The sequence below is a fragment of the Ornithorhynchus anatinus genome, chromosome 1, assembly GCF_004115215.2.
Source record: "Ornithorhynchus anatinus isolate Pmale09 chromosome 1, mOrnAna1.pri.v4, whole genome shotgun sequence".
Classification (NCBI taxonomy): Eukaryota; Metazoa; Chordata; class Mammalia; order Monotremata; family Ornithorhynchidae; genus Ornithorhynchus; species Ornithorhynchus anatinus.
In genome coordinates this window covers 137557407-137629495 of record NC_041728.1, presented here as the reverse complement: position 1 = coordinate 137629495, position 72089 = coordinate 137557407, and the positions used below count along the sequence as shown (strand labels likewise).

Sequence of the window (72089 nt, the reverse complement as noted above, 5' to 3'; positions counted from 1 at the left end):
AGCTCAGTTTGGGAAGGCCTCTTGGAGGAGGTGAGCTTTAAGTAGGGTTTTGAAGAGGGGAAGAGAGTCAGTTTGGCGGAGGTGAGGAGGGAGGGCGTTCCAGGACCGCGGGAGGATGTGATCCAGGGGTCGACGGTGGGATAGGCGAGACCGAGGGACGGTGAGGAGGTGGACGGCAGAGGAGCAGAGCGTGCGGGGTGGGCAGCAGAAAGAGAGAAGGGAGGAGAGGTAGGAAGGGGCAAGGTGATGGAGAGCCTCGAAGCCTAGAGTGAGAAGTTTTTGTTTTGTGCAGAGGTCAATAGGCAACCACTGGAGGTGTTTAAGAAGGGGAGTGACATGCCCAGAGCGTTTCTGCAGGAAGATGAGCCGGGCAGCAGAGTGAAGAATAGACTGGAGCGGGGCGAGAGAGGAAGAAGGGAGATCGGAGAGAAGGCTGACACAGTAATCTAGCTGGGATATTATGAGAGCCTGTAGCAGTAAGATAGCCGTTTGGGTGGAGAGGAAAGGGCGGATCTTGGCGATATTATAAAGGTGAGACCGGCAGGGTTCGTTAGAGGATCAGATGTGTGGGGTGAACGAGAGAGCCGAGTCAAAGATGACACCGAGATTGCGGGCCTGAGAGACGGGAAGGATGGTCGTACCATCCATGGTGATAGGGAAGTCAGGGAGAGGACTGTGCTTGGGAGGGAAGATGAGGAGCTCAGTTTTGGTCATGTTGAGTTTTAGGTGGCACGCAGACATCCAGGTAGAGACATCCTGGAGGCAGGAGGAGATACGAGCCTGAAGGGAGGGGGAGAGGAGAGGGGCAGAGATGTAGATCTGTGTGTCATCTGCACAGAGATGATAGTTGAAGCTGTGAGAGTGGATGAGTTCACCAAGGGAGTGAGTGTAGATGGAGAACAGAAGAGGGCCAAGAACTGACCCTTGAGGAACTCCAACAGTTAGAGGATGGGAGGGGGAGGAGGAGCCTGCAAAGGAGACCGAGAATGACCGGCCAGAGAGATAAGAGGAGAACCGGGAGAGGATGGAGTCTGTGAAGCCAAGGTGAGATAAGGTGTGGAGGAGAAAGGGATGGTCGACAGTGTCAAAGGCAGCTGAGAGGTAAAGGAGGATTAGGATAGAGTAGGAGCCATTGGATTTGGCAAGAAGGAGGTCATGGGTGACCTTAGAGAGAGCAGTCTCGGTAAAGTGGAGGGGACGGAAGCCAGATTGGAGGGGGTCCAGGAGAGAATGGGAGTTAAGGAATTGTAAGCAGCGAGTGTAGACGATGTTCTAGGATCTTGGAAAGGAAGGGTAGTAGGGAGATAGGCCGGTAACTGGAAGAGGAAGTGGGGTCGAGAGAGGGTTTTTTTAGGATGGGGGAGACATGGGCATGTTTGAAGGCAGAGGGGAAGAAGCCATTGGAGAGTGAGCGGTTAAAGATAGAAGTTAAGGAGGGGAGGAGGGCAGGAGCGATGGTTTTTATAAGGTGAGCGGGAATGGGGTCCGAGGCACAGGTGGAGGGGGTGGCACTTGCGAGGAGGGAGGAGATCCCCTCTGAGGATACTGCAGGGAAGAATGGGAAAGTGGGGAGAGGGTTGGGGGGGAGGCAAGAGGGGGAGGGGTGATTTTGGGGACCTCAGACCTGATTGTGTGGATTTTGTGATGAAGTAGGTGGAGTAGGTGGCCAGATCATTGGGGGTGAGGGATGGGGGAAAGGGAGGAACAGGGGGCCTAAGGAGAGAGTTAAAGGTCCGGAACAATTGGCGGAGGTGACGGGCATGGGTGTCGATGAGGGAGGAGAAGTTTTGCCTGGTGACTGATGCCTGTCTACTTGTTTTGTTTTGTTGTCTGTCTCTCCCTTCTAGACTGTGAGCCCCTTGTTGGGTAGGGATTGTCTCTATCTGTTGCTGAATTGTACTTTCCAAGCACTTAGTACAGTGCTCTGCACACAGTAAGTGCTCAATAAATACAACTGAATGACTTGAATGAATGAATGAATGTATGATCTGCACATAGTAAGGGCTCAAGAAATATGATCTATTCTTTGTGCCTCAGTTACCTCACCTGTAAAATGAGGATTAAATAACTTGTTCTCCTTCCTAATTGGACTGTGTGCCTCGTGTGGGAGAGGACTGTGTCCAACCTGGTTAATTTTATCTACCCCAGCACTTAGAACAATGCTTGCTACATAGTAAAAGCTCAACACATACTATCATCATCATTATCACTGTCATCACCTTTGAAGATTTGGATAACAAAATACATTTTTCACAGGAAAATTCATTTAAAAATAAATAAATGAATAAACCCCACTTGTTCCAGTAAAGACTCAGCCAGGATTTCAGAATGCCATTTCTAAATTTAGGCAGCCCTGTATTATTTGAAGATAAATGTCAATGCTCCTTGATGCTATCATTTCCATTTGCATTTCCAAATCCATAGTGATGCTCAAATCCACAGGATAGAGATCTTGTGTTCATTGATAATAAACAGTTGCAGAAGTCTATGGAAACAGTAAGAAGATAAATCCAACTTCATAAAAACTAGCATCTTGTACATTTTCCCTGCAATGAATCCAAGCACAAATCTGTTGATCACACCAATCACCCAGTATTCCATGGTTGTATTCAGATATGTTGGGAGTTTCCAGGAATGAACCACTTTCTGATCCATGATCTAGCAGAAAATCAGGGACTATGTGATATTTGACAAGACAAGAAAAAAATTGGTAAATCTTCAGGATTTGGAAATGAAAAAGATTAAATTCTAAAAGAAATTTGGTCTGCTGAGCCATACTATTTGGCCATAATTGAAGTGACAGAGTGTCTGTGGAGATTAGCCTCATTATCCACTACACTGTAAGCTCCCTTGAAGGCAGGAATCATATCTACCAAACCTTTTGTATTGTTCTCTCTGAAGTACTTAGTGTAGTACTCTGCATGCAGTAAGTGCTCGATCTCCAAACGCTGTCGAGTTCCTACTGTAGTAGGAAAGCGGCAAAGTGAGGTAGGAAGGAGCTAGGTCATTGAGTGTTTTAGAGTACAATACAACAGAGTTTGTTGGAGGGGAAGCTGTGATATAAGATATACGTAGTTCCCAAACTAATATGTCCACCGGCCCCTGGGAACCAAGAATGCACCGGTTTGAAGCAAGTTGGACCTAACACCTCGGAAGGGAGGCTGGATTGAGGGGAAGGAGGAGCTGAAAGGTTCAGATTTTACCCCGTGAGTAGGCCAGATGGAAACCTTCTTGATCCTGCATATCTCACTGGCTTAACCACTCCAAATCTAGGGCCCATGCCTATGCTTAATATTCACAGTGCTCATAAAAGATCTAGATAATATACTTCATATCTGTCTATGAGAACGACTCAGCTGAAGCTATTACAAGCGCGTGAAAGATGCGTCTGGATTTCCCTTCATAGTTGCTGGTCTGTTCATTTTGCTTCCCAATTTTGCAACATTTTGGGTATGAATTATCGTTAAAGATTTGAATCACAAATTTGAAAATGATTACTTACAATAGTGATGATTATTTCCTGGACATGCACTCGGTTCTCTCATAATGCGTGCTTTCACTTATGTTTCTTGGCTGGAGGATAGTTACAGAATTAGCAGTGTTTGCTGGACAATGTGAAACAAGTATTTCGCTTCATCTCTTCTCATTCCTTATGTGTCTGTCACCAGTCCCCCGTCCAGCCCTTTTTTACTGTTAGATGGTAAGCTCCCCGAGCGACACAGATCATGTCTAATTCCCAAGGGCATATTGTTTCTGAGCACTCAGTACAGTGTTCTGCACATAGTAAACATTTAATAAACACTTTACTACTACTATTATTACAACAATAATAATGATGGTGTTTCTTAAGTGCTTACTCTGTTCTGAGCACTGAGCTTGGCTCTGGGGTATACCCATGATTAGAGAAGCAGTGTGGCATAGTGGAAAGAGCCTGGGCTTGGGAGTCAGAGGATATGGGTTTGAATTCCAGCTCCGCCACTTGCCTGCGGCGTGACCTTGGGCAAGTCGCTTAACTTCTCTGTGCCTCAGTTACCTCATCTGTAAAATGGGGATTAAAACTGTGAACCCCAAGTGAGACAAACCGATTACCTTGTATCTACCCCAGCGCTCAGAACAGTGCTTGGCACATAGTAAGCGCTTAACAAATACCGTAATAATAATAATAGATGAGATAAAGTTCTTGTCCCACATGAGGCAAGCTAGTTATGATGTTGGAAGAAATTTCTCGTTCCACTACTATGTGTGGTCTAGTGGATAGAGCATGGGTCTGGAAGTAAGAAGAATCATGGGCCTAATCCAGACTCTACCTCTTTGCTGTTTGACCTTGGGCAGGTCGCTTAACTTCTTTGTGCCTCAATTACTTTATCTGTAAAACGGGGATTAAGGCTGGGAGCCCCGGTCTTGTATCTACCCCAGTGCTTAGTTCAGTGCCTGGCACATAGTAAGCCCTAAAGAAATATCATTTTTTAAAAAAATATGATTTACCCCAATTGTAGGGCTTTGTAAGAATGCAACTGCCATGTTATAAGAGAATTGGTTGTATAGCTTCCTCATAAGCGGATGATATATGTATCCATCTTTCCTGAATAATCTTCCCTGAATCATCTCTCATCTCCCCACCCTATTTTCCTTCCCTGCTCCATCATCTATGCATTTGAATCTGTTCCCCCTAAGCACGTAGCTACTCACTCCAATTCCACATAGCACACACGTTCATATTTTTAAATTTACTGGCTTCCCCTACCTGTAATTTACTTTACTGACTGTCCCCGGCACTAAGTTGTAAGCTCCTTGAGGCGGGGATCATGTCCACTAATTCAACTGTAGTCTCCCAAGCATTTAGTGCAGTGCCCTTTACAAAGCGTCCTGCCGGTTCTACCTTCACAACATCGCTAAAATCCACCCTTTCCCTCTCCATCCGAACTGCTACTATGCCGATCCAAACATTTATCCTATACCTCTTTGACTACTGCATCAAGCTTCCTTGCTGATCTCCCTGCCTCCTGTCTCTCCCCACACCAGTCCATACTTCACTCTGCTGCCTGGATCACTTTTCTTAAAATAACATTCGGTCCATGTCTCCCCCATTCCTCAAGAACCTCCAGTGGTTGCCCATCCAACTAGGCATCAAATAGAAACTCCTTATCATTGGCTTTAAAGCACTCGTTCAGCTCACCCCCTCCTATCTTACCTCCCTACTACAACTCAGCCAGCCTGCTTCATTCCTTTAACACCAACCTACTCACTGTACCTAGCTCTCATTGCTGAATTGTACTTTCCAAGCGCTTAGTACAGTGGTCTGAACACAGTAAGAGCTCAATAAATATGATTGAATGAATGAATGAATCTTCCCCGCTGGCCTGGAACTCCCTTCCCCTTCATATAATAATAATAATAATTATGGTACTTGTTAAGTGATTACTATGTGCCAAGCGTTGTTCTAAGACCTGAAGAGGATACAGGCTAATCAGATTGGGCACAGTCCCTGTCCCATGTGGGGCTCACAGTCTCAATCCACATTTTACAGATGAGGTAACTGAGGCTCAGAGAAGTGAAAACACTTGCCCAAGGTCACACAGCACTCAAGTGGCAGAACTAGGATTAGAACCCATGACCTTCTGCCTCCCAGGCCTGTGCTCTATCCACTACGTCATGTTTCATATCTTATAGACCACCACTCTCCCCCTGCTTCAAAGTGTTATTAAAATCACATCTCCTCCCAGAGACCTCCACTACCTAAGTCCTCATTTCCCCTCATCCATTTCCCTTCTGTGTCACTTATGCACTTGAATCTGTACCCTTTACTTGAGAGATTCCTCCTACCCTCTGCCCCCTCACCCTGGCATACCTATCCATTATTTATTGTAAATGTTTGTCTCCCCCTCTAGACAGTAAGCTCCTTATGAGAAGGCAACGTGGCTACTGACTCTGTTGCATTGTCCTTTCCCAAGTGTTTAGCACAGTACTCTGCCCCTGTAAAAGTCAATAAATACTACCGATTGATAAATATCCATCATCGATTGTTTGATATACATATTCCAGAAATGATCAGTCCGCGACTCTCAGTGAAAAGTTGATTTTACAGGCTTTATTTTTTTTTTACTCTGAAGTAAAAAATTTTACTCTATTGCTCCTGTCAACTGGGGGCGGGCACAGTGGTGCCCCCTGCCCAAATGCATCCAGGTCAGGAGGGCTTGGGATGACCAGGCTCCACCTTCAGTCCCTACCTCCAGCCCCCACTTCGTTCCCTCACCCCATGTGCCTCTTGCTCTCTGCCACCTGTGGGGAGGCCTCCCCCATGTCCCTCCCCATTCCCCCTGCCCCCCGGATTTCTTGCACCCCTCCATTGGCCTTCGTGTCCCCCTCACCCCGGGAATGCCAGCTCTCCGTTGCAGTTAGAGGAATTCCGTTTGATCTGTGACTCCCAGCCACACGATAAATTTGGCTTGCGGCTCTTTAGTTCACGAGGCTCCGTCGCCCTGGGAATACGTTCCCAACAACCCAATTTCAGATGAAGGAAATGTCTGGCGGAAAGAATCTGGGATTTGTACTTGTATCCATTTCAGGGATTTGTGTACGTTTCCAGGGGCGGATTACCTGTTTCTGATTCACTCCAAATTACAAGGCCCGACCCCAGAACTTCCCTCTGGACGGGGCTGCCTGCTTAGACACACGGCGGGGGAGAGGAGAAAAGGGAATACTTGCCAGTTTTACAACTGTAACGTGATGATCTTGGCCTTGTGGCTTTTCAGAATCATTTAGAAAGCTTGTTGTTGCTTAATGAAAAGTTTCTACTATGGAATAGAAAGAGAGGGACCTAAGGGACACGTGAATGTCTGAATGTATCTGTTTATTGCTACATGGTACTCTTCCAAGTGTTTAGAATAGTGCTCTGCACACAGTAAACGCTCAATAAATCAGATAGAATATCTGTTTTCAGGAAATCGGATTCAGTCACCATCTTAAATGGTTTGTCCTGTAGGAAAATTCAAGCATCACAGTATTGTCACAGCATTGCATCATTTCAGGGGAGGTCATGTTTTGGACCTCGAGGTTTACATTCTAACCTTCAACAGAGAGTTTGCAATCCATGGAATTGCTCTGTCTAAAACTGTAACGGTTTCAGAGAAAATGGGAATCCAAAGTCCAGTTGATAGTAAGCCTTTGTAAACATCTGTGAGACCAGAGCAATCTATTTCTGTGCCTTATCTTTGGATGGCTAAGATGCAGACTTACTTTGGGTTCGTGTCTGATGGTATTTAGGTCTGGTGTTTAGGAGGGTAAAGGTGAGGGAGCATGATACCTCATTAGATTTGTTGATGAGAATCTATACTTTATCAGGTCTAATAGGTATTAATAATAACAATAATAATAATAACAATGATAAAAATGGTATTTGTTAAGAGCTTACTACATGCCAGGTAACGTTCCATGAGGCGGGGTCGATGCAATCAAATGGAGTTGGACACAATCCCTGTCCCACATGGAGCTCTCAGTCTTAATCCCCATTGAGGCAACTGAGGCACAGAGAAACAAAATGACTTGCCAAAGGTCACACAGCAGAAAAGTGATGGAGCCGAGGTCAGTACCCAAGTCCTTCTGACTCCCAGGCCCGTTTTCTACCCACTAAGCTATGCTGCTTCTCGATTAGACTGTGAGCCCATCATTGGGCAGGGATTGTCTCTTTCTGTTCCCGAATTGCACATTCCAAGCGCTAAGTACAGTGCTCTGCACATAATAATAATATTGGTATTTGTTAAGCACTTACTATGTGCAGAGCACTGTTCTAAGCACTGGGGTAGATAGAGGGTAATCAGGTTGTCCCATGTGAGGCTCACAGTCTTCATCCCCATTTTGTAGATGAGGTAACTGAGGCACAGAGAAGTTAAGTGACTTGCCGACAGTCACACAGCTGCCAAGTGGCAGATCCGGCATTCGAACCCATGACCTCTGACTCCCAAGGCCGTGCTCTTTCCACTGAGCCACGCTGCTTCCCTAATAATAATTATAGTAAGCGCTCAATAAATACTATTGAATGGATGAATGAATGATGGTGGCTTGATTAACTTAGGATGCCTCTCTTGAATTTGCTGTTCAGCTCCAGGTAAGAATCTAAAATCCTCCGTGTTGAAACTCTTATTCTGCATAGAGTTACAATAGCAATCATCCATGTGCTGATGTTTCGGATTCCTTGTACTGTACTTGTTGTGCCTCCATTTACTGGGGTCAGTTACAACCCCAGCCTGAACGACATTATTAAACTATTTCCTGGAATGTCAAGGGCCTCAATTGCCCTGTCAAGAGAGAGTCTGTTCTTTCAGGGTCTTCAGCAAGCCAGGGCTCATATTGCATTCTTGCTTTGTTATTTTTAAATTGGCAGGAAACCAGTGGGTCTCAGCTAATTTGCATGCTCCCAACGAGAGCGATCCCACTGTTCCTCAGAGTTTTCACGACCTTATGACGACACCGTGGAAGAATCTCATATCGGGAAGAGGATTTGCCCGGCTCTCAAGTCCTATTTTAGGTAATGTCCCTCCCAGAGGATGTCATACACACGTTCAAAGAATTACGCATGGTGTTATTTGTCTAGATTCCTTCGTCTCTGCCACTGGTCAACCTTTCAGGAACCCGGCACGACCTGAAGTAGTCTGTTGAAAATAGAGGTACCCCCTTCTTTTGGAGAAGAGTACTTTTGTAGAAATCAATTGGGCTACATGACAGAAACTTATCAATCCCTGACCCGAGGTGGTAACGGTGAGAGGCAACTATTCAGTTCTCACTCGGAGAGAAGAGCAAAATGTTTTCTTTTTTTATTTTATTGAGCACTTACTCTGTGCAAAGCACTGTACTAAGCGTTTGGGAGAGAACAGTATAATAATAAAAGGTCACATTTCCTGCCCACAGTGAGCTTACAGTCTAGAAGTGGGGAGACGGACATTAATATAAATGAATAGATTATTCATTCATTCAATAGTATTTATTGAGTGCTTACTATGTGCAGAGCACTGTACTAAGCGCTTGGAATGTACAAATCGGTAACAGAGACAGTCCCTGCCCTTTGACGGGCTTACGGTCTAATCGGGGGAGATGGACAGACAAGAACAATAGCAATAAATAGAATTGAGGGGATGAACATCTCATTAAAACAATAGCCAATAAATAGAATCAAGGTGATGTACAACTCATTAACAAAATAAATAGGGTAATGAAAATATATACACTTGAGTGGACGAGTACAGTGCTGAGGGGAGGGTAAGGGAGAGGGGGAGGAGCAGAGGGAAAGGGGGGGAAAAGAGGGCTTAGCTGAGCAGAGGTGAAGGGGGGGTAGAGGGGGAGCAGAGGGAGCAGAGGGAAAAGAGGAGCTCAATCTGGGAAGTCCTCTTGGAGGAGGTGAGCTTTAAGTAGGGTTTTGAGAGGGGAAGAGAATTAGTTTGGTGGAAGTGAGGAGGGAGGGCATTCCAGGACCGTGGGAGGACGGGGACCAGGGGTCGGTGGCGGGATAGGCGAGAACAGGGGACGGTGAGGAGGTGGGCGGCAGAGGAGGGGAGCGTGCGGGGTGGGCAGTGGAAAGAGAGAAGGGAGGAGAGGTAGGAGGGGGCAAGGGGATGGAGAGCCTTGAAGCCTAGATTACAGATATGTATGTAAGTGCGGTGGGGCTCGGAGAGGGGCTGAATAAAGGGAGCAAGTCAGGGTGATGCAGAAGGGAGTGGGAGAAGAGGGAAGGAGAGCTTAGTCAGGGAAAGTCTCTTGGAGGAGATATGACTTCAATAAGGCTTTGAAGCAGGGGGAGAGTATTTGTCTTTCGGATACAGGAAGGAGGACGTTCCAGGCCATAGGCAGGAGGCAGGGGAGAGGTCGGTGGCGAGATAAACAAGATAGAGGTACAGAGGCAAGATTAGCATTAGAGGAGCAAAGTATGCAGGCTGTAGTAGGAGAAATGTCTTCTTCCTGCTTTGTGCATTCAGCCATTGGAGGCTTTCACTCCAGATGCACCATTTGAAGCCAGATGTAGTTCAAGTCAGGTACTCCTGTCACCCCTTTGACTTGACAGTGACATTCATTCATTCAATCGTATTTATCGAGCACTTACTGTATGCAAAGCACCGTACTAAACGCGTGGGAAGGTACAATAGACACATTCCCTGCCCACAGAGAGCTTTAAGTCTAGAGGTGATCTTACAGTTTACTATTTATTTTTTGCCTTATGCTCCATGAAGTTTCTAGAGTAAGCATCCAGGTTTGTTCTGCACCGTGTCTACAAGTTTCAATTCACGCTGATGCTGCTTTGAGATAATTCGGGCCTGCCGCTACTCTGTTCCATTAGATAGTCTCGCTCTGTGCATCAGAAACTGCAGGCTGGCCGGATGTAATCTCGGGTGTGAATAATTTATCTGTGCACGTGATGATGGAGGCCCAACTCTAGGGTATGGAGACGCTGAACAAAAGTTTAAAACTGAGTAAAATGAATAATGGATTACTGATTAAAAATGTATATTGATAAATCTAAAGTCTCTAGCCTGCTTAGAGCCCAGGGTTCGATTGCTCTCAAAGAAAGGTAGGGCCAACTGGATTACGATTTGCTATCTTTATTACGGTTCTGACCTCTTACCAGAACTGCAGCGCAATTCTAGTTGCTGGGATAATAATCACTGTAGCTGTTAAGCGCTTAATCTATTCCAAGCACTGTACTAAGGGCTGGGGTAGAGCGTGGGCCTGGGAGTCCGAAGGACCTGGGTTCTGACCACGACTCCGCTACTTGCCTGCTGTGTAACCGCGGGCAAGTCACTTCACTTCTCCGTGCCTCAGTTACCTCATCTGTAAAATGGGAATTGAGACTCTGAGCCCCATGTGGGACAGGGATCGGGTCCAACCAGATTTGCGTGCATCCACCGCTGTGCTTAGTACAGTGCCTGTCACATAGTAAGCGCTTAATCAATATCAAAGTTATTATCATTACGTGATACCTGTTGTGAGGCATGTGTGTACAGCAGAATACTCTGGAGGTCAGTTTATATAGAATGAATAAAGAGTGGGATTGAGGACTGTGGAAAACTCATTTCCGCTGGACGTTAACACTATGCTTCCCCAGACAGCGTGTTGACTTAATCTGCAGTGGGGTATTGGCATTAGGTAGAACCAATAATTAATGTTGGTATTTAAGCGCTTAGTATGTACAGAGCACTGTTCTAAGCGCTGGGGGAGATACAGGGTCATCAGGTTGTCCCACGTGAGGCTCACGGTTAATCCCCATTTTACGGATGAGGTAACTGAGGCCCAGAGAAGTGAAGTGACTTGCCCACAGTCACACAGCTGACAAGTGGCAGAGCCGGGATTTGAACCCATGATCTCTGACTCCCAAGTCCGGGATCTTTCCACTGCAAAAGCTGACCAGGGAGAACGACACATGACCCAGTATTCGGTGACTGACCCAGCTTCACTCAGGACCTACTTCTTCTCCATATAAGTCATTAACCAATGATCGTTTGTTTTAAACACTGGCGTGACATTTGGGTCCGTAGCCCTAAGCAACTATTTGGATAATCGCATCAATTCTCCACCTTCCATTGGAAGTGCAAGTGGACTAGGGAGGACCCGTATCTAGCAAGGTGGTGATGGAATAGCATGGCCATTTCAGAGAAGGCTTCTTTGCTTCAGGAAGATAAATTGATTTCTAACTGAAAAACCTAAGTAATTGCTTCACTTCTCCACTCTGATTTCTGGCTTTGGAGGTAAGAATAATAATAATGATGGTGTTCGTTAAGTACTTACTATGTGCCAAGCACTGTTCTAAGCGCTTGGGTAGATGCAAGGTAATCAGGTTGTCCCATGTGCGGCTCAGTCTTCATCCCCATTTTACAGATGAAGTAACTGAGGCACAGAGAAGTGAAGTGGCTTGCCCAAAGTCACACAGCTGACAAGTGGCAATATGTGGGATTAATAATAATGTTGGTATTTGTTAAGCGCTTACTATGTGCAGAGCACTGTTCTAAGCGCTGGGGTAAACACAGGGGAATCAGGTTGTCCCACGTGGGGCTCACAGTCTTAATCCCCATTTTACAGATGAGGGAACTGAGGCACAGAGAAGTGAAGTGACTTGCCCACAGTCACACAGCTGACAAGTGGCAGAGCTGGGATTCGAACTCATGAGCCCTGTCTCCAAAGCCCGTGCTCTTTCCACTGCGCCACGCTGCTTCTCTAAAGGGGGAATGGGGAGGAGGGGGAGCAGAGGGAAAGGGAGGCCTTAGTTTGGGAAGGCTTCCTGGAGGAGGTGAGTTTTCATTAGGGCTTTGAAGAGGGGAAGATTGTCTTATGCCATTGAGTCGTCTCTGACCCACAGTGACACCATGGACACATCTCCCCCAGAACACCCCACCTCCATCTGCAATCCTTCTGGTAGTGTATCCATACAGTCTTCTTACTCCAAATCCGGAGGTGGTTTACCTTTGCCTCCTTCGGCACAGTAAACTTGAGTCTCTGCCTTCGACTCTCTCCTGGGCCACCGTTGCCCAGCACAGGTGAATTTGACTTGTGGAAGATTGCCTGCCACTCGCTAGCCACTGCCCAAGTTAGGAATGGAATGGGTCGGCCTCTGCTTGATTCTCCCTCCCGTAGTCGAGACTGGTAGAGTCCTGGAAAATCTCCAGGCATGACCCTGAGAGGGGGTTGCTTCTCTATATCAGTCTCTTATCTTTTCTCTTCCCCTCTCTTCCCTCTGCTAGGGTTGATCACTGCTTAATCCCTGCTTGTGCTCATTTCCATTTTATAACACTCCAATCTGGTTTGTGACCCGAGACTCTTCAAATTTCAAATCCCACCCAGGACTTGACCCTGTTCTCCTTAGACCCTAGCTCTATGTTACGAGTTGAAAATCATGCAGAAATGATATCCACAAAATATACCCTCATATTATCTATGGCTTTAACTTCACTGCTGGGAAAGCACAACTGAATGTCCAATAATACTTTCTATATCACTATGACTAGCTAGTCTAGACTGAACTAATTCTAGAAGAATTTCCATTACACCAAACCACCACTCTCTCTGCCTTCAAAGTCGTGTTAAGGTGACATCTCCTCCAGGAGGCCTTCCCTGATTAAGTCCTCTTTTCCCCAGTTCCCTCTCCCTTCTGCAACATCTAGAGACGCAGCGTGGCTCCGTGGAAAGAGCACGGGCTTGGGAGTCAGAGGTCATGAGTTCGAATCCCGGCTCTGCCACTGGTCAGCTGTGTGACTGTGGGCAAGTCGCTTAACTTCTCTGTGCCTCAGTTACCTCATCTGTCAAATGGGGATTAACTGTGAGCCTCACGTGGGACAACCTGATTACCCTGTATCTACCCCAGCGCTTAGAACAGTGCTCTGCACATAGTAAGCACTTAACAAATACCAAATTATTATTATTACTATCTTGGATCTGTGACTTTTGGACATTTGCTATTCACCCTACCCTCAACCCCACTGCACTTGTGTACATAGAAATATAAATTATGTACTATAAATTATATTAGTGTCTGTCTCCCCTTCTAAACTGTAAGCTACTTGTAGGCAGGGGATGTGGCTACCAATTCTACTATATCGTACTCTCCCAAATACTTAGTATTGTGCTCTGCTCAGCGCGGCTCAGTGGAAAGAGCCCAAGCTTGGGAGTCAGAGGTCATGGGTTCTAATTCCCACTCCACCGCTTGTCAGCTGTGTGACTTTGGGCAAGTTACTTCACTTCTCTGTGCCTCAGTTACCTCATCTGTAAAATGGGGATTGCCTATGAGCCCCATGTGGGACAATCTGGTCACCTTATATCCCCCACAGTGCTTAGAACACTTCTTTGCACATAGTAAGTGCTTAACAAATACCATTATTATTATTATTATTGTTAATAAGTACTGTCGATGATGATGATGATCACCTACTAAGTGACAAAAACTGAAACTGAGGCAACGTTAAATCGAGATCATTATAAATATGATAATGAGGAATTTGAAAGCTTATGTCAACTCTTTGATGTGACATAACTCTATTCCTGTTTTGATTCAGAAAACCTCACGTACTGAGTAAGGGGAAAGCCGGGTTTGAAAGAGCAACCACTCTGACTGAAAAACAACTGTAAAGTTAGAGAACAGGGAAACACGGATGCAAACCACAGGCAAAAAGGCAGGGCCTGTAACGTTTCCCATTACGGTAACTAATTGCTTCCCTTTTGAACTTCATCACTGGCGCAATTTTCTAATCACATAAAGCAACCAAGATGTTTTTGCTAGACCACTCTCATCGAAATGATTTAATTTTATAATGTGAAGGTTGAAAATGACGGCCACTGACAGAGCTATTACTATCAGCTAAAAATCCATTCCTTTTAAAGGATAAAATGATGGACCAAACTGGGTTGAAAAATTGCGGTTTCCTTCAAAAGAGGTCTCCTTTGGGGATTTCTTTTGATAATTATATTTTTTTAAAGTGAGTGTATGACCCCAGGCCATTAAAGAAATTAGTTAAGCATAAGGTGCTTAACTAGTGGCTAAAACTATAGCCCAAAAAAAATAAATAAACTCTCTGATCACAAGGTACCTTTACTGGATAGGTCAAGTGATTAACCTACTCGTTTAGCTTTCTTAACCGAAGTCTAAAAAAAGAAGGCTCAAAAGAAGACTCTAAATGTGTTTGATTTAAGGGATTAGCTGTTCAGTGACTTTCTGAGAGGAACGGCTCCTCTCCCATCTTTAGGCAAGATATTTTACTACCTCTCTTCCTAAATCCCTCTCTCCTGAATGCTTCCTGCTTCAATGGGCTGACCCCATTGAGGGCATCTTTCTTGTTGGATCTTGTTTCCCTTAATCCTCCTCGGTGCGGTAACTCCTCGCTATTGCTAAGTTTAGCAGTGGCTCCCTTTTATCTCCTCCGAATTGAATCCTGAAATCTGCCTGGATACAGAGCGGTTTAAATGTGTCATTAGTTATATAATATACAATCATGGCCTTTATTAAGCACTTACTATGTGCTAAGAGCTGGGGCGCATATAAGGTTAGCATACGAGGAGCTCGCAGTCTCTCTTATATTGTTGTAATGTATTTTTTTCCACTGATGTCTGTCTCCCCCTCTAGACTGTTAGCTCCTTGAGGACAGGTAATGTGTCTGTTATACTAGGTTGAAAAACAGCATAACGTCGTGGATAGAGCACAGGCCTAGGAGTCAGAAGGTCATGGGTTCTAATCCCGGCTCTGCCGCTTGTCTGCTGTGTGACCTTGGGTAAGTCGCTTCACTTCTCTGGGCCTCAGTTACCTCATCTGTAAAATGGGGAGTGAGACAGTGAGCCCCATGTGGGACAGGGACTGTGCCCAACCTGATTTGCTTGTAACCACCCCAGTGCTTAGTACAATGCGTGACACATAGTAAGCGCTTAACAAATACCATTATTATTATTATTATTATAATTATTATAATGGTATTTGTTAAGCGCTTACTATGTGCCGAGCACTGTTCTAAGCACTGGGGTAGACACAGGGGAATCAGGTTGTCCCACGTGGGGCTCACAGTCTTAATTCCCATTTTACAGATGAGGTAACTGAGGCACCGAGAAGTGAAGTGACTTGCCCAAAGTCACACAGCTGACGAGTGGCCGAGCAGGGATTCGAACCCATGACCTCTGACTCCAAAGCCATGCTGCTTCATTATTACTACTCTCCCAAGTACAGTGCTCATCAAACAGTAAGTACTCAATAAATATGACTGACTGACTGACTCCCTTATCCCCATTTTACAGGGAAAGAAACTGAGGCTTCCCAGATTAAGTGACATATGGCAGACACAGTTCTGCCAAGGTCATATGGCAGCCAGTGGCAGAACTGGGACTAGAGCCTGGGCCTTATTACTCCCAGTACTGAGCTCTCCCAACCAGGGCATGCTGCCTCACAAGGACTCATCCAATGTGTCCTTAGCCACATTTTATTTATTTTAATAGTTCAAGAAGAATAAAAATCCATTAGCCAAGAGAGTGCTTGTGAGGCAAACCATAAACTGTAAACATATTTCTAATACATATGAATTATTATTCACCAAAATCAATTCAAGTCTCCTTTGAAGACTAAAGATTAGAGTATAGTACCGGAGACAGAAAGATCTGGGTTCTAATTCTGGCTCCACCACATGTCTGCTGTGTGACTTTGGGCAAGTCACTTAACTTCTCTGGGCCTCAATTCCCTCATCTGAGGAATGTAGAAGTGTGAGCCCCATGTGAGACAGGAACTGTGTCAAAACTAATTTATATCTACCTCAGTGCTTGGTGCAGTGCTCAGAAAAAAATATGTGCTTAACAAGTACAATAATAATAATAAGTGATTATTATTATTTCTTTAAAAATGAACCAAAAAAGAATGGATAAAGCCTGAACTAGGATTCCGCTGCATCTTAACTCAGAGCTGGTGGCCTTGGTGCAAAACTCTCTATGGCCCATGTCTGTTGGGGTTATGCACATTATGCAGCTATTTGTAAAGAGTGATTAACGGTGAGAAGCAGCATGGCTCAGTGGAAAGAGCACGGGCTTTGGAGTCAGAGGTCATGGGTTCGAATCCCGCTCGGCCACTTGTCAGCTGTGTGACTGTGGGCAAGTCACTTAACTTCTCGGTGCCTCAGTTACCTCATCTGTAAAATGGGGATTAAGATTGTGAGCCCCACATGAGACAACCTGCTTCCCCTGTGTCTACCCCAGCGCTTAGAACAGTGCTCTGCACATAGTAAGCGCTTAACAAATACCAACCTTATTATTAACTAGAAATAGGAAATGCATAGTGTAAAAGTACCACTGGCATGTTGGTATTTCAGTCAAGAGGGGCAGGATTAGATCAAAACACTGCTGTCATTGTATGGGCCTGGGAAGCAAAGGACCTGCGTTCTAATGCGGCTCCACCATTTGTCTGCTGTGTGACCTTCGGCAAGATGCTTAACTTCTCTGTGCTTCAGTTACCTCATCAGTAAAATAAAGAGTAAGACCGTGAGCCCAATGTGGAGTGTGGACTGTGTCCAGCATGATTAGCTTATGTCTACCCCAGGTCTTAGTACAGTGCCTACCACACAGTAAGCGCTTAACAAATACCACAAAAATTATGTCTACTACCTGTGAGATTCCAATTCCTTTCTGAAAAACATTTGTTGTCATCTACGATTTTGGATGCTCTTCAAAATACATACCTGAATCTCGAAGAAAGGAAATATATTTCTCAGTTTTTTGAAAAAAGAAACTCGTTACACCTTAAGAGAAAATATTTTCTTTCCCTCTTCTCATTTTACAAACCAACAACCCATAATGAAACAAAAACAATCAAAGTGATTCCATTTCATGGAGGAGGAGTGGAAATGACCGCCCAAGACAGCTGCAGTTCGTCCCCTGTCCTGGTTCTTTTCTTTCCAATCCCGTTACTACTGATCTAAGAATGCGGACTGTGTCAGCCATGACTCTCAGCTCCTTCATTTCTCTACTTGATGCTGCCTTGGTAGATGAAAGCCCATTGTCACCAAGGAATGTTTCCACACACCTCCTCCATTGCTATATTTGAGCTTTTCACATGTGCTTGCTTCCCACACTGATGTGCCCAGAAGCAATGTGTTACTTAATAGCTCAGCAGCAACTACTCACAAGCAGGTGACATCTTTTTCTTTCCTGTTTAGCACACCGCTAAATCAGGCTGAGCCAGTAGGTAACATTTTCATCCCACTTTCTCACCCTGGAGGGTCTTGTAAATTCACTACACAACAGGAGTGCGAGGGCCATATTGGATTTATACTGTCAAGCCTTTTCAGCTCCTAAATTTTCAGACTCGTTTGGCTCTAAATGGCAGAACAGTGACCTATTTTTACCTTCTGGCCTGGAAAGACCATGGAAGTGAAATCTCGATTCTTGGAAACAAATACTTGATAGAAAAGGGGCTATAGACTTTTATTTCCAGTTTAGATTTCATCTGAACTGCTGTAGGGAAAGTCCCTTGGGATTTAAACAGCTAGAGTCTAAAGGCAAGCTACCTCATAGGTAGATAAGATTCTTTTCCCGGAAGAGTTGAATACATCCACCCTATTCTTTTTCCTTGCTGTCTTCTAAGATTATTAATCTTATTTATCCCATTGATTTATTATTTATATTATTTATCTCCTTTTCAACCAGCCCATTTTCTGTGAATGTTTTCTTTACAGCCAATAAATGCTGAGTTTAGAAAGGGACTTCTGGATTCCAGAAGTGCAAAAGCAGTGCTTTTCTGTTTTATTTTTATTTTGGAAGCAAGATTTTTATATAAGTGAACAATAAAAATACTATCCAGTAATCAATAGACGATATTTTATGGTATTTATTATTTATCACTTCTACCCAATACATTGATTTCAGTTATTTTTGGAATGACTCCCAGCACATTCAATTCTAGGTGGGGAGAAAATGAATTTGTGACTGTGATATTTCACCCCTTAATGCATTTTTTTATGGTATTTGTTAAATAGAAGCAGCAGTGTGGCTCAGTGGAAAGAGCAGGGGCTTGGGAGTCAGAGGAAGAGGGTTCTAATCCCGGCTCTGCCACTTGTCAGCTGTGTGACCTTGGGCAAGTCACTTAACTTCTCTGCACTCAGTGACCTCATCTGGAAAATGGGGATAAAGACTGTGAGCCCCACGTGGGACAACCTGATTACCTTCTATCTACCCCAGTGCTTAGAACAGTGCTTGGCACGTAGTAAGCGCTTAATAAATAGCATCATTATTTTTATTATTAAGGGCTTACTACATGGCAGGCACTGTACAAACTAGTCAGGTTGGACAAAGTCCCTGTCCCACAAGGGGCTATCTTAATTGCCAGAATACAGATGAGGTAACTGAGGCCCAAAGAAGTAGTTTTACTATACATAATTAATGAATGTCATTGTGCTCCAGGATTTGTACATATGACGACGGCCTGTGTTTTGGCAATTAACAATAATAATAATTGTGGCTTTTGTTAAGCATTTATTTACTACATGCCTAACTTTGTTGGGGTTAACGCAATCAGATTAGAGACAGTCCCTGTCTCACAAGGGGCCCACGGTTTAAGGGGAGGGAAAAGAGGTGTTTAATTTCCATTTTACAAAAGAGGAAACTGAGGCACAGAGAAGTTAAACAATTTGCCCAAAGACACAAAACAAGCAAATGTCATAAAAGTGCTCTGGCCAACTAGACCACATTGCTTCTAAGCTACACTGCTTCTCTTTTCATGTTTCACTTTTGGTAATGGGGAATAGCCGTAATTTTAGAAATGCTTGAATAACATCAAGTGATTTCCATGCTAAAGAGAATTCACCAAGATATGTGTAATTTTCCTCCAGGCTTTACTATCTTTATTAATACAATAAATCACGTTGCATTATGTCAGAAACTCATATTACCTAATGGGAGTAGAGACACAACAAATTATATTATGCCCCACTATCCCAAAGATGCTCAGAACTGGGAAGCAGGGCTGCTTAATACATGTTAGAAATAGAAATGGAAAAGCAGCTTGGCTCAGTGGAAAGAGCCCGGGCTTGGGAGTCAGAGGTCGTGGGTTCTAATCCCTGCTCCTCCACTTAACAGCTGAGTAACTCTGGGCAAGTCACTTAACTTCTCTGGGCCTCAGTTACCTCAACTGTAAAATGGGGATTAAGACTGTGAGCCCCACGTGGCCAATATGATTACCTTGTAATAATAATAGTAATAATAATGTTGGTATTAGTTAAGCGCTTACTATGTGCCGAGCACTGTTCTAAGGGCTGGGGTAGACACAGGGGAATCAGTGCTTAACAGTGCTGGGCACATAGTAAGTGCTTAACAAATACCATCATTATTATACTTCACCATTTCCCCTCTCCCTATTCTATTTTAATGTCTGACTCCCCTGTAGCTGGTAAGCTCCTTGTGGGCAGGGATTGTGTCTCCCATCTTTGTTGTCTTGTACTTACCCAAGCTTTTAGGACAGTGCTCTGCACACAGTAAGTACTCAAAAAATACCCCTGACAGAGTGAAGGGCAGGAGAAGACACCGCTTCAAAAATGTGGGTGAGCCTTGGAAAGAAGGGATCGGGTGACCAAGGGGATAGGCTGTCATGGGCTGTAAGTTAGTGGGATGACCTGGAGATACCTCGTCATATCCACGAGTTGCAGCCTGTTGTCCCGTGATTCTTCTGGCCCACTGATAAGTGACTGTGTCTGTTTATTGTTATCGTGTACTCTTCCAAGAGCTCAGTACAGTGCTCTGCACACAGTAAGCGCTCAGTAAATACCATTCATTGGCTGATTGTCATTTGTGAGACCTTGATGTGCCGGGGCAAACTGGAAAAGCACCTGAACTGGAAAACTGGAAAACAAACTGGAAAAGCACCTGGAAAATCTCCTGAAGTGGATCAGTGTTATCAGCCAGTCAGGGGAAGTCAGGGCCACTATTAGAAAACATCCTTCAGCTTCTGGGACTGGCTCTCCTTAAGCCATATTCTACCCTCCTTCCTCAATTTTATCATCAGTCATTCACATCCTGTATTTTTTCCCCCTTTTGTGATTTTTGTCTGCTTTACTTCTTGCCCACTGGGTGAATTAGGTTTGTGATTGTTGGGGTTTGGTTAAATGTGACTAATTTTGCTCTGTTTTAATTCCCTTTAATTCAGTTGTTCCCTGGCTTTGGGTTGTTGTGACTTTAATTCCCTTTAATTCAGTTGTTCCCTGGCTTTGGGTTGTTGTGACCCCTCATTTTTCATTTTGCTTATTTTGCTCATTGTTCATCGGATGTATTATGCTTGGGATTATTTGGGGTTTTGATATTGGTGATTAGACTTACTTTAACTCCATTTTAGTTCACCTTATTCTGTTGTTCTTTTGCATCGGATCGTTGTGACCCCTTTTCTGGTGGATTTTTCTTTGTTATTTTCTTTTCTGTGTTGTATTTTTTTCCCAAAGGGAAGGAATGCAGTGGCAGTGGTAGTGGAGAAGCTTCCTCTGTAGGAAGGAGGGAAGGGAGACAGAGGAGGGCTGGAGGGGTGCCCAACTGACATAATGATATCATCATTTACATGGGGAAATCCCCCCAAAATTGAGTAGCCCCAGCCACAATCCTGGACCAATTCCTGAAATCTAAATGTGGAAGGTATTTCTAAAGTACATTCATTTCTAAAGTACTGAAGGTTTAAGTGGGGATCAGAATTGCTGAAAGCTCCCGTACCGAAGAGTTACTCACGGTCTAGTGGAAAGAACACGGGTCTGGAGTCGGAGGATCTGGGTTCTGATCCTGACTCTGCCACAAATGCCATCATCATCATCATCCTGAATCACTGCATTCAACCTGATTATCTTGTATCTACCCCTGGCACATAGTAAGCACTTAAATGCCATTCAAAATATAATAACAATGATAATAATAATATAAGTGTTCACTATGTGCCAAGCACTTTTCTAAGCACTGGGGTAGATACGAGGGAATCAGGTTGTCCCACGTGGGGCTCACAGTCTTAATCACCATTTTTCAGATGAGGTAAATGAGGCACAGAGAAGTTAAGTGACTTGATCAAAGTCACACAGCTGACAAGTAGAGGAGGCAGGGTTAGAATCCACGGCCTCTGACTCCCAAGCCCGTGCCGTGTCTACTAAGCCATGCTGCTTCTGACCCAAAAATACCCACCCCAGATAGACTGAACGTTTATTCTAAACACCCGAAGGGAACGTTTCCGTCTTTTCCTTACTTACATTTAAATGTCCGAAGAGGATGAGCCTCGTAGAGAGCTTTACCAATATGGTGGAAGAGGCACAGAGCATAGCCAAGCTTGAGCAAAGATCTAATATTTGTAGGGACAGGTGGTACTCCTCATAATGTAATGGATCCACACACAGAGTTGGGAATTTTTTATACGGAAAAGGAAACCTCACTGCAAAACCAAGATAGTTTGTTCCTGCGATTCCAGAAAGGGAGTAGTAGCAATAGGGACCAAGAAAGGCAGACTCCAAGGCGATAACAAATTGAAACGGGGATCCGACGATATTCAATATGCCAAAGGTGAAACAAGCTTCCCACTGAAAATAAGACGGAAACATTTTGTTACATGGCTGAGTGAAATACCCTTTCGTTAGGAAAAGTGCCGTTACACCTTCTAGAGTGCAAGCTCTAGACTACACGCTCGTTGTGAGCAGGAAACATGTCAGTCAATTGTATTTATTGAGTGCTTACTGTGCGCAGAGCACTTTACTAAGCACTTGAGACAGTTTGCACCCTCACAAATGCTTAGTACAGTGCTCTGCAAACAGTAAGTGCTCAGTAAATGCCATTGATGATTTGGGGTTACATTTTCTCTTCTCGTCATAAGGACGTAACACATTTTCTGCCCCCCAAGGATTTTGCACCTGGCAAAGGAAGCAGCATGGTCTGGTGGAAAGAGCACAGGCTTGGGAGAAAGAGGACCGGGGTTCTAATCCCGGCTCTGCCGCGTGTCTGCCGTGTGATTTTGGGCAAGTCACATCACTTCTCTGTGCTTCAGTTACCTCATCTGTAAAATGGGGATTAAGACAGTGAGCCCCATGTGGGACGGGAGTGTGTCCAACCTGATTAACTTGGATCCATCCCAGTGTGTAGAACAATGCTTGGCACATGATAAGCACTTAACAAATACCATGATAGTAATAATAATAATTATTATTATTAGATTAGCTGGCCAGCCTAAAGGGGCAAAGGGAAATAGGTGTTGATTACAGAATTCTACCTCTTTAGGGCCACCTAGAGTGGCTGGGTGGTATTCATTATTTCCCTCTGTCCTTGTTGCTGTTTTTATATGCAGCATGGCCTAGTGGATAGAGCACGGGCCTGGGAGTCAGAAGGTCATGGGTTCTAATCCCAGCTCCACTGTTTGCCTGCCGTATGACCTTGGGCAAGTCACTTTACTTCCCTGTGCCTCAGTTATCTCATCTGTAAACTGCGGATTGAGCCTGTGAGCCCCACGTGGGACAGGAACTTGGTCCAAACCGATTTGTTTGTATCTACCCCAGTGCTCGGCAAATAGTAAGCTCTTAATAATAATTATGTATCTGTTAAGTGCTTACTACATGCCGAGCACTGTTCTAAGCGCTGGGAACTCAATGAATACCATAACTATTAGTAGTGCACAGTGGTTCCTCCCTTGTGGGCTAACCAACACAATGCCTCCCCCTCTGTAAAGGGACCTGGCTTTCTTGCCTGGTCAATCTGATCCATCCCCATAGGGGAAGAAAATTGACATTCTATTTATTTATATTGATGCTACTGAAGCCTGCCTACTTGTTTTGTTTCATTGTCTGGCTTCCCCCTCCTAGGCTGTGAGCCTGTTGTTGGGTAGGGATTGTCTCTATCTGTTGCTGAATTGTACTTTCCAAGTGCTTAGTACAGTGCTCTCCATACAGTAAGCACTCAGTAAATGTGATTGAATGAATGAATGAATGAATGAATAACATCCTTATCTCAACAGACTATTGGACTATTTAGGTACAGGATTTCCAGGAATTTTAGATGCAGTGCAAGTCTTTTCACCCCCCTAATTTTATGGTGGGGAAATGGGGAGAGATGCCTGGAAAACACACACACACACACACACACACACACAGTCTTTCTCCCTCCTTCCCTCCCTCCCCCCGCCAGCTAACATGATGGAGAGTAAGATCCAGCACTTTAATGTTTAAGAGCACACTGAATCCCTAAGGTACTACTTTTTGATTGTTATTTTGGAAGGAGGTGTGGAAGGATAGAGAATGAGCCAAGCATAAAAGTCATCATTTTAAACTAGTTAAGAAAAGTAGATTTTTTTCCCCAAAGGTGATTAGGAGACGATTTTGCATTTAAAATATCCTTGAATTAAGGAAGTATAGAGGTAATGTAGTCCAGCTTCCTGTGAGGACTGACTTTAATGATTATGGTATTTGTTAAGCGCTTACTATGTGCCGAGACCTGTTCTAAGCACTGGGATAGATACAGGGTAATCAGGTTATCCCATGTGGGGCTCACAGTCTTAATCCCTTTTTTACGGATGAGGTTACTGAGGCACAAAGAAGTTAAGTGGCTTGCCCAAGGTCAGACAGCAGACAAGTGGCAGAGGCAGGATTAGAACCCACTTCCTCTGACTCCCGAGCCCGTGCTCTCTTCACTGACTCGCTGCTTCTCGTAAGCCATTGAAAGCTACAGGTGTCTCCTCAAAAACCTGTTTGTGACCCTCCTCCCACTTTTTTCCCCTCTATCACCTCCCTGTGAGACGACTAGGGGCAGCCCCTACATGTAAACTCCTTGCAGGCAGGGAACAAGTCTTCTAATTCTATTGGACTGCTCTGTCTCAAGTGCTTAGTACAGTGCTCTGAACACAGTAAGTTAGACTGTAAGCTCTTCCTCTAGACTGTAACATTGCTGTGAGCAGGGAATGTGTTTTGTGTGTTGTTACACTGTACTTCCCCAAGTACTTACTATACACAGTAGGTGCTCAATAAATACAACTGACTGAATAAATACCACTGACTAAGAAAAAAGGTTCCAGATCAATGACTGGGCAGAGCATCAACCCAGGCACCAGGAAAGACAAGACCTAAAGCATCTTATTTGACTGAGAATCCCATAATAAGTGATTTCCCAAGAGAGTCCATTCTCTGGTGCTCAGTGTCCTCATTTGTAAAATGGGGATGAAATGCCTTCTTCTTCTTCCTTATTACATTGTGCTCAATCGATCAATTAATGGTACCTTTTGACTGCTTGTTGTATGCCGAACACTGTAGTAGACACTTGGGAATGTTTGGTACAACAGAGTTGGTAGACACATTCCCAGCCCACAAGGAACTTAAAATCTGGGAGCAGACACTAAAATAAATTACAGATATATACGTGTGCTGTGGGACCAAGGGTGGGATGAATGTGAAGCACTTAAAGGGTATAGATCCAAGTGTGTACACTACAAAATTAAAAGGGGAGGAAGTAGGGGAGATTAGGGCTTAGTTGGGGAAGGCCTCTTGGAGGAGATGTGACTTTTGTGTGTTTTTAGATGTGATCTCCATGTTCATTCATTCAATAGCATTTATAGCGCTTTCTATGTGCAAAGCACTGTACTAAGCGCTTGAGTGGGACAGGTACTGTGTGTCATCTGCTTATATTGTATTTATCCCAGGGCACAATACACTGCTTAGCACGAGCTGCTTCACAAAAACCACTATTATTTCAATCATTTTAGATAATGAATCCCCTCTAGACAGTAAGCTGTTTATGGGCAGGGAACGTGTCTGCTAATTCCGTTGTATTATACTCCCTCGGGCACTTAGTTCAGGGCTCTGCACGTAATAAGTGCTCGATAAATATGATCGAGTGATTGATAGTGCTATATTTAGCAGGTGCGTTCTAATGCTGAGAAGAAGCCAAGGATACTCTCATCTATGAATGCTTGGCTTCCATTTTGAGGCGCAAAAACTACTTCTAGATTGTAAACCCGTTGTGGGCAGGGATTGTCTTTATTGCCGAACTGTACTTTCCAAGCGCTTAGTACAGTGCTCTGCACACAATAAGTGCTCAATAAATATGATTGAATGAAAGAACTAATTTTCCCATGTATACTTATCACATGGATGCATTTCAGGGGCTACTTTATTCAACAGTAAGCTCAGTATTGCTACATTTACCAGTGATCTTTGGGTCCGTTTTTGGTAAGCCAACAAGACCAATACACCAACAGCAGCAGCCTGTGATGGAGAAAAATAAAACAGAATAGAGCACGTCACTATCTCCTTTTCAATTTCTATAACACTGTGGTGCAGTTAAAATGAATGGGAAATAGCAACAAATGGTTAAATTGATTTATTGTCCCAAGCTCACTATTAAGGAAAAATGCAGGATTGAAAAGAATAATCAAAACTGTAATGAGAATGGGTGAAATAAACCATCCCTGTCACAACAAATTGATTTATACACTGTTATTTTCTGCTCTCCCTGTTACCTTTGTCATCAGAATTGCAACTTCCATTTTAGGCAGGGAGCAACAGTAATATAATGTTTGGGTTTATAACCTTTTCCATATGCTTTATTTTGATTAGCTGTCTATTCCACTTCGTCCTCACAAATTATGATAGCCATAAATAGGGGAAACTGGAATTAAGGCCGGCCACGGAACACTGAAAAACTGTCAAAGTAGCAGAGTTTACTTTTACTTTGGGTGTATTTTGAGACTCTCTGAGCTCTCTCTCAGTTAACTTGACACAAACACCCAATAATTTCCTCTCGGGTACCAAAGAGGAACTTGAGAATGGATTCTGAAAGTGGCCCCTATTGTTTTTGTTACAGCGATGTCCTCGTCTTAGGGCAGGAACTGTTTTCTCTGCCAGCGGTAACAAAGATCAATATGAAGAGTAAAGGTATTTAAACAAGGAGATTGAGCAATAGAGAAATACCGTAAATCCTTGCAGCTACAGGTATAATGAGAGATAGCTTTGTGGTCAGCAGGGCCAAACCGCTTTTCCTCAACCCATAAATCACCTATTTATGATGCCAGAACTGGTTGAAAGGGGATCCTTGATGAGCCTAAAGCGAGAATCAAGACTGTGAGCAGATACCCCTCTAGACTGTAAGTTTGTTGTGGTCAGGGAACGTGTCTACCAACTCTGTCATATCGTATTCTCCCAAGCGCTCAGTTCAGTGCTCCGCACAGTAAGCGCTCAATATCTAAAAATAAAGATTGATCTAAAAATGGCACAATATAGGCTCTAGCTGTATACATTGCATTCTCTCAACAAGTTTTAGGAAAATGAAAATCCCAAACTTTGACCAATATAGCCCTGTGGACTGCTTCTTTTTTAGATCATCTCTTTCCAGGTCTGGCATATTTCTTGTTTTGAATCCTAGATTTTCATTTTCCTGGAACATTTTATTTGTGAATTTTGGATGTAGAGCTCTTGAAAAAAAATAAAGAACTTCTCTCGTAGCTGAGGCTGAAATTTTAATCTTGGCATGGCCATACCATAAAGATCCCATGGATAAAAGCAGAACCATCTGGAGTCATGAGTGGTTATTGGCTTCATTTTACAATAGGATAGACTCCAAAAGACCAGGGGGTGGGGGGCTGAGGGAGTGGGGAGTCTCGGTTTAGCCAGAATAAATAGTACAACAAAACCAGACTATTCTTTAGAGTAACTGTAACACCGAAGTTGTGGTGAAGATTGAGGGCCAAACCTTTTACAGTCTATATTTCCAGCTGAGGCACCCTTAATTTACACTTCACTCAAATGTGGTTGATAGAAGAAAGAAAATTGGAAGGATAAAAGCCATGGAGGGCTTATTCCTCTATGCCGATTTAGCTCAGAGGACATAGTTTAAGCTATTAGATGATCAGATTCCAGTTTGCTTTAAATACTTTGGCAGAATCTTTCCCTTTCCTTCCCAAGTTAAAAATGCTGCAGAATTGTAGTTCCCTCTTATTTTTGTTACCATTGCCAGTTTGATTTTGCTTTATTTATATAAAACTTTGAGAAAACTTTTCCATTAAACTGAACTTATTATGAATTCAGCTATGAGACTCATAGATCTACTTTTTGGGCAGATACAAAAAAATTTACAGCCCACAAAAATGTTCATTTCCTAATTATCGTGTCCCACACTGGAACTCAGAAAGAGGAGCTTGGAACACTTATTTTCTTCTTGATTTTTTTCCTTTTATTTTTCTGTTTCTGACATTGTGGGATGGTGAGTGGAGTGTGTGCTGTGGTGTTATGTGCATATTGAGTGTGTGTGTGTTTGTGTTTCTGTGTGTGTTATGTCTTCAGTGCTTAGAATAGTTCCTTTCACTCAATAGGTGATTTATAAATGTCATTACTTGACTGATTAATTGATTAAAAAGGATCAGTGAGATGCCACGATAATCTTCGAAAGTGCCTCTGTTATCTTTCTTCTTGAAGATGATCGTTAAGGTGATGTAATTAAGATCCTGTGGCACTTTCTCCATGACCTAGTACCTCCTTGCCTGCCCACAGGGGTACATCTATTTTATTTATATTAATTTCAAATAATTAGAACATTGTTATTCATGCTAAAAATATATTTTGATCTTAAGAACTTCTTTAAAATTTACACAGTAAACAGCTTCACTTTGAGACACCATGAGAAGTGGTGTGGCCTAGTGGCTAAAGGATAGGCCTGGGAGTCAGAAGGACCTGGGGTCTAATCCCAGCTCTGCCACTTGTTTGTTGTTTGAACTTGGGCAAGTCATTTAACTTCTGTGCCCCAGCCTCTTCTGTAAAATGGGGATTAAGACTGTGAGCCCCATGTGGGACTTGTGTCTACCCCAGCACTTAGAACAGTGCTTGGCACATAGTAAGTGCTTAACGAATACCATAAAAACAAACAAAAAATTAAACTGCAAGCTTCTTTGGGTAGGGAATTTGTAAATTACTGGTTTTGAACTTCCCAAGCACTTAGTACAGAGCATTGCACTCTGTGGGTACTCAATAAATGGTAATACTATTACTTCTTTACGGTTTTGGTTAAGCACTTATGTGCCAGGTGCTGTCCTAAGCACTGGGATAGACGCAAGTTAATCAGGTTGGACACAGTCCATGTCCAACATGGGCCTCGTAGTCTTTATCCTCATTTTTTAGATGAAGTAACTGAGGCCCAGAGAAGTTAAATGACTTGCCCAAAGTTATACGGCAGACAAGTGTCAGAGCCGGAATTAGAACAGTGGTCCTTCTGACTCACAGGCCCGTGCTCTACCCATTAGGCCCTGTTGCTTTTTTGAAAATTGATCTTAGAAAATTGATCAATCAATCATTTGGACTTATTGAGCATTTACTTTGTGCAGAGCACTGTACTAAGAGCTTGGGAGACTACAATGTAACAGAGTTGGTTGACAAGTTTCCTGGCCACAATGAGCTTACAGTCTGGAGTGGGAGAAAGACATTACTATAAATAAATAGCGTGGCTCAGTGGAAAGAGCACGGGCTTTGGAGTCAGGGCTCATGAGTTCGAATCCCAGCTCTGCCACTTGTCGGCTGTGTGACTGTGGGCAAGTCACTTAACTTCTCCGTGCCTCAGTTCCCTCATCTGTAAAATGGGGATTAAGACTGTGAGCCCCACGTGGGACAACCTGATTCCCCTATGTCTACCCCAGCGCTTAGAACAGTGCTCGGCACATAGTAAGCGCTTAACAAATACCAACATTTAAATATATTATGGCTATGTACATAAATGCTGTTGGGCTGAGGGAGGAGTGAATAAAGGGTGTAAATCCAAGTACAAATTGATGGCAACACATATTTCCCTTAGGGTTTTTTTTCAGTTAATTTTGGTTGGAACTTGGAGGCAGAGATCCTGTTCTAATAGGGCTACTGTGATGTTACTGAATAGGCCCTTGAAGGAGAATTTATTCTCCACGAGCCAACACTGAACTGTCTTGGTGGCTTGGAAAACCCTTTCTGATACATCGGGGATAGTGCCAGTGAGTGTTTGGAACTTATCCGACCCCGGGCATTCCGACACTTGGCTCCTTCGGACCGTGTCCGACCTGATTATCTTGTATCTACCCCACTGCTTAGTACCATTCTTGGCCCATAGTAAACTCTTTAAAAAGACCACAGTTATCCAGGTCTCTTTGCGACACACCCAGAAATAAATGAGGCCCAGACTGTGAGCTTGTCGTGGGCAGGGAATGTCACTGTTTATTGTTGCATTGTTTCCCAAGTGCTTAGTACGGTGCTCTGCACACAGAAAGCGCTTAATAAATACGATTGAATGAATTAGATCTCTGTTGCACCCAGAGTGTCTTTCTCTCTTCTGAAAGGCAGGAGTGCATTGCTGATCACATGGTGACATCTGACCCATTTGCTGAGTAAGTTTTGAATATTTTGCTATTTAACTTTCCAGTTTTGTGTAAGCAGGTCACTTTTTCCATGTTCAGCCTTGCTACCAACTTGAGCATCAAATGATCCCATGACCATCCTCTGACAACTATTGGTAATAATGATGGTATTTGTTGGGCTCTGTACTAAGCACTGGGCTGGATACGAGCAAATCAAGTTGGACACAGTCCCTGTCCCACGTGGGGCTCACTCCATCCCCATTTTACAGATGAGGGAACTGAGGCCCACAGAAGTGAAGTGACTTGCCCAAGGTCACAGAGCAGACAAGTAGAGGGGCCCTGATTGGAACCCATGACCTTCTGACTCCCAAGCCCGTGGTCCATCCACTGTGCCGTGGTACCACTGCAATGAGTCTATCCAAAATTGCTGTAGAATGCTCATGGTTTCATTGTTTTTCTTCCTGTAGGTGCTCTTTAACTCCTCTCTGGGTGGCACCTGGAGAGTTTCCAGTATTCTACTAGTCTCGGCTATGGGAGGGAGAGTAAAGCAGAGGCCTGCCATTCCATTCCTAGCTTGGCCAGTGGCTAGCCAGTGGAAGGCAATCTGCTACAAGTCAAAACTCAGCCGTGCTGGGAAGCAGCAGCATGGGAGAGAGTCGAGGGCGGAGACGCGACTTCGCTGCACAGAAGGCTACAGTGGTAAACCATTCTGTATTTTTACCAAGAAAACTCTGTGGAGACACTAGCAGAACAATTGCAGATGGAGAGGGCGGTGCTCTGGGAGAGATGTGTCCGTGGTGTCACCATGGGTAGGAAACGACTCGTCGGCATAAGACAAGACCAAACAAAGTGCTCTATAAACTGATGATATCAATCGGCCAATCGCATTTCTTTCACTACAGCCCAGATGGCATACTTGGCTCTTCTAGACTGTAAGCTTGTGTTCAGGAATATGTCTGCGCTTACCTACAATGCTCTACACACATTAATCACCCGTCTTCTAGACTGTGAGCCAGTCTTCTAGACTGTGAGCCCATTGTCGGGTAGGGATTGTCTCTATCTGTTGCCAAACTGTACTTTCCAAGCACTTAGTTCAGTGCTCTGCACACAGTAAGCACTCAATAAATATGATTGAATGATTAAACATATGAATAAATACGATCGACTGATTGACTAGCACCAGTTTGCTCCTGTGCTTCAAGCTCTTCTGTCTCACTGCCAACTCCTTTCCCATATTTTCTCTCTGGCCTGGAACTTCCTCCCCCTCCATATATGCCAGACCACAACTCTCCCCACCTTCAAAGCCTTAATAAGGTCATATATCCTCCATGAGGTCTTCCTTAATTAAGCTCTCTTTCCTTGCCTCCCACTCAGTGCACTCAAATTCATACCTTTTGGGTACTTTGTATTCACCCCACCCTCAGCCCCACAACACTTATGTACATAATGGTAATTTATTTAGATTTTTTTTAATGTCTGTCTTCCTCTCTAAACTATAATAAGCTCATTGAGGGCATTCATTCAATTCATTCAATCGTATTTATTGAGCACTTATTGTATGCAAACCACTGTACTAAGCAGTTGGGAAGTACAATTCTGCAACAAATAGAGACAATCCCTGCCCACAGCAAGCTCACACATGTCTACCAACTCTGTTGTATTGAACTCTCCCACGTGCTTAGTATAGTGCTCAGCGCACAGTAAGTGCTCAATAACTATAATTGACTTATTGAGCACTATTGCTTGCAGAGCACTGTACTAATTAATTAATTCATTCATTCACTCAGTTATATTTATTGAGTGCTTACTGTGTGCAGAGCACTATACTCCTAAGCACTTGGGAGAGTACAAAGTCCCGGAGTTGGTAGTTGTGTTCCCTGCCCACAAGGAGCTTATAGTCTAGCGGGGGAGACAGATATTAAAATATATTATCTACGTAAATGCTGTGGGGCTGAGGGTGAAGTGAATAAAGTGTACAAATCCAAGTACAAAGGTGATGCAGAAGGAAGAGATAGTAGGGGAAATGAGCTCTTAATCAGAGAAGACCTCTGGGAGGAGATGTGATTTTAGGAGGGCTTTGAATGTGGGGAGTGTGATGGTTTGTTGGATGTGCAGGGGAAGGGAATTCCAGGTCAGAGGCAGGACGTAGGAGAGGGGTCACTGGTGAGATAGACGAGATTGAGGTACAGTGAGTAGTTTGTCATTAGAGAAACAAAGTGTGCGGGCTGGGTTGTAGTAGGAAATCAGGGAGGTAAGAGAGAAGGAGTGAGATGATTGAGTGCTTTAAAGTCAATGGAAAGAGTTTCTGTATAAAGCTGGGGTGGAGAGGCAACCGCTGGTTCTATAATAATTATTATTATTCCAATGAAGAAATGGAATTATAAAGAGTCTAATTCACTTACCCAAATTCCCAAACTGAGCTGGAACTAGAATTTAAATATCCTAACCTGAAGTGAAACAGCCTAATCACCAATTATTCTGCTTTCAGACCACATGTGTCCTAAAAGGTGTCCACATGAAAATAAAAGATGTCCTGTGAGCTGCTGACTAGTGTAAAGGATATCAGCATTGTTTTATTACCCTAGGAATTGGTTTTCCCCTTACAACACTCATTAATGAATTCACTTAATAATAATAATAATAATGTTGGTATTTGTTAAGCACTTACTATGTGCAGAGCACTGTTCTAAGCACTGGGGTAGATACAAGGTAATCAGGTTGTCCTACGTGAGGCTCACAGTTAATCCCCATTTTACAGATGAGGTAACTGAGGCACAGAGAAGTAAAGTGACTTGCCCACAGTCAAACAGCTGACAAGTGGCAGAGCTGGGATTCGAACCCATGACCTCTGACTCCAAAGCCCATGCTCTTTCCACTGAGCCACGCTGCTTCAAACAGACGTGTTCTCAATCGATCAGTTATTCAACCAATCATATTTATTGAGTGCTTACTGTGTACAAAGCACTGTAGTAAGCACTTGGGAGAGTACAATATAACAGATTTGGTAGACACGTTCCCTGCCTACAACGAGCTTACAGTATAGAAGGAGAGACAGACATTAAAATCAATTAGAGATAATGTGCATAAGTGCAGTGGGGATGAGGGTGAGGTGAATAAAGGCTACAAATCCAAGTGCTAGGGTGATACAGAAAGGAGAGAGAGTAGGGGAAATCAGGGCTTCTATTCATTTATAGTGGTGTCTCTTTACTTGTTTTGATGTCTGTCTTTCCCCTTCAAGACTGTAAGCCAGTTGTAGGGAGGGATTGTCTTTCTTTAATGCTGAATTGTACTTTCCAAGCACTTATTACAGTGCTCTGCACACAGTAAGCACTCAGTAAGTATGATTGAATGAATGGATGAAGGGCTTAACTGGGGAAAGTATCTTTGAGGTAATGTGATTTTGGGAGAGCTTTGAAGGTTGGGAGAGTGTCAATCTGTCACATATGAAGGGGGAGAGAATTCCAGACCAGAGGCAAGACATGGGCGAGGGATTGGTGGTGAGATAGATGAGATGGAGGTACGGTGAGGAGGTTGGCATTAAAAGAGTGGAGTGGACATCCTGGGTTGTAGAAAATAAGAAAGGTATAATAGGAGGGGAAAAGAAGATTGAGTGATGTAAAGTTGATATTAAGGAATTTCTGTTTGATGTGGGGGTGGATGGGTAACCACTGGAAGTTCTTGGTGCGGGGGGTGGGGGGTGGACATGGACTTTATGCTTTGTTTTAGAAAAATCATCCCCAGGCCGAAACTTCATAATTGGCTGTCAGTTGACCACACAGTCAAATTCCCACCTTGATTTGCCTTTGACATCTTCTTTTGCTATTTGTATGCAATTAATAAGGAAGGAGAAAAATCTTTTAAGAGTAGGACAGTTTGGGACAAATTTGCAAATCCATAGGGGAGGTGGGAGAGTGAGGGAAAGGGCAGGATGACATGGGATGCAGCAAGGGAAGAGGGGAAAGGACCAAATTGCAAACAACAGAAGCAGCCCAGTTTCTAAAGAGAGCTCCATAGGCCAAGAGACACAGTCCATTATTTTTTAGGTGAATCCCAAATGTTTAACAAAATAATCTGGAAATAGATACAAAATTGGACTAAGCCATTCCCACTCCAAATCCCCCTCTTTTCCACTCTTTTAATGCCTGTCTCTCCTTCTAGACTGTAAGCTCATTGTGGACAGGGAACATGTCTACCAATTCTGATATATTGTACTCTCTCAAGTGCTTAGTACAGTGTTTTGTACACAGTAAGCACTCAGTAAATATGATTGATTGAATAAATGATGTAATTAACCTCACTTCATTGAAACTAAAGAACACAACCTGGTTGCTATATTATTGTCCTGGAGGACATTCTAGCCAATGGTCAAGTGTTGTCACAGAGAAGCAGCATGGCTCAGTGGAAAGAGCCCGGGCTTGGGAGTCAGAGGTCAAGGGTTTGAATCCTGGCTCTGCCACTTGTCAGCTGTGTGACTGTGGACAAGTCACTTCGTTTCTCTGTGACTCAGTTCCCTCATCTGTAAAATGGGGATGAAGACTGTGAGCCTCACGTGGGACAAGCTGATGACCCTGTGTCTCCCCCAGCGCTTAGAACGGTGCTCTGCACATAGTAAGCGCTTAACAAATACTAACATTATTATTTCATTAGCATAAATGATATGAAGTTGTTGATGGCCAATCATCAATCAAACCAATGGTCAACAGGAGAACATACAGAGGCTTAAGAAGAAAAAGCCGAGACAAAGATGGGAGGCAGCATGGCCTAGTGGAAAGAGTACGGGCCTGAAAGTCAGAAGAACCTGGGATTTTATCCGGGCTCTGTCACTCGTCTGCTGTGTGACCTTGGGTGAGTCACTTATCTTCTCTGTGCCTGTTACCTTATCTGTAAAATAAGGACTACTCATTCATTCAATAGTATTTATTGAGAGCTTACTATGTGTGAAGCACTGTACTAAGCACTTGGAATGTACAGTATGGCAACAGGTAGAGACAGTCCCTACCCAATGACAGGCTCACAGTCTAAACAGAAGAGACACACAGCAAAGCAAAGCAAAACAGAACAAAACAAAAACAAGACAACATCATCAAGATAAATAAAATCAAGGTGATATACACCTCATTAACAAAATAAATAGGGAAATAATATATACAAATGAGCACAGTGCTGAGGGGAGGGGAAGGGGGAAGAGCGGTGGGGGAAAGGAGGGGAGGAGGAGCAGAGGGAAAGGGGGGGCTCAGTCTGGGAAGGCCTCTTGGAGGAGGTGAGCTTTCAGTAGGGCTTTGAAAGGGGGAATAGAGTTAGTTTGGCAGAGGTGAAGAGGGAGGGCATTCCAGGACAGCGGGAGGATGTGGGCCAAGGGTTGACGGCAGGACAGGTGTGAATGGGGAATAGTGAGGAGGTGAGCAGCAGAGGAGCGGAGTGTACGGGGTGGGCAGTAGAAGAAGAGAAGGGAGGTGGGGTTGGAGGGGGCAAGGGGATGGAGAGCTTTGAAACCAAGAGTGAGACGTTTTCGTTTCATGTGAAGGTTGATAGGTAACCACCAGAGGTTTTTGAGGAGGAGAGTAACATACCCAGAACATTTCTTTAGGAAGATGATCTGGGCAGCGGAATAAAGAATAGACTGGAATACTCAATCAATCAATCATATTTATTGAGTATTTACTGAATATAGAGCACTGTACTAAGCACTGGTAACAGAGTTGGTAGATATATTCCCTGCCCACAACAAGCAGGTAAAAAATAAAATAATAATAATAATGTTGGTATTTGTTAAGCGCTTACTATGTGCAGAGCACTGTTCTAAGATCTGGGGTAAACACTGGGGAATCAGGTTGTCCCACGTGGGGCTCACAGTCTTAATCCCCATTTTACAGATGAGGGAACTGAGGCACAGAGAAGTTAAGTGACTTGCCCACAGTCACACAGCTGACAAGTGGCAGAGCTGGGATTCGAACTCATGAGCCCTGACTCCAAAATACTGTGAGTCCCATGTGGAACATAGACTGTGTCCCATCTAATAATAATAATGATGGCATTTGTTAAGTGCTTACTATGTGCAAAGCACTGTTCTAAGCGCTGGGGAGGATACAAGGTCATCAGGTTGTCCCACGTGGGGCTCACAGTCTTAATCCCCATTTTACAGTTGAGGGAATTTTGGCACAGAGATGTTAAGTAACTTGCCCAAAGTCAAACAGGTGACAAGCGGCAGAGCTGGGATTTGAACGCATGACCTCTGAGTTGGTATTTTATTAAACGCTTACTCTGTGCAGAGCACTGTTCTAAGCACTGGGGTAGATACAGGGTCATCAGGTTGTCCCACGTGAGGCTCACAGTTAATCCCCATTTTCCAGATGAGGTAACTGAGGCACAGAGAAGTAAAGTGACTTGCCCACAGTCACACAGCTGACAAGTGGCAGAGTTGGGATTCGAACCCATGACCTCTGACTCCCAAGCCCAGGCTCTTTCCACTGAGCCACGCTGCTTCAGCATGATGGTAATGGTTAAGTGCTTACTCTGTGCCAAGCACTGTTCTAAGCCCTGAGGAAGATACAAGATAATCAGGTTGGCCCACGTGGGGCTCACAGTCTTAATCCCCATTTTCCAGATGAGGTAACTGAGGCAAAGAGAAGTTAAGTGACCTGCCCAAAGTCACACAGCTGATAAGTGGCAGAGCCGGGATTAGCATCTGATTAGCATGTATAATAATATTAATTATAGTATTAAGTGTTTACTATTTGCTAAGCACTGTTCTAAGAGCTGAGGCAGAGACAAGCTTATCAGTTTGGACACAGTCCCTGTCCCACATGGGGCTCAGAAGCAGTGTGACTTCGTGGAAAGAGCACGGGCTTGGGAGTGAGAGGTTGTGGGTTCTAATTCTAGCTCTGCCACTTGTCAGCTGTGTGACTTTGGGCAAGTCACTTAATTTCTCTGTGCCTCAGTTACCTCATCTGGAAAATGGGGATTAAGACTGTGAGTCCCTCATGGGACAATTTAATTACCTTGTATCTGCCCCAGCACTTAGAACAGTGCTTGGCACATAGTAAGTGCTTAACAAATATCATCATTGTTATTTTACAGATTTAGGGTACTGAGGCACAGATCAGTTAAATGACTTGTTCAAAATCACACAACAGACAAGTGACAGAGTAGGGGTTAGAACCCACATCCTCTGATCCCAAGCCCTTGCTCTTGCCACTAAGCTGTACTGCTTCTCAAAGGCCACGCTGCTATGGAATTTCTGAATTTTCTATTTAGCAACGTTAGGACAATTCTTTCCTGATGAAATCCCACTTCATAAGGGGTATGATAGAGGCAAGAAAGGATAAAGAACAGGTAAATATCAAAACATTCTGCAAAGAAATATCTAAAACAATTTACTAACTTATAGTAATAGTAAGCACTTAACAAATTCAATTAAAAATAACTATTTGATTCAGAACAGCCCATTCCACCTGAATAGAGTCTACTCTGATAAATTCTACCTTCTCTCCTGGAGCAAAAGCTGACCCTCTGATAGTACAGGTGTAGTGGACAGAGCATGGATCTGAGACCCACAAGGTCATGGGTTCTAATGCTGCTTCTGCCACTTGTCTGTTGTGTGACCTTGGACAAGTCAATTCATTTCTCCGGGTCTCAGTTACCTCATCTGAAAATTGGGGATTGAGACTGGGAGTCCCATGTGGAACAGGGACCGTGTCTAACCTAATTTGCTTGTATCCACCTCAGCACTTAGTATAGTGCCTGGAACATAGTAAGAGCTTAACAAATACCACAATTATTATTAATGTTTCTTCCACTCCGATAGAGGGTTCCTCGACTGGGGTCTTCCATCCTCAGTCCCCACATCTGTAAAATGGGGATTAAGACTGTGAGCCCCACGTGGGACAACCTGATTACTTTGTATCTCCCCCAGACTTAGAAGAATGCTTGGTACGTAGTAAGCGCTTAACAAATACCATCATCATCATCATTATTATTATTGCATAGTTTACAGATCACGTCTGCTGGGATTGAAGGACTCTCTGACTTCGATCCAGATCAATCCGGTGTAAATCTAAACATTAGATGGATGGATTTGAACCTGTTCTCCTGGGATATGAGAGCTGCAGTCCTCTCCGGGTCAGTGTGGCTAATGGGTCAGCTCCCTCTGAGAGTTTTCCAAATGGAGCCTCCTTTACTCAAGTGCTCTCTTGTCTGCTGCAGGACCTTGAGCAAGTCACTTACCTTCTGGGTGCCTCAGTTACCTCATCTATAAAATGGGAAATGGGAAATGTGTGTCTTGTAACTATCCCAATGCTTAGGACAGTCCCTGGCACATAGTAAGCACTTGACAAATGCCATTAAAAAAGTGAAAGTTTTAGGAGCGTACCCGAGTCCCATGATTGGTTTGACTTAGGTTTTTCTAGTACTGATGATCGATGGGTTGCTGTAGATGGGCTATTAAAAACAATGGAATTGTGAACAACTGGAATTTGTCAACGGTTGACTTTCAAGTGTCAAGCCTCTCCACATTTTAGAACTTTGGGAAGCTTTGGATGGACCGTTCATTCATTTATTCATTCAATAGTATTTATTGAGCACTTACTATGTGCAGAGCACTGTACTAAGCGCTTGGAATGTACAAATCGGTAACAGAGAGAGACAGTCCCTGCCCTTTGACGGACTTACAGTCTAATCGGGGGAGACGGACAGACAAAAATGATAGCAATAAATCGAATCAAGGGGATGAACATCTCATTAAAACAATAGCAAACAAATAGAATCAAGGTGATGTACATCTCATTAACAAAATAAATAGGGTAACGAAAATATATACAGTTGAGCAGACGAGTACGGTGCTGAGGGGAGGGGAAGGGAGAGGGGGAGGAGCAGAGGGAAATGGGGGGAAAAGAGGGTTAAGTTGCGGAGAGGTGAAGGGGGGGCGGTAGAGGGAGTAGAGGGAGAAGAGGAGCTCAGTCTGGGAAGGCCTCTTGGAGGAGGTGAGTTTTAAGTAAGGTTTTGAAGAGGGGAAGAGAATCAGTTTGGCGGAGGTGAGGAGGGAGGGCGTTCCAGGACCGTGGGAGGAAGTGGCCCAGGGGTCGACGGTGGGATAGGCGAGAACGGGGGATGGTGAGGAGGTGGGCGGCAGAGGAGCGGAGCGTGCGGGGTGGGCAGTGAACAGAGAGAAGGGAGGAGAGGTAGGAGGGAGCAAGGTGATGGAGAGCCTTGAAGCCTAAAGTGAGAAGTTCTCTCGAGGACCTCGGTGACAGCATCTGGAAGTCCTTTCTGGACCCTTTGACACCAGACTTGTTGGACTTAAAGTGTGTCTTTTATGTTCTTTTGTATTTGCATTGTTCACCATTCCTTTGGGTCTGCCTCCAAACACTTTCCCACTTAAATTTTAGGGTGGGAACCTCTGGAGGGCCAGGGACTAGATCTAGCTCTCACCTCTGTAATTTTTTACCAGTGTTTAATGCAGTGCTCTGCACTCAATAACTGTTTAATAAATACTACTACTAATAATGGCATTTGTTTAAGCATTACTATGTGCCAAGCACTGTTCTAAGAGCTGGGGCAGATACAAGGTAATCAGGTTGTCCCACGTGGGGCTCACAGTCTTAATCCCCCCTTTACAGATGAGGTGAGGCCCAGAGAAGTGAAATGATTTGCCCAAAGTCACATAGCTGACATGTGGCGGAGCCAGCATTAGAACTCATGACCTCTGATTCCCAAGCCCGGGCTCTTTCCACTAAGTCATGCTGCTTCTCTACTTCTATTAATGGAAAGAGCGTGGGCCTGGGAGTCAGACGATCTAGCTTCTAATCCTGGCTCAGCCATTTGTCATTCATTCATTCGTGCATTCATTCATTCAATTGCATTTATTAAGTGCTTGCTGTGTGCAGAGCACTGTACTAAGCCCTTGGGAGAGTAAATTACAACAATAAGCAAACACATTCACTACCCACAATGAGATTACAGTGTGTGGGGGGGAGATGGATATTAATATAAATAAATAAATTGAAGACGTGCATAAGTGCTGTGGAGCTGGGAAGAGGGAAGAAGAAAGACAATGGGTCAGGTGCAGAAAGGAGTGGAAGAAGGGGTAAGCAGGGATTTAGTCAGGGAAGGCCTCTTGGAGGAGACGTTCCTTCAATAAGGCTTTCAAGGGGGGAGAGAAATTGTCGGTCGGATAATTGTCTGCTGTGTGACCTTGGAAAAGTCACTTAACTTATCGGTCTCAGTTTTGACTTCTGTAAAATGGAGATTAAGTCTGTGAGCCCCATTTGGGATAGGGACTATGTCCAACCTGATTAACTTGTATCAGCTCTTAGAACAGTGCTTGGCACATAGTAAGTGCTTCCTTCATTCATTCCTTCATTCAACTGTATTTATTGAGCACTTACTTGTGCAAAGCACTGTACTAAGGGCTTGGAAAGTACAATTTGGCAACAAATAGAGACAATCCCTACCTAACAGTGGGCTCACAGTCTAGAATGGGGGAGACAGACAACAAAACAAAACAAAACGTGTAGACAGGCATCAATAGAAAATAGCACAATTGTTGTTGCTATTCATTATTATTGTTATTATTATCTTCTCTGTGCCTCAGTTTCATCTTCTGTAAAATGGGGATTAAGGCTGTGAGTCCCATGTGGGACAGGAACTGTGTCCAACTCAATTATCTTGTTTCTACCCCAGGATTTGGTAGAGTGCCTGGCCCATATTAAACCCTTATCAAATGGCACAATTATTTTTATTGTTAATAATAATAATGTCAACTTTAGATTATTTTCCCATTTGGATTTTCTTTGAATATACAATTGTCTTTCCAATTAAAAATTACAAAGTAGGTTACCACAGAAAGAAAATCTAGGGGGGAGTGGTGAGGAGCAATATAAATATAAAGAAAATGTTTTAATATAAAGCAGAGGAAAAATTCAAGAAAATCTAAGAACATATGTTTAGAGAAAGAAAAGAACTGAAAGGACAAATAATTAAACTTCAATAGGAGCTCTCTGAGTGTTTATTTGACTGCCATTCAATATATTTAATGCCATTCAAAACGTATTTAGAAATTATATATCTCAAAACTGTATTATTCAAATAATTATGTTTACAACATTGATTTTTTTTAAACATGTAATAACTGTTTAGGAAAGAACTCTGAGATTCTTTATAATTTTACTTGTGAACGCCATTACAGGTTCAATTCAAAATAATTACCCATCGCTCAAGGTTTTTATTAAAATATTTTTCTTACCAAAGCTCCATTCCAGATGGGACAGGCAATGTGAACACTCCATCCAGTGAACCAAGGTTTGTAAGAAAAGACCGGAAAAAAGGCTGTTACCCCAGAAAAAATACTTAGAGTCCCAAAGGTGATAAGGACTCCACCTGCATATTGATATGGGCTCTTCATTTTTCCCTGCTTCTCTCTACCTGGGGCTTTTAGGTATATTGTAACCAAAGCCCGAGGCAAGGTATGTCTTGATAAACAGAAGTTTCTTAGCTACTGTAGCTAGGACATATAGCTATACTATTACATTACCTCAAGACAAAATTCTGTTTCTTCCACAGGCACTTAACAAAATCCACTTTCAATTAAAGTTGCTTTCTATCCCAAAATGGAGAATTTTATATTTCACATTTTCCTACTTTTAAATTACTAAACGAATTTTGTCCTTTCCTGAGGACTGCCCCACTTCCTAATTCATCTGAAGAGCAAAGACTTGCTGACGGAGACGATTGTTTCTTAACTTATCCTTCCCGGTGATGCCAACAAAAAACCCAACATCCTTTAAGCATTATAAGTCAGCATTTCCAGCACAATTTCCCACAAAACAAGAATGAAATGTGGAACTTCAACCAATTATTTTGTTCATTCATGTTCAGCATATTCAAACCACTTGAGGCCAAACCATAGTTTTTTTGTTTTGGGGTTGTTGTTTTTTTTGACTCTTGGTTTCTCACAAATTTAACTTTACTAAGGTTCTTTTATATGTGCTTCAATGGTTTCTGAGACTTTATAACAATAGTTGCGGTGTTCTTTATACCCTGCATTTCCTTTTCCTCTTCAAATTCAATTAGGTTAAAATGATCAGGACTTTCATTAAATATGCCTCATTTTAAGTTAACTTGCATTATCAGTTCAATCATCAAGTGAAGTAAGCTAGACTGCAAGCTCCTTGAGAGCAGGGAATGTGTCTGTTACATTGTACTCTTCCAAGTGCTTAGTACAGTGCTCTGCACACAGTAAGTGCTCAAGCAGTATCACTGTCTAAAGTACAGGTATGGAAGTAAATACATTAATAAGCTATTTAAATGATTTCTGTCCTTTATTAGTTGTGTTGGTTGCCACTCATTTGAAATCTGTTGACTACCTTTTTCCCATCAAGTATGAAGTTCTAGAAAACAAGGAAAACCGAACAATACGTATAGATGTGGTATTTGCTCCAATTGTTTGAGAAAATCCCAAACATAGCCAGGAACAAAAAATAGGCAAATGTGCCTGGACTTTATAGCGTATCTGTTGCAACACTTAAGCACTTAAGCAAACTTTTCCTCAATAGGTGGAAGACCGAGGAGATGAGAATCTCAAAGGTGCAACCGTCATTATCAACATCTTGGAAAAGTAAACTAAGAGAGCTGACAAATAGAAGCAACATGGCTTAATGGATAAAGCACAGTCTGAGGGACCTGTGTTCTAATCCCGGCTCTACCACTTGTCTGCTGTGTGACGTTGGACAGATCACTTCACTTCTCTGGGCCTCAGTTCCCTCATCTGTAAAATGGGAATTAAGCGTGTGAGCTCCATGTGGGACAGGGCCTATGTCTAACCTGATTAACTTGTATCTGACCTAGTGCTTAGAACAGTGTTGGGCACATAGTAAACACTTAACAAGTACCATAATAATTATTATTTATCATATTTATCCAAATACTTCCCTGGCCTATGTATCTGGCCAGATACTAGCCTTGGTCCAGCAAAAAGAGAACTTGTCAGAGAATCAGGAGTTGGAATGTAGACTATATAAGCTTGTTATATTATCATATTGTACTTTCCCAAGTGTTTAGTACAGTGCTCTGCACATAGTGAGCTCTCAATAAATGCCGCTGATTGATCGATTGATTGGTTGCTCGTAGCTGGATAGTCTGAGCCCGGACCAGACATGCCCTTTGCAATATCTGCAAGTCTTCTCTCTTGTGGAGCTTCAGCAGAAATGTCAGGGAAGAGAATTCAGTTCATTCATTCATTCATTCAATGGTGTTTATTGAGTGCTTACTATGTGCAGAGCACTGTACTAAGCTCTTGGAATGTACAACTGGGCAACAGATAGAGACAATCCCTGCCCAACAATGGGCTCACAGTCTAAACTGGAGAGAGAGAAAACAAAACCAAACAGAACAAAACAAAACAGGTCATCTGGAGTCATTATCATAGAGATAAAAAGAATAATAATAATGATTATGGCATTTGTTAAGTGCTTACTATGTGCAAAGCACTGTTCTAAGCGCTGGGGAGAATACAAGGTGATCAGGTTGTCCCACGTGGGGCTCACAGTCTTAATCCCCATTTTACAGATGAGGTAACTGAGGCACAGAGAAGTTAAGTGACTTGCCCAAAGTCACACAGCTGACAAGCGGCTGAAGGGGATTTGTACCATGACCTCTGACTCCCAAGCTGGTGATCTCTCCGCTAAGCTTCTTCCTTAGTGACACATCATTAACAAAATAGAGTAATAAATAATATATACAAATATGAACAAGTGCTGGGGGAGGGAAAGAGGGAAGAGCAGAGGGAGGGAGTAGGGGGAATGGGGAGGGGAGGAGGAGGAGCAGAGGGAAAGGGAGGGCTCAGTGTGGGAAGGTCTCCTGGAGGAGGTGAGCTCTCAGTAGGACTTTGAAGAGGGGAAGAGAGTTAGTTTGGCGGAGGTGAGGAGGGAAGGCATTCCAGGCCAGAGGTAGGACGTGGGCCAGGGGTCGACGGTGGGACAGGCGAGAAGGGGGCACCACGAGGAGGTGAGCGGCAGAGGCGCAAGTGTACAGGGTGTTAATGATAGTAATAATGATGGTATTTGTTAAGTGCTTACTATGTGTCAAGCACTGTTCTAAGAACTGGGATAGGTGCAAGCTAATCAGATTGGATACTGTCCCTGCCCCTTATGGAGCTCAGAGTCTTAATCCCCATTTTACAGGTGAGGAAACTGAGGCACAGAATAATGTTGGTCTTTGTTAAGCGCTTACTATGTGCAGAGCACTGACTTGCCCAAGGTCGCACAGCAGACAAGTGGTGGAGGTGGAATTAGAATCCAGTTCCTTCTGACTCCCAGGCCTGTGCTCTACCCACTAAGCCAAACTGCTTCCAGTAGAAGTCACTAGCCCTGTAGCAATTCCTCTCTGGAGTAACTTGGTCCTGGGCTCTCAGGATTGAGGCTCATTTGGTTTTCTTGATTGGAAGCTTCATCTGCCAAGAGGCTTTCCTTGAATCCAAAAGAGGATGTTATTAATGACGTTATTATTAAGGGGAAGCAGTGTGGCCTAATGGATAGAGCACGGGTCTGCAAGTCAGAAGCACCTGGGTTCTAATTCTGACTCCGCCGCTTGTCTGCTGTATGACCTTGGGTAAGTCACTTCACTTCTCAGTTCCCTCATTTGTAAAATAGGGATTAAGACCATGAGATCCCCGTAGGATGGCGACTGTGAACAAGCCGATTTTCTTGCATTCATTCAGTAGTATTTATTGAGTGCTTACTATGTGAAGAACACTGTACTAAGCGCTTGGAATTTACAAATCGGTAACAGATAGAGACAGTCCCTGCCCTTTGACGGGCTTACAGTCTAATCTTGCATTCACCCCAGCGCTCAGTACAGTACCTGGCACAAAGACACTGCTTAGGAAATATCACAATTATTATTATTAATGATGCTTCCTGGAATTCCAATATGATTTTAGACAGCAGGACCACAGAGCAAGCAGAGGTCTCTGTAACCCACAAGGAACTGGGGAAGGCACAGAATAACTCTGAGACCTCTAATCTCTACTTGTACTGTACTTGAGGAGCTGTGTGGCCTAGTGGAAAGAGCACAGGCCTCCGAGTCAGAGGACCCGGGTTCTAATCCTGACTCCACCACCTGTCTGCTATATGACCTTGGGCAAGTCGTTTCACTTCCTCTGAGCCTCAGTTTCCACATCTGCAAAATGGGGATTGAGACTATGAGCTTCATATGGGACAGGGTCTCTGGCCAACCCAATTTGCTTGTATTTATCCCAGTGCTTAATACAGTACCTGGCACATAGGAAGAGCTTAACAAATACCACGATAACTATTATCGTAGATTGTATAAAATCATTCGATTTTTTTTAACCAATTACTATGTGTCAAGCACTGACCTAACCACTGGGTTTGATACCATTTAATCGGGTTCGATACGGCCATTCCACATGAGGCTCCCGATCTAAATATTAAATGCACATTTTACAATTGAGGAAACCGAGACAGAGACGTTAAGTGACTTGCCCAAGGTCATATGTACGGCAGGTGGCAGAGTTGGGATTAGGACCCGGGTCCTCTCACTCCTAGGCCCGTTCTCTTTCCACTAGGCCATGCTGCTTCCTATCCACCTTTGGATCAAACAGAAGCTCCTCATTATTGACTTTAAAGTACTCAATCAGCTCTCCCCCTCCTTCCTTACCTCACTGATTTCCTACTACAACCCGTCCCTCAGACTTTGCTTCTTTAAGCCCAACCCCTTCTCGTTACCTCAGTCTCATCTCTCTCACTTCCCACCTCCTGACCACTTTTTCTCTCTGGACGGGAACTCCTTCCTCCTCCCCCCTTCATATATGACAGATGACTTTTCTCCCTACCTTCTAAGCCCTGCTAGCATCACATCTTTCCCAAGCAGCCTTCCATGACTAAATCCTCATTTCCCCTACTCCCTCTCCCTTCTGCATCACGTTTGCGGTTGGATCTGTACCCTTTAAGCACTTAATATTCACCTCGCCATCAGCCCCAGTGCATTTACGTACCTATCCGAAATTTATTTTAATGCCTGCTTTCCCTCTGCTCCCTCTGCTCCCCCTCTACCCCCCCTTCACTTCAAGAACACTGGTGGTGCGTTTATTTATGTGTATCAGTGCACCATCAGTGTCCCCCTCAGCTAAGCCCTCTTTCCCCCCCTTTCCTCCGCTCCTCCCCCTCTCCCTTCCCCTCCCCTCAGCACTGTACTCATCCGCTCAACTGTATATATTTTCATTACCCTATTTATTTTGTTAATGAGATGTACTTCACCTTGATTCTATTTATTTGCTATTGTTTTAATGAGATGTTCATCCTCTTGATTCTGTTTTTTGCTATTGTTCTTGTCCGTCTGTCTCCTCCAATTAGACTGTGAGCCCGTCAAAGGGCAAGGACTGTCTCTATCTGTTGCCGATTTGTACATTCCAAGCGCTTAGTACAGTGCTCTGCACATAGTAAGCGCTTAATAAATACTATTGAATGAATGAATGAATGAATGAATGAATGAAAGCTCCTTGTTGGGAGGGAATGTGTCTACCAATTCCGTTGTACTGTGATCTCCCAAGCACTTAGTACAATGCTCTGCACACAGTAAGTGCTCAGTAAATGCCTCTGATTGATTGCAGAACCCCTAGTGGGAAGCTAATAATAATAATAATAATAAAGTTGGTATTTGTTAAGCGCTTACTATGTGCCGAGCACTGTTCTAAGCTCTGGGGTAGATACAGGGTAATCAGGTTGTCCTACTTGAGGCTCGCAGTCTTAATTCCCATTTTACAGATGAGGTAACTGAGGCACCTAGAAGTCCAGTGACTTGCCCAAAGTCACACAGCTCACAGGTGGTGGAGCCGGGATTAGAACCCATGAGCTCTGACTCCTAAGCCCGTGCTCCTTCCACTGAGCCACGCTGCTTCTCTGGGAGTCAGGGGATCTGGGTTCTAACCCTAGTTCTGCCATTTACCATATCGTATGAACTTGGACAAGTCATTTAACTTCTGGCATTTCGGTTTCGGCCCCCCACTGAGACTCTAGGTCCAAACGGGGCAGAAAGAGTCCAACCTAATTGAATTGCACCTACCTCAGTGTTTAATTCATTCAATCGTATTTATTGAGCATTTACTGTGTGCAGAGCACTTTACTAAGCGCTTGGAGAGTGCAATTCGGCAACAAACAGAGACAATCCCTGCCTACACCGGGTTCACAGTTTAGAAGTGGGGAGACAGATATCAAAACAAGTAAATAGGCATCAATTTGGTATTTGGCACAGAGTGGGGAAGCAGCATGGAGTAGTGGATAGAGCACAGGCCTGGGAGTCAGAAGGTCGTGGGTTCTGATCCCGGTTCTGCGCTTGTCTGCTGTGTGACCTTGGGCAGATCACTTCACTTCTCTGCGCCTCAGTTACCTTATCCGTAAAATGGGGATCGAGACTGTGAGCCTCACGTAAGAGAGTGACACTGTCCAACCCGATTTGCTTGTATCCACCCCAGCGCTTAGTACAGTGCCTGGCACATAGTAAGTGCTTAATATGTGCCATTAATATTAGTTATCATTATTATTATTATTAAAGTGAGCAGGTGGTTTAATCGGGGAAAGGCTCTTGAAGGAGATGTGACCTTAAGAAGGCTTTTAATGTGGGAAGAGTGGTTTTCTGGTGTATGTGGAGAGTTGAGAAGCAGCGTGGCTCAGAAGAAAGAGCACGGGCTTTGGAGTCAGAGGTCACGGGTTCAAATCCCGGCTCTGCCACTTATAAACTGTGTGACTGTGGGCAAGTCACTTCACTTTTCTGTGCCTCAGTTACCTCATCTGTAAAATGGGGATTAAGACTGTGAGCCCCACGTGGGACAAACTGACTCCCTTGTGTCTACCCCAGCGTTTAGAACAGTGCTCTGCACATAGTAAGCGCTTAACAAATACCAACATTATTATTATTATTAGAGAGATCCAGGACAGAAGGAGAATATGGGAAAGGGATTGGCAGTGAGATAAGTGAGAATGGGGCACAGTGAGCACTCTGGCACTAGAGGAATGAAGTGTGTGGGCTGAACACTGTACTAAGTGCTTGGCAGAGTACAGTGCAACAGGGAAGCAGTGTGGCTTAGTAGAAAGAGCCCGGATTTGGGAGTCAGAGATTGTGGGTTTGAATCCTGGCTCTGCCACTTGTCAGTTGTGTGACTTTGAGCAAGTCACTTAACTTCTCTGTGCCTCAGTTACCTCATCTGTAAAACAGGGACTAAGACTGTGAGCCCCACGTGGGACAACCTGATAAGCTTGTATCTATCCCAGCGCTTGGAACAGGGCTTGGCACATAGTAAGCACTTAACAAATATCATCATTATTATTATCATTAATAACAGAATTGATAGACATATTCCCTGCCCAAAATGACCTTACAATCTAGAGAGGGAGACAGATGTTTATGTAAACAAACGAATTATAGATCTAGACATATGTGCTGTGTGGCTAAGGGTGGGGTAAATATTAAGTGCTAAAAGGAAACGTATCCAAGTGCATAGCTGACGCAGAAAGGAAAGAGGGAGGAGGGGCAAAGAAGGCTTGCGTCCCCATTTATAAAATGGGGATTCAATACCTATTCTCCCTCCCTCTTAGACTGTGATCCCCATTTGGGACAGAGACCGTGTCCGACCTGAATATCTTGTGTCTATGCGAGCGTCTGCCATCTAGTAAGTGCTTAGCTGGTACCCCGATGATCAGAAAAGGAGGCTAAAACCTAGATAGAGAAAACAAATTTGGTCCAACTCAAATGGTAGAAAAGTGATTTGGCAAAGACAAGAGTCTGCCGGGGTCTGGAGGGGACTTGTGGTGAGGTGACACTAGTGGGCGGTGATGAATGGGGATCATGGCACCACATGGAACTCCAGAATGGTTGCTCCCTGATCATGTGCTCCCGGGGTCCCTGGGACCACTGCTTGCCAATAATACCAATAATGATGGTATTTGTTAAGTGCTTACTATGTGCTGAGCATTGTTCTAAGCACTGATGTAGATACAAGGTAATCAGGTTGTCCCACATGGAGCTCACAGTCTTAATCCCCATTTTACAGATGAGGGAATTTAGGCACAGAGAAGTGAAGTGATTTGCCCAAGGTTACACAGCAGACAAATGGCAGAGCAGGGATTAGAACCCATGACCCCTGACTCCCAAGCCCATGCTCTTTCCACTGTGCCAAGCTCTCCAACAAAATCCCTGTTGTGGTGCTCATTGGGTGAGGCAGCAGCAGTGGAAATAGCCCCATCTGAAGCGGCCTGGAGAAGGCGATCGTTAGTATTATTAGTATTATTATTATGCTATTTGTTAAATGCTTACTATGTGCCAAGCACTGTTCTAAGCACTGGGGTAGATACAAGATAATCAGGTTGAGCACAGTCCCTACCCACATAGCCTGAGTAAGAGGGAAAACAGGCACTGAATCCCCATTTTATAGATGAGGAAACTGAGGCCTGGAGAAGTTAACTGACTTGTCCAAGTTCGCACAGCAGACAAGTGGAGGAGCTGGGATTAAAACATCAGAACAGGCCCTGAGCGGTACTTAGGTACCATGACGTTCCGGGAATCAGTGTTTCCCACTAAAGTAGCAGCACGTTTCAGTGGATGGAGCACAGGCGTGGGAGTCAGAGGACCTGGGTTCTCATCCTGCCTCTGCCCATTGCTTACTGTGTGACCTCAAGCAAGTCACTTCACTTTTCTGGGCCTCAGTATCCTTAACTGTAAAATAGGGATTAACTAGCCATTCTCCCTTCTACTTAGACTGTGAGCCTCATGTGGGACAGGGACTGTGATCGACCTAATTAACGTGTACCTCCTCCAGCGCTTAGAACAGTGTTCGACGAGTAATAAGCACTTAATAAATACCACAAAAAAAGCACAGCTCTTCACTGGAGGAGAAAGAATGGTTAAGGAAAGCACCAGTGAGTTCAAATAACGACTTCTTTTACTAGTTTAGAATTCCCATTTGTAGCCCTTTCATTTCAAATCACGATGGCTGTTGGAAAGATAAAAAAACTCTCTTGATTAGCCAATATACACGGTTTTGCATTGGCTATTTCATAAGCCTCTATTTTCGTCCAATGCAAACAGGAAAGGGTGTTCTGACATATACTATATTGACATACCATTTGGCTGCAACCTTGAGAAAAAAGCTAAAGAAAAAGTCAAAACAGGATTCGGGCCAGAGACTAAATGTTTGTCAGCTACTGGGTGAAAGGATTCTTCATAAGGCACAAAATAAAAGCTGTCCCTTCTCCTGAAACCCTGAAAAGGTTATGGAATGATTCCACCTCAGAGAAAAGATCAGTTAGTGATAGGCTATGTTTAGTCAGTCTTTACGAACTGTTTACCCTAAAAAGAATATTGAAAAAATGCCCAGTTAGGAAAAATATTTTCCTCATTACCTTACGTGAAAATACTTTTTAGCTTTCAATGCCACTTTCTGTTGTATGATCTTGAACAAGCCAATTAACTTCTCTGGGCCTCATTTTCCTCATCTGTGGAATGGACTTAAAACATATGTTTCCCCTTCCCCCTTAGATGGTGAGCACCATGGGAGACAAGGTCTGTTCCATGTGATTATGCTTTGCCTAACCCACTGTTTAGCACAGTGCATGGCACAGAGTAAGCACTTAATAATTACTTCAACTATTATTAAATTCATAAAAATATTTCTGTTTCTTGACCACAACTGTGAGGGCATGGGTGTGCACACTTAGGCAACACACAGACACACTACACTCACAGACATACAAACCTAGACTTTACAGTTTGCTTTTGCAACATCAGGAAGTGATTTCTATTCCCATTTTACTTACTGAACTTCCTGAAGCCTCTCCTAAAAAACAGTCACCCCCTTTCCTCGAGACTGTGAGCTCGTTGTGGGCAGGGAATGTGTCTGCCAACTCTGACGCAGTGTACTCTACCGAGTGCTTGGTACAGTGCTTTGCACACAGAAAGTACTTAGTGCTCAATAAATACCGCAAATTGATTCATTCATTCAAATGTATTTATTGAGTGCTTACTGTGTGTGAAGCACTGTACTGACTGATTGAATGATTGACTGAGCCTTGTCTAGTCTATTTGAGGAATGGGGTTGACAACCCAGCATCATTAATCTATCAACCATGAGAAGCAGCACGACGTAATGGATAGAGCACAGGCCTTGGAGTCAGAAAGTCGTGGGTTTTAATCTAGTCTCTGCCACTTTCATTCATTCAGTAGTATTTATTGAGCGCTTACTATGTGCAGAGCACTGTACTAAGCTCTGGGAATGTACAAATTGGTAACAGATAGAGACAGTCCCTGCCCCCTGTGTGTCCTTGCATAAGTCACTTCACTTCTCTGGGCCTCAGTTACCTCATCTGTAAAATGGGGATTGAGCCTCTGAGCCCCACATGGGACAGGGACTGTGTCCAACCTGATTTCCCTGTATCTGCCCGGGAAAACAGTACTTCTTCCACATGAGGCTCACAGTCAGAGTAGAAGGAAGGAAGCCGAGGCACAGGGAAGTTAAGTGACTTTCCCAAGATCAAACAGCAGGGAAGTGGTGGAGCTGGGATTAGAACCCAGTTCATTTGGTTCCCAGGCCCGGGCTCTGTCCATTAAGTCAAACTGGTTAGCGGTATCTACAATCCCTGATCGCAAAGAGCTTACAATTATAGGATGAGAGATATTAAAATAAATTATGGATCAGGGAAACCGTAAGATACGTCACTCATTCTACCCACATATCCTTCCCAGGCTTTCTGCCTTGTGATGAATATTACACTGATTCTGAAGGACTGTCTATGATCCAGAACCTGGTTATTTTGATCTGTGACCCTTGGGTGTTTGATATTCACCTCATCCCCACCCCCTCAGCACTGGCTCAGTGGAAAGAGCCCGGGTTTGGGAATCAGAGGTCATGGGTTTGAATTCCGGCTCTCCCACTTGTCAGCTGTGTGACTGCGGGCAAGTCACTTAACCTCTCTGTTCCTCAGTTACCTCATCTGTGGGGCAACCTGATTACCCTGTATCTACCCCAGGGCTTAGAACAGTGCTCTGCACGTAGTAAGCGCTTAACTAATACCAAGATTAGTATTGGTAATTCATGGCTTCGAATCCTGGCTCTGCCACTTGTCAGCTGTGTGACTGTGGGCAAGTCACTTAACTTCTCTGTGTCTCAGTTCCCTCACCTGTTGCCGACTTGTTCATCCCAAGCGCTTAGTACGGTGCTCTGCACATAGTAAGCGCTCAATAAATACTATTGAATGAATGAATGAATAAATGGGAATGAAGACTGTGAGCCTCACGTGGGACAACCTGATTAACCTGTATCTGCCCCAGCGCTTAGAACAGTGCTCTGCACATAGTAAGCGCTTAACAAATACCGACATTATTATTATTATGTACATATCTATAAATTATATACTAATAACTCTTTATAGTAATGATTGTCTCCCCCTTTAGACTGTAATTTTGTTGAGGGCATGGACTGTGTCTACCACTCTGTTGTATTATACTCTCGCAAGTGTTAGTACAATGCTCTGCACACCACTGCATTTGTTGTCTTATGCTGTCGAGTTGCGTCCGGCCCATAGTGACGCCACAGACGCATCTCTCTCGGAATGCCCCGCTTCCATCTGCAATTATTCTGGTACCATATCCAGAGAGTTTTCTTGGTAAAAATACAGAAGCTTTCCATTGCCTCCTTCCGTGCAGTAAACGAGCCTCTGCCCTTGATTCTCTCCCACGCCGCTGCTGCCCAGCACAGGTGAGTTTTGACTTGTAGCAGATGGCCTTCCACTCGTTAGCCACTGTCCAAGCTAGGAATGGAACGGGTAGGCCTCAGCTTGATTCGCCCTCCCATAGCCAAGACTGGTAAAGTACTGGAAACTCTCCAGGTATGACCCAGAGAGGGACTGCACATCATTAGCACTCAATAAAAATCACTGATGACTATAATACTGATGATGATCCCATCCTACCATTTGCCATTTTAGGTTCAGTTCTGGGTCTTTCCTCTAGGCCATACTGCTTATCTTTTATGCAAAACAGAAACCCCTTCCTCCTCACCAGAATGTGATAGAATTGTAGTTAGCATTCGAAGATCAGTGCTCAAGTGCTTAGTACAGTGTTTTGCACACAGTAAGTACTCATTTAATATGACTGAATGAATAAAGTGTGTTAAATCAGTAGGTGAAATATAGGTAATAACAATAATAATAATAATGGTATTTGTTAAATGCTGGGGAAGACACAAGCAAATTGAGTTGGACACAGTCACTGTTCCATGTGGGGCTTACGGTCTCAATCCCCATTTTATAGATGGGGTAACTGAAGCCCAGAGAAGTGAAGTAACTTGCCCAAGGTCACACAGCAGCCAAGTGGTGGAGCAGGGATTAGAATCTATTGCCTTCTGACTCCCAGGCTGTGCTCTAAATTAAATAAGTGGCTAAAGAATAATTATTCCAATTTTGTAATTCTGCTCCACCTTCTGGAATTTCTTGCTTTGTGAAGACCTCTTTGGAAAAGCCAGGCATATTACATACCTTATTTACATTTTCAATTTGAAATCTTTTCTTCTGGAGTTCTAGTCTAATATCCCTGTGGAGTACTCTGAGGGTATAGTAATAACAGGTGTTTCATTGTGCATGTTCAGAGCAAATCCCTAAGAACAAATCCAAATCTCATTATTAGCTCAATCAAATGGTCCAGCCAGTACTGCATGCTCCCTCCAAAAGTGGCAATAGAATTTTTTTTGGAACCATGTGTTGATTGATCTCTTGGCCTCATTTTTTCCTTTTAAATCCTAATTTGTCTTCTTGTAACCCAACAGGGACTGCTTGTCCATAAATACATCAAAATTCTTTAAGTACTTGCTGATATTTTCAGACTACGGTATTGAAGTCTGCACGCTTACCACTACCGTGAGTTGGAGTTTTTCATTTTTCGTTTTGACCTGCTGCCTTCAAGGTCAGGTGGATTCTTGTTGATCCTCTTGAGCTTCGGTGAAGTTAAATTAGCTCTGCTCACATCCTGTAAAATTCCAATATGTCCTCCCTTGCTCTTGGACAACTCAGACTGAAGACTTCAGTTTAACTTCTATGAAAGCTTTGTCATGCTCCTGGTCACCTTGGTAATTCTTTGATGAACACTTTTTGCTACAATAATGCATTGATTGATTGAAGCTCTTATTGAAAAAGTTAGTAATGATGTGGAGATTTCTTTCCAATGGTAACTGACAACTCTGAGCCCCATCATAATGGGATTATAATTTAGATTATTTTTCCCCAGGTGAATTACTTGTTCTCACTGATGTTCATGCCACTTTTCAGTCTACCCATTTCATTTTGAGGTCTTTTTGATGTGTGTGTGTGTGTGTGTGTTGCACATGATTATTTCAGTGGAGAAGAGTCTCCCTCAACGAATCCATCTATCAATTGTATTTGCTGAATGCTTACTATGAGAAGCAGCATGGCCCTAATGGCAAGAGCAAGGGCTTGGGAATCAGAGAAAGTGGGTTCTAATCCCAGCTCCACCATTTGTCTGTTGTGTGACCTTGGAAAAGTCACTTGATTTCTCTGTGCCTCATCAGTAGAATAGGGATTAAGACTGTGAGCCCCATGTGGGACATGGACGGTGTCCAACCTGATTACCTTTTATCTACACCAGCTCTCAGAGGAGTTCTTGGCACATAGTAAGTGCTTAACAAATGCCGTGATTGTTATTATTATTTTGTCCAGAGCACTGCGCAGTGAAACCAGATGAGGGCACAGCGGGGTTGTTATTGAGACTCCTTGTGGGCAGGAAACGTCTACCAACGTTTTTGTACTGCATTCTTGTCTTATGCCATCGAGTCGTTTCCAACCCATAGCGACGCCACGGACTCATCTCTCCCAGAACGCCCCGCTCTCCATCCGCAATCGTTCCAGTAGTGGATGAATGGAGTTTTCTTGGTCAAAGTACGGAAAAGGTTGACCATTGCCTCCTTCTGCTCAGTAAACTAGAGTCTCCGCCCTCGACTCCCATGCCGCTGCTGCCCAGCACAGGTGAGTTTTGACTTGAAGCAGATTGCCTTCCACTCACTAGCCACCGCCCAAGCTAGGAATGGAACGGGTAGGCCTCTGCCTGATTGTCCCTCCCCTAGTCGAGACTGGTAGAGTACTGGGAACTCTCCAGGTGTGACCCTGAGAGGTGATTGCACTCTACCAACAGCTTAATAGAGAGCTGTGCTTACAATAGGCACTCAGTAATTAGCATCAATTGATGAGGAGGAGGCAAAGAAATACTGTTGCGGCAGGAGGCAGCACTGAAAAGAAAAAAACAAATGATTTTTTTACATTCTGGACCCATGTTGGAAGGAAAACACCCCAGTGAATTGTACCCGCAGCTGACTGCCTTAGTTCCTACCGTCTTTACAGCCCATATTAAGCAGATATTTATCAGGATTCCTGCTGGACCTGGCCACCTTGAGGAATGTACTAAGTGGCTGTTGTGGGCAAGGAATGTATCCGTTACACTGTTGGGTGGTACTCCCCCAACCATTTAATACAGTGCCCTGCACACAGTAAGCACTCAATAGATACGATTGGTTTTTTTAATGGTATCCGTTAAGTGCTTACTATGTGTCGGGCTCTGTACTAAGTGCTGGGATAAGATAGAAGCTAATCATTCAGATTAGACACAGTCCCTGACCCACATGGGGCTCACAGCTTTAATCCTCATTTTACAGGTGGGATACCTGAGGCACAGAGAAGTTAAGTGACTTACCCAAGCTCACACAGTAGAAAAATGGCAGAGCAGGAGTAGAATTCAGGTTCTGTGACTCCCAGGCCTGCGCTCTATCCACTAAGCTCTTGAAGCTGAAGCTTATCACTGATGCTCTAACTGCAGCAGGCAGAACCAGGATAAGAACCCAGATTTTCTGAGTTCCAGAGCAGTGCTCTTTTCATCAGGCCAACAACGGAACTAAGAAAGACAACTGTAATAATAGAGACTGTAAGCTCCTGGTGGGCAGGGATCATGTCTACCAACTCTATAATATTGTACTCCCCTCAGGAAAAATTCAAAATTGTCACCTAAACACAAGGCCCCATCCCAAAACCGAGCTGAATCTTGTCTCTGCCAAATCATTTTTCTACCATTTTGACCTTAACCAAATTTATTTTCTTTGTCTTTGCTTTAGTTTCCCTCTCAGGGTCGCACCTGGTGTGTTTCCAATACTCTACTAGTCACGACTATGGGAGGGAGAGTCAAGCAGAGGCCTGTCCATTCTATTCCTAGCTTGGGCAGTGGTTAGCGAGTGGAACTTGTATCTGCTACAAGTCAAAACTCACCCATGCTGGGCAGCAGCGGCAAGAGAGAGAGTCGAAGGCGGAGACTTGAGCTCGCTGCGTGGAAAGAGGCAGTGGTAAACCACTTCTGTATTTTTACCAAGAAAACTCTATGGATCCACTACCAGAACGATTGCAGGTGAAAATGGGGCATTCTGGGAGAGATGTATCTATGGCATCGCTATGTGTGGGACACAACTAGACAGCATAAGACAAAACATTCTTTAGTTTCCTTTTCTAATAATACAGTAATAATGAGAAAGAGAAGAAATTGTTATTATAGGACATCATGGGTTTAAAAAAGGATGCTTCACATCTCCTGGCAATTTTCTTCTTTCAAAATTCCATTTCAATCAAAAGTACTTCCTGAGCACCGCCTGAATGCAGAACACTAAGCGTCTGGGAGAGTCCGATAGAATTGGTAGACGTAATCTCCATCATTGTGGCATGGATGAAACACCAGTGGGAGTAGTCTTTGGCCCACTTCATTTCCTCTGCAGAAGTGTCTCACCTTTCAGGCTGAAGGAAAATGAAAAATATGGGTCAGGATTAATGATGGAAATTGAGGGAATTTGTTCCTTGAACTTTCACTTCCCTGTGCAATGACTACACTTACGTTGTGGGCAGGGAATGTGTCTGTTACACTGTTATATTGTACTCTACCAAGCACTTAGAACAGTGCTCTACCTTTGCTCTAATCCCACCCTCCCACCGCCCCATAGCGCATTTGTGTATTTGAACATATTTATAATTATAATTCTATTCATTATTCTTGAAGATGTGTATATATCTATAATTCTGTTTATAATGATGCTACCGATGCCTGTTTACTTGTTTTGATGTCTGTCTCCCTACCTTCTAGTTGGTGAGCCCATTGTGGGCAGGGATTTGTCTCTGTTGCTGAGTTGTTATAATAATAATAATAATAATAATAATAATGGTATTTGTGAGAGTGCTTACTATGTGCAGAGCACTGTTCTAAGCACTGGGATAGATACAGGGTAATCAGGTTGTCCCACGTAAGGCTCACATGTGTATATGTGTATATATTTATATATATATAATTGTGGGGAGAGAGAAAGGGAGAGAGACAGAGAGAGAGGTGTTTGTAAGTTCTTACTATGTGCCAGTTACTATACTAAGTGCTGGGATAGATACAAGATAATCAGGTTGTGCATAGCTGTTGATCCACAAAGGGCTCAGAGTTTTAATCCTCATTTTACAGAGGAGGAAACTGAGGCACAAAGAAGATGCATTCATTTATTCATTCTTTCCATTCAATCATAATTATTGAGCGCTTATGGTGTGCAGAGCACTGCACTAAGCACTTGGAAAGTACAGTTCAGCAATAAAGAAAGACAATCTCTGCCCACACTGGGTTTACAATCTAGAAGGGGGAAGACAGATATCAAAACAAGTAAACAGGCATCAATATAGATACATAGAATTACGGATATGTACATATATATACAAGGGCTGTGGGACAGGGAGAGGGAGTAGAGCAAAGGGAGGGAGTCGGGGTGATGTGGAAGGGACGGGGAGATGAGGAAAAGGGGGGCTTAGTCTGGGAAGGCCTCTTGGAAGAGGTGAGCCTTCAGTAGGGTTTTGAAGGGGGGAAACGTGATTGGCAGATAATAATAATAATAATGTTGGTATTTGTTAAGTGCTTACTATGTGCCGAGCACTGTTCTAAGCGCTGGGGTAGACATAGGGGAATCAGGTTGTCCCACGTGGGGCTCACAGTCTTAATTCCCATTTTACAGATGAGGGAACTGAGGCACAGAGAAGTTAAGTGACTTGCCCACAGTCACACAGCCGACAAGTGGCAGAGCTGGGATTCGAACTCATGAGCCCTGACTCCAAAGCCCGTGCTCTTTCCACTGAGCCACGCAGATCAGAGGTGTAGAATGTGGGCCAGGGGTTGATGGTGGAACAGGTTGGAAGGAGGTACAGTGAGAAAAGTTTAGCACCAGAGGAACAGAGTGGGCAAGCTGGGCTGTAGAAGGAGAGAAGGGAGGTGAGGCAAGAGAGGGCGAGATGATGGAGAGCTTTGAAGCCAATAGTGAGAAGATTTTGTTTGATACGGAGGTTGCTGGGCAACCAACCACTGGAGATTTTTGAGGATGAGGGAGACACCCCCAGGACGTTTCTGTAGAAAGATAATCCAGCAGTAGAGTGAAGTATGGACTGAAGTGGGAAGAGACAGGAGTGACTTGCCCAAGGTCACACTACAGACAAGTGGCAGGGCCTGGGTTAGAATCCGGATCCTCTGATTCCCAAGCAGGCCCAGCTGCTTCTCTGATAGTAGCTGCATGCACGTATGTAGATTTAAGGGTGCAAATACCCTCAAGGAATTGAGCATTGAAGGCAATACATCCAGTTCCCACAGATAACATACTAGATTTTTTATTCTGTTCTGTCTCTTCATTTATTTCTAGCTCATCTTTGAGACGAGTAACTTCAGAAGCTCTAATTCACTCTTCCCTTTTCTCTTCTATAGACTTTTGCTCCCTCATCGGTTGGATCCCTTCTTAATCTTTATAGACTTTAAAGATGTAGTTAAATTTTCACATTCCTAACTAGGGCCTGTCAGGTTTAGAGTCCAAGTGAGATGTTTGGACCATAATTGCCATTACCTTGCACTTATCTAATTCTTACTTTATCTGCCTTTGTACTATTCCGTCTTTAGATACGTTCAAAAGTCATCTGGAATTTCTCACAACCCTCCCTAGTTTGCACTAAGCAAAACAACTTTAGTGTGTCATCGGCAAACTTCAGCCACTGCCTGTCCACTTAATCTCCCTGCCTGCAGCTGTTCTCACAGTGAGACTTGCTCACACCAAGTGCTCTCTCCCACAGGCTACTGGAGAGTGTTTGTCGTTCCCCCTAACGGCTCCCCCGGCATTTTTTTCTTTACAAGGCTAAAGTCTCCACAGATAGAAAGCTTATTGTGACAATAACCAAGATTAACTGGTGCCTTGACCGTGGAGGAGAGGAGGAGAAGGGAGGAGACAAAAGAGACCAGAAATGGGGGGGAAAAATGGGTGGAAATGGAGGGTAGGGGGCGGGGAGAGAGGAGAAGATGAAAAAAAGATAAACAAGAAGGGGACTCAAGGCAGAAAGCCAAAATATTTAACTTTGGTGACCCAAGCCACAGTCAAAGATTCAATACTCCTCTCTGGGAAAAACTGATGGAGAGATGAAGGTAAGTCTGGAGAGGCTCAGATCCTTTATCCAAAAGTTGCAAAATAATAATTGTAATAATGATTGTGGTATTTGTTGAGCACATACTATGTGCAGGGCACTGTACTTATCAGATGCAAGATAATCAGGTTACACATGGGGCTCGCAGTCTAAGTAGGAGGGAGAAGAGATTTTGAATCCCCATTCTGCAGATAGGGAACTGAAGCACAGAAAAATGAAGCGACTTGCCCAAGGTCTCACAGCAGACAAGTAGTGGAGCCAGGATTAGAACCCATGACCAACTAAGTGCTATAGAGAGTCCAGTATAACAATAAACAGACACATTCTCTGCCCACAACCAGCTTACATCCAGAGGGGAAGACAGATATTACTATAAATAAATAAATGGCATCTGTACATAAGTGCTCTGGGGCTGGGAGGGGGGATGAATAAAGGGAGCAAGTCAGGGAAACACAGAAAAAGAGCCGTTATCTAGAAGCATTTCAGTCTTCTCACATCTTCCCTTTTCATTATTATCCCTCATAGTTTACTTATTTTGTCACCCTTTCCGACATCTTTTGGCTCACTTTAGGGAGCAGTGTGACCGAGTGAAAAGACCCTGGGCCTGGGAGTCAAAGGACCTGAGTTCTGATCAGGGCTCCGCCACACTGCTTTCCACTAGGCAAAAGTGCTCTCTAAAGTGAGCCAAAAGATGTCAGAAAGGGTGACAAAATAAGTAGACTATGAGGGATAATAATAAAAAGGGAAGATGTGAGAACACTCAAATGCTTTTAGATAATAGCTCTTTTCTAATTATTTTCTGGGAAATACCTTGAAATCTACAGTTAACTGGAAATGGGAGATCTCTCCTAACTTTTATTCTTCCCTGGTTGTTTCTAGAAAAGAAAGGCAAAGAAAAGCCAAATCGGTTTGGGAGAGGTCCAAGGAAAGGAAGGATTTTTTTTTTCCTCTTGTTTTGCTTGTTTCAGAAATGTTTACACCAACCCAAGAGGTGACTCAAAGGAAACAGAACTTGAACTACAGCCCTAGAAGAAGCAGGGGAGGATTTAGGTGCCTATTACATTAAGGGAAATTGGATAGCAGACTTTCATATCACTTGTTAACCTAAATCAATTAAACTAAGTTGTACCCTGCTTTTTAGGCTGTGTCGGTGAGATGAAACAGCAAATCTTCATTTATGAGGGCATCCATACATATCAATGTGTAAAACAGAACACAACCTGGCTGAATCATTAGAGCTTGAAATAAGACATAATTCAATAGAATAAAATTGTCCAGTGTCAGCAAAGGTAATTGAATGTGAAGGGCTATATTGTTACCTTTGTCTCTTCGAAATAAATTGAATAAGCTAAAATTGTACCAATGCTTTGTCCTGAACAAGGAAGTTTCCCAAACAAGAATCTAAGAAACAGGCCGGCATGAGGGATGATACAACAAAGTGATTGCCCATGGTGGTTTTCAAGGGAGAATAATTATGTGATCCAGGCATTCAAGGAATCAATTAACAAATTGCACATCTTAAGCACTTTTAGACCCAGTTAGCATTCAGACACTGTTCCCAGCCCTTAGGATATCCCAAAGGATAGTTAGGGAGGTCAGGTAGAGAGGGTAAAATGCAAGCCTAAAAGAATCCAATCACAAGCAACTTCAGTAAAGCCAGTCTTTCGTTACTGTCCTCTTTCTTCTTCTCCTGCTCCCTTCTGTGTCACCCTGACTTTATTCATCCCCTCTCCCAGCCCCACAGCACTTACGTTATTATTATTATCAAGTGCAGTCGGGTCGTTTCCAATTCATAGCGACTCTACAGATATACTCTCTCCAGACGTCCTGTCCTCTGCCATGATCCGTAAGCTTTCTAACGGTTCTTCCGTTATGGTTGTTATGGTCTCTATCCATGTAGCTGTTGGTCTTGCCTCTTCCATGTTTTCCCTGGACTTTTCCTAGCATTAGTGTCTTCTCTAGAGAATTAGTCCTTCTAATTATGTGTCCAAAAACTGCTACTCTAAGTCGAGTCACTTGGCCTTCCAAAGACCACTTTAATTTTTTCCAAAATCCATTTGTTTGTTTTTTCGAGCAGTGCATGTATCTGTAATTTATTTATATTAATGTTTGTCTCCCACTCTAGACTGTAAGCTCATTTGCGGCAGGGAATGTGTCTATTTATTGTTATATTGGCCTCTCCCTAGCGCTTAGTAGATCACGGGTTCTATAGTAAGCGCTCAATAAATACTATTGAATGAATGAATGAATGAATTCTTGCTCCACCACTTGTCTGCTATGCAACCTTGGGCAAGTTGCTTCACTTTTCTGGGCCTCGGTTACCTCGTCTGTAAAATGGGGATTGAGACTGTGAGCCCCACTTGGGACAAGGACTGTGTACAACCCGGCTTGCATGTATCCATCCCAGTGCTTAGTACAGTGCCCGGTACGCAGTAAGAGCTTAACCACAGTGATCATTATTATTATTAGTACAGTTCTCTGCACACAGTAAGTGCTCAATAAATACCACTGATGTTTATTGTCTTAATCTCTCTGAGCTCCTCCTTGCTCTAGGATGGGTCAGACCACCCCAGTTGAACCAATATTCCATCTCCCCTTTTTGGTGGTGCCTAGAGTTGGAATAAAGGACTGAGCAGATATCTCGTGGGTTTGGGTTTAGCAAGAGATCAATCAGATATATCAGTGGATTCACTGAGTACTTATTCTGCGTAGAACACTGCATTCAACGTATAGGAGATTACAGTACAACAGAGTCAGTAGACACATTCCCTCTCCACAAGGAGCTTATCGATTTGTGAGTGGGGAGGGAGGACCAGCCTTCTGCTGGCCGTACACCCTAAGTTAAATTTCGAAATGTTGGATGCTCCCGTGATGCATTATGATGCCCTCAGAGCACAGTCACATGAAAAATGGGTCCTTTTTGTGGGTGTTTATGTTGGTACAATATACGGGTTTTGAATCCCCATTTTGCAGACTAAGAAACTGATGTACGAGGAAGTTAAGTGACTTCCTGGAGGTCACACAGCAGGCGAATGGCAGAACCAGAACTAGAACCCAGTTCCTTTGACTTCCAGGCCCAAGCTATATCTACTAGGCCCTGCTGCTTCCCAATGCTCTATCACTGTAGTCTCCCAAACTTATTTATTTATCGATCTATCGATCAACTGGTCTTATTTATTGAGCACTCACTGTGTGCAGAGCAGTGTACTAAGCACTTGGGAGAGTATAATATAGCAGTATAACAGACACATTCCCTTCCCACAACATTAATGGTACTCTCTACACACTATGCACTCAATAGAGAAGCAGCGTGGCTCAGTGGAAAGAGCCCGGGCTTGGGAGTCTGAGGTCATGGGTTTTGGATCCCGATTCTGCCCCTTGTCAGCTGTGTGACTGTGGGCAAGTCACTTCACTTCTCTGTGCCTCAGTTCCCTTATCTGTAAAATGGGGATGAAGACTGGGAGCCTCACATGGGACAACCTCATTCCCCTGCATCTACCCCAGCACTTAGAACAGTGCTCTGCACTTAGTAAGCGCTTAACAAATACCAACGTTATTATTATTATTATTAAATACCATTGATTGATTGAGGAGTAGCTAAAGGAAAGGAAAAGTGAGGAAAAAGATAAAATACATTCCAAGGGAGGAGGAGGAGGAGAGAAGTAGAGGTGCCAAATCACACATTGTTCCTGGGAACTTTCTATATCAGCTTCCCATCCCTGCCCTTCCCTGGGAGGGCAGTGGTTGGTCCTGATTTGACAGATCAGCAGTGACAGGAAGCCAATATCCACCATCTGGGTAAGAACTTAGCTGTGATGGACTGTGATCTCCATCACTCACTCAATCAACCAGTGGAATTTATTGAGTGTTTACTAGGTGCAGAGCACTGTACCAAGTGCTTGGAAAAGCACAGTAATAATGATAATAATTATGGTATTTATTAATAATAATAATGATGGTATTTGTTAAGCGCTTACTATGTCCTAACCACTGTTCTAAGCACTGGGGTAGGTACAGGGTAATCGGGTTGTCCCACGTGGGGCTCACAGGATGAGGTAACTGAGGCACAGAGAAGTTACGTGACCCGCCCGAGGTCACAGCAGACAATGGTGGAGTCGGAATTAGAACCCATGTCCTCTGACTCCCAAGCCCGTGCTCTTTCCACTAAGCCATGCCGCTTTTCTAGTTAAGTGCTTACAGTGGGCCAGGCACTGTACTAAGCGCTGGGGCAGATACAACCAAATGAGGTTGAACGCAGTCTCTGTCCCACGTGGGGCTCACAGTCTCAATCCCCAGTTTACAGATGAGGTAACTGAGGCCCAGAAAAGTAAAATGACCTCCCCAGGATCACATAGCAGACAACTGGTTGGGTGGGGATTAGAACATACGACCTGCTGACTCAGTAGCATCAGTAGACGCACCCCCTGCCCACAAAGTGCGTACAGTCTAGAAGGGGAAGCAGACATTAAAATAAATGACTGATCTGTACATAAGTGCTGTCGGGCTGAGGGTGGGGTGAATATCAAGTATTTAAAGGTTACAGATCCAAGAACATAGGCAGCACAGAAGGGAGAGGGAGGACGGGAAATGAGGGATTCATCTACTTTTCATTAGAAACGTCATAAAAATCAATCAATGGTGTGCAGTACACGGTACTAATCATTTGGGAGGGTACAGTATAACAGACTTAGTGTATAACATCCCTGTCCACAGGAGCTTACAGTCTACAGGAATGTAACAATGAAAACTTAGCACTTACAGTCGCAGTGGAAGTCAAGGATTAAATAGGCATGGCACCCGACGTCCTATTTCTCTTTCTACTACTTGGAAAAGGATGAAAAGCTGAAAGGCAATGCGAGATATAAGCAGTGGCGATGAATCTGATGAGGTGGATGGAAAAAAAGCTCGAGAAAGAGTACAAAACTCAGTGAAGCTTCCACAGAAAAAGGCTAGTCGATTAAAATTTCCAGATCAACTTTTGAGCCTCCTGGAAATAATGTTCAACTTAAACCTTAAAGCAATAGTCAAAATATATAACTCGAGTAGATCGTGTGATTAAAGCAATGCGCTTAGAACAGTGCTCTGCACATAGTAAACGCTTAACAAATACCCACGTTATTATTACAAGAATGAGAAACATAGAGGTGGGACACTGATTTGGAACTCAACGAGCTTGCTGTTGCCTTTCATTTTTCTGCTATATCAATATTTAGCACTAGGTGTTGCTAGACGGTTACGTATAAGAAATCCTGTTGCTTAAGACTGTTCTAATGCATTTCTGCAGTTTCCCCTCTGCTATCATTTCTGAATTCTCTTGATGAATTTCTTAGTGAAAAAAAAATATTCCATTCATTTGTTTCCAGGTATTTTCTTTCTATCCACGAATGACCTTGCTGAAAGTGTAAATAACAGACTAGGGGAAGTAAGAAACTAACCGTACTCCAAAGCTGAAATTTTCAAATTGGCTTAATTCAAATATTTACTTAAACCCAGCTTTTATATTTTGTTTTCTTGCAATCGGGGGAATGACATGTTTAACGGAATGTTTCCTGGAACTGACTCTATGCTACAAGGCCAAAGATAAAGCTTGTTTATAGGGGAGAAAAAAATATGTATATGAAAAAAAGTGGAGCTCTGTTGGACTTGGGGCCTTCCATGTTTGAGTGGGACAAAGGACAAGTCTCTAAGCCCTTTCTTTCCCAAGGGTGACGGAAATGGCTTTAACCCCATCTAGTGACGGATGAGTCACTTCCCAGATCAGCTCTGTGATCCAAAGTATTTCAACAGTAATCCCTAAGGGGCCCAGCCTACATGTGTTGGAAGACAGGATTGCCCACAGAAAGATCTTTTTTTGAAAAGATCAAAATTCCCAAATGTGGTTCAAAGCATCAGCTGTAGGTTGAGTCACGTCAGTTCAACCCTTGCGATATTGCTAAAACTTCTGCTTTCCTCCCCATCCGAACTGCTTCTGCATTATTACAAGCACTTATCCGACCCTGCTTTGATTAATGGCCCTCACAGGGTCACTGCTGGAGAGTTTCCAGCCCTCTTCCCGTCTTGATTATGGGAAGGAGAGTCAAGCAGAGTCATACCCATTCCATTCTTAGCTTAGGGAGTGGCTAGCCAGTGGAAGGCAATCTGCTGCCAGCGTGAGCCCGTTGTTGGGTAGGGATTGTCTCTGTCTGTGGCCTAATTGTACTTTCCAAGTGCTTAGTACAGTGCTTCACACACAGTAAGCGTTTAATAAATATGATTGAATGAATGAAGAAAGCTCACCAGTGTTGGGCAACAGAGGCATGGGAGAGACAAAGGGCGGAGATTCAAGTTAACTGCATGGAAGGAGGCAATGGTAAGCCACTTGCGTATTTTTACCAAGCAAACTCTATGCCTACATACCGGAATGACTGCAGATGGAGGTGGGGTGTTGTAGGAGAGAAATGTTGTGAAAGCAAAATGGCCAAGGTCCTGCATTTCTCCACCTTTCTTTCCCCGAGCTTTCCCTCTGCCTAGGCCAGTTTGACCACTCTAGATGTGCCTGATGGGTTGATTGACTCCAGGTTTGGTTACTTGATTCAATCAAGAAAGCCCAGTAGTTTGATTAACCCAGATTATTTGGTTTCTTGATTTACTTAAAGCCAAGCCCCCCAGTCACTTGACTAACTCAAATAACTTGGCCATTTGATTGACTCAAATAACTTGTCTATATGATTAACTCAAATTACTTGGTTTCATGATCGATTCAAATCGAGTAGCCAAGCTCCATCTCAGTCAAGTGCATTACAACATGGTAAAACTATGCCCTTGAACTAATCAAGCCTCTGGCCCTGCTTATCACCTTATCAAAGGAGGACCAGGACTTATCAGAAAATGCCCCAGAGACTCATTAATGGTATATAAAGAAACTCTCTATTGCTTGAAGTGGAGCTGGCCTTGACTAGCAGGGGAATCTCTGCCGCGCAACGTCTCTCCCTACTATTCATTCAATCGTATTTATTGAGTGCTTACTGTGTGCAGAGCACTGTACTAAGCGCTTGGAATTGCCACGTGTCTGCTGTGTGACTGTGGGCAGGTCACTTCACTTCTCTGGGTCTCAGTTACCTCATCTGTAAAATGGGGATTAAGACTGTGAGCCTCACGTGGGACAACCCGATTACCTTGTATATACCTCAGCGCTTAGAACAGTGCTCAGCACATAATAAGCGCTTAACAAATACCAACATTATTATTACAATTCGCAGTGCCAGATGAAGCGCTAGTAGTAGTAATAAAACTTATCTCTGACTTACCCTTTTCTAATCACAACGCAGAGTCTGTAAAGTTTTTCATCCACAGTGTCCATGGCATCTCTATGGGTCGGAGATGACTCGACACACAAGACAAACAAGCAACAAGCCTTGATGACTGCATCGGCCTCCTTGCTGTCCTCCCTACCTTCTGTCTCATCCTACTCCAGTCTACTATACTTCACTGTGCCTTCCAGATCATTTTGCTACGGAATCATTCAGGACACGTCACCTCGCTCATCAAACAAACTCCAATGGTTGCCCATCCGGTGGTTGCCCCCCAATTTTCCCATCATTGTAGATGGTACCTTGGTGTTATCCTTGACCCTTCTCTCTCATTCATTCCACATATTCAATCCATCATTAAATCCTGCCATCCCACCTTCACAACATCGCTAAAATCTGCCCTTTCCTCTCCATCCAAATTGCTACCACATTAATACAGTTAATCATCCTCTTCCACCTGGTTTACTACAGCAGCCTCCTTCCTGACCTCCCAACCTCCAGCCTCTCCCTGCTCCAGTCCATACTTCATTCCGCTGTCTGAATCATTTTTCTGTAAAAACATTCAGGACATTTTTCCCCACTCCTCAAAAAACTCCAGTTGTTGCCCATCCACCTCCATATCAAACAAAAACTCCTCACTATTGGCTTTAAAGCAGTCCATTACCTTTCCCCTCCTACCTCACCTGGCTTCTCTCCTACTACAACCAACCCCTCACACTTCACTCCTCTAATGCTAATCTTCTCATTGTGCCTCCATCTCGCCCATCTTGCCGCCGACCCATCACTCCCATCTTGCCTCTGACCTGGAACATCCTCCCTCCCTCCTCAAACCCGACAATTACTCTCCCCTCTTTCAAACCCTTATTGCGGGCACATCTCCTCCAGGAGGCCTTCCCTAAATAAGCCCTCCCCTTTCCTCTTCACCCATTTCCTTCAGTGTCACCCTGATTTACTCCCTTTATTCTTCTCCCCATCCCAGCCCCACAGTACCAATGTACATATCTGTAATTAAGAGAAGCAGCGTGGCGCAGTGGAAAGAGCACGGGCTTTGGAGTCAGGGCTCATGAGTTCGAATCCCAGCTCTGCCACTTGTCGGCTGTGTGACTGTGGGCAAGTCACTTAACTTCTCTGTGCCTCAGTTCCCTCATCTGTAAAATGGGGATTAAGACTGTGAGCCCCACGTGGGACAACCTGATTCCCCTATGTCTACCCCAGCGCTTAGAACAGTGCTCGGCACATAGTAAGCGCTTAACAAATACCAACATTATTAATTTATTTATTTACCTGTCTCCTCACCTCTAGATTGTAAGCTTGTTGTGGTTAGAAAATGTGTCTATTGTTGTATTTACTCTCCCAAGCACTTAGTACAGTGTTCTGCACACAGCAAGCACTCAATAAATCAATTTGAATGAATGAATAATAATAATGATGGTATCTGTTAAGTGCTTACTATGTGCCAAGCACTGTTCTAAGTGCTGGGGTAGATACAAGTTAATCAGGTTGTCCCACATGGGGCTCGCAGCCTTAATCCCCATTTTACAGTTGAGGTAACTGAGGCACAGAGAAGTTAGGTGACTTGTCCAAGGTCACACAGCTGACAAGTGGAATTAGAACCCACAACCTCTGATTCCCAAGCCCGGGCTCTCTCCACTAAGCCACGCTGCCCGGATCATTTTTCTACAAAATCATTCACTCTAGGTTTCCCTATTTCTCAAGAACCTCCAGGGGTTGTCAATCCACCTCTGCATCAAACAGAAACTCCTTACCGTAGACTTTAAAGCAGTCAATCACCTTGCCCCCTCCTACCTCACCTTGCTACTCTCCTAGTACAACCCAAACCTCGCACTAGGCTCCTCTAATGCCAACCTAGTTGCCGTACCTCCATCTTGTCTATCTCGCTGCCGACCTCTCACCCCCATCCTGTCTCTGGCCTGGAACAGTCTCCCTCTTCATATCAAACAGACAGTTGTTCTCCCCTGTTCAAAGCCTTCTTAAAAACCATATCTCCTTCAAGAGGAATTCCCCAGCTAAGCCCTCATTTCCTCTTCTCCCACTCTCTCCTGTATCGGCCTTCCACTTGGACTTACACCTTTATTCACCCCTACATATGTACATATCTGTAATTTATTTATTTATATTAATGTCTGTCTTCTACTCTAGACTGTAAGTTTCTTGAGGGCAGAGAGCATGCTTACCAACTCTGTTGTACTGTACTCTCCCAAGCACTTAGTGCAACGTTCTGCACACACTAAGTACTCAATAAATAAAATTGATTGATTGATTTTGGCAAAGGGTGTTGAGAAGCCTTCCTTCCTATGAAAACCTGTGTGGCCACTACTATTTAAAAAAACTTTCTGGGAGAAGGAAGTTAAGAAAGCAATGGAGATACCAAAAGAGGAAGTAACACTAACTACTCTGAATTTCTTGAGTCAGAGGTGTAACTAGAGGGTTTTTGTGTTGTTGTGGTTTTTATGGTATTGGTTAAGAACCTACTATGCTCCAGGCTCTGTACTAAGTGCTGGAGTAGAAACAAACTAATCAGGTTGGACACAGTCCCTGTCCTACACGGGGCTCACAGTCTTAATCCACATTTTACAGATGAGATAACTGAGGCACAGAGAAGTGATGTGACTTGCCCAAGGTCATACAGCTGACAAGGGGTGAAGCTGGGAGTAGAACCCAGGCTTAATGGCCTTTCTATTAGGCCAAGTTGTTTCTCTAAAGTTAGAGAACCCTGTCGGCTCTGCCTCATCCATTCATTTGCGGCTTTGGAACAATTCGTGAGAAAAGAGAAAGGTATTTTCAAGCAATATTTATTTTAGTAAGCAGGAACAAAGATGACAATTTGGTCAATTCATTCTTCTGGGAAAGCCCCAGTTTGGGAATTAGATGTGGGTGGAGAGTCATGTTCTTACAATTCCAGTATATATGTATCTGTGGTTTTGTTCATGATAAATGCTTTTGAGAATAATTATATCATTTCTTTGACAAAAACTCGCTAAACTAATTACCTGTGCTCAGCATGGCTTAGTGGCAAGAGCATAGGCTTGGGAGTCAGAAGACATGGGTTCTAATCTCGGCTCCACCACTTGTCTGCTCTGTGACCTTGGGGAAGTCGCTTAACATCTCTGTGCCTCAGTTATCTCATGAGTAAAATGAGGATTAAGACTGTGAGCCCCACATGGGACAGCCTGATTAACTTGCATCTACCCTAGAATTTGGAACAGTGTTTGGTAAGCGCTGACCACATACCATAATTACTACCCAGTACTTGGAACAGTGCTTGGTACATAGTATGCGCTTAACAAATACCATAATAATGATTATTATTCTTATCAAAATGAACTACAATTAATTCCTGTTTGTTACTTCTTTAAAGATTTGTGCTTTGAGGCCCAAAAGTCCAGAACACATACATTTAAAATAATAGAGTTTTCATTTTTCTAAAACACTATCCTGCAGATTTCCCCACTTCTCAAATACCACAGGCGGTTACCCATTTCTCTCCACATCAGTTCAGTCATATCCATATCAGGTCTCAAGAAACATTGCTTAATGGAAAGAACACAGGCCTGTGAGTCAGAGGACCTAAATTCGAATCCCAGCTTTGCCACTCGTCTGCCGCGTGATTTTGGACAATTAATCACTTAATTTCTCTCTGTCTCTGTTACCTCATCTCTAAAATCGGGGATTAAGACTATGAGCCCCATGTGGGACAGAGGCTGTGTCCAACTTGATTATCTTGTATCTGTCCCAGCGCTCAGTACAGTGGGAGAAGAGTAGAAGTGGGAGAAGAGAAAATGAAGTCAGAGTCAGGGAAGGCCTCTTGGAGGAGACAAGCTTTTAAAAAGACAGAGAGAGTAATCATCTGTTGGATGAAGAGGGAGGGAATTCCACACTAAAGGCAGGGTGCGGGCTAGGCGTTGCTGGTGAGGTAGGTGAAATTGTGGTACAGTGTATAGGATGGCATTAGGAGACTGAAGTGCAGAGGGTGAGTTGCAGTAAGAAATCAGGGAGATAAGGTAGGAAGGGGTCGATGTGATTGAGTCCTTTAAAGCCTTATGGTTAGGAGTTCTACTTGACGCAGAGGTGAATGGGCAACCACTGGAGGGTCTTGAGCATTGGGGAAATGTAGATCGAATAGTTTAGTAGAAAAATGATCTGGGCAGCACAGAACGGACTGTAACAGAGGGAGACAGGAGGTAGGGAGGTCAGCAAGATGACTGATACAGTAGTCAAAGAGGAATCAGATAAGTGTTTGGATTGCCACGGTTGCAGTTCGGATGGAGAAGAAAAGGCTAATTTTCGTGATGTTGTGAAGGTTGAACAGACAAGCTTTAATGACAGATTGAATATGTGGGTTGAATGAGGGAGAGGAGTCGGAAAAAATGCCAAGGTTACACGCTCGTAAGACTAAGAGGATGGTGGTGCTGTCTACAGTGATGGGAAAGAAGGGGGAGGACAGGGTTTGGGTGGGAAGATGAGGAATTCTGTTTTGAACATGTTTAAGTTTGAGGTGTCGGGGATACATCTGACTAGAAGTGTCCCGAAGTCTGGAGAAAATACAAGACAGCAGAGGAGGAGAAAGAGCGAAGCTGGAGATGAAGAGTTAGGAATTATCGGCATAGGGGTGATAATTGATGACATGGGAGCATATGAGTTTTCCACAGGAGTAGGTGTAGATGGAGAAGAAAAGGGGACCCAGAACTGATTGTAGAGGGACCCCCGCAGTTAGGGGGTGGGAGGGAGAGGAGGAGCCCACGAAAGTGACTGAGGATGAACGGCCAGAGAGATAGGAGGAGAGTCAGGACAGGGCAGTGTCAGCGAAGCTGTTTCCAGGAGAAGGAGGTGGCTGACAGTGTTGAAGGCAGCTGAGAGGTCAAGGATTAGGATGGAGTAGAGATTTGACAAGAAGGAGATCATTGGGATCTTTGAGAGGGCAGTTTTGGTAGAATGAAGGGGATAGAAGCCAGATTTGAGGGGGTCAAGGAAAGAATTGGAGGAGAAGCTGTGATGAACTTCAGTCAAAAAGAAAGATCAGTATTGTAGTACAGCTACAGCTAAACTGAGCACAGCTAAAACCAAGCTAGCAGAAACTATTTCGAGGAGCTTTCAAGTACTAGAAGTGACGAGCCCATTGAAGAACCATAACAAAATGGGGAAAATAAATGCAAAACTCCATTATGTCCTGTAAAAAGATTTTCCAAAAAATATCACCCATCAAGTTACTTCATTTTGCTTTTCAAAAACAAATGTCGCAAAGTTAACAAGATTCCATTAGAAACTCTATAGCATGCCAAATCCGTTAAAAGGTACCATGGGAGTCAGTCAATCTTATTTATTGAGCACTTCCTGTGAGCAGAGCACTGTACTAGGTGCTTGGGAGAGTACAATACAACAATAAACAGATACATTTTTGCCCACAACAAGGTTATAGTCTAGAGGGGAGACAGATTATCACCCTATTTATTTTGTTTATTTTGT

General features: G+C 43.7%; 1 protein-coding gene and 3 non-coding genes across 4 annotated transcripts; 1 reads left to right on the top strand and 3 right to left on the bottom strand.

Moving 5' to 3' along the window:
* Positions 1-21662: 21662 nt before the first annotated feature.
* TMEM212 (transmembrane protein 212) lies at positions 21663-41189 on the bottom strand. Its single transcript, XM_029062755.1, has 3 exons — positions 41031-41189; positions 25629-25688; positions 21663-22028 (listed from the first exon to the last, which is right to left on the bottom strand). The coding sequence occupies exons 1-3, from the start codon at positions 41187-41189 to the stop codon at positions 21663-21665; spliced, it is 585 nt and encodes a 194-aa protein (XP_028918588.1).
* Positions 30270-30406, top strand: LOC114817401. Its single transcript, XR_003765257.1, has one exon. It is a non-coding gene; the product is annotated as a small nucleolar RNA SNORA7 (small nucleolar RNA).
* An 11371-nt stretch (positions 41190-52560) lies between the features above and the next one.
* Positions 52561-52698, bottom strand: LOC114816570. The gene has a single exon (XR_003764358.1). It is a non-coding gene; the product is annotated as a small nucleolar RNA SNORA7 (small nucleolar RNA).
* A 2140-nt stretch (positions 52699-54838) lies between these two features.
* Positions 54839-54976, bottom strand: LOC114816910. The gene has a single exon (XR_003764717.1). It is a non-coding gene; the product is annotated as a small nucleolar RNA SNORA7 (small nucleolar RNA).
* Between the last annotated feature and the right edge of the window lie 17113 nt (positions 54977-72089).

What these genes read in the sequence shown, in the direction of transcription:
- TMEM212 (XM_029062755.1), bottom strand. Translation starts at nt 41,189, where the DNA reads ATGAAGAGCCCATATCAATATGCAGGTGGAGTCCTTATCACCTTTGGG. An exon ending in CCATCTGGAATGGAGCTTTG is followed by an intron (nt 25,689 to 41,030) that starts GTAAGAAAAATA and finishes TCTCCATCACAG; the next exon opens with GCTGCTGCTGTTGGTGTATT. An exon ending in AACGGACCCAAAGATCACTG is followed by an intron (nt 22,029 to 25,628) that starts GTAAATGTAGCA and finishes TCTTATTTTCAG; the next exon opens with TGGGAAGCTTGTTTCACCTT.